Below are 72089 nucleotides of genomic sequence, written 5' to 3'. Positions count from 1 at the left end.
GCCTAGTTCGAGATTGAAGTTTGCTAGTTCTTAATGTATGTATTTTCTCGACACGAGTGAATGCTTATGTGATGCTCACTTTTAACATGATTCGGCTATGTGAACTTAAATGCACCAACAATTCTTCAGGATTAGCTTGTAAAGCTTCATGCTCTTATGTCATTGTCTCTTTTTAAACTTTTATGCGATTGTGAGCTTCACATTCTACTCTCCATAGCCCTATGATGTTTCTAACACTTGCAAATACTTTATGATATACTTGTGAAAGCTCATTAGGTTCGCATATTCATGCATTGCATGGTCTTTTGTCCTTGTTTGTATTGCCAAAGGGGGAGAAAATATGCACTAAATCATAAAGAAGAATCTTGCATAATGAAACTATGCATTTATCAAGAGGGAATTTTTGAGATCTTATTAAGATTTTGAAGTATTTTGCTTGTCTTTGTTTCTCTTACGGGCCTTTGCAATCTTTCCTATGCCAAGTGACATCTTTTTCTATTCAAACCAAAATCTTTGTGTTTTGAGAGTTGTCAATGCACTCATCAAGGGGGAGATTGAGAAACCAAGTTAAAATGTACCTTGGTTTATTTGTGATGAGTGACTAAGAAGGTCGATTGATTTAGTTTGATGATTTTGAGATTGAATGAGCATATCTACATATTGCAATTATGATAATGACTAACAAAAGTTATGGAGAAAATGTAATTGGAGTTTTTGTCTCTAGTCAAGAAAATTTGCATACGCCAGATGATCCGGTGCTCGAGAGTTTGTGTACGTCGGATGTTCTGGTGATAGGGGTACTGTGCATGCCGAAGCATTCCAGGAGGAAAAGTATTCTGGATGGTCCGGCGTTGGGCAGAAGTGCACGCCGAATGCTTCGTCAGACCATTTATTGTAGAGAGGTTGCAAAATGGCTTCTGGCAAGGTTGTACTCACCAGATAGTCCGGTGATAAGCAGTGTGAACGTCGGAGGATACATTGGACTAATATTTCCAAAGAGGATACAAAATGGCAGATCTGAGGAGTTGAACATGTCGGATGGTCTGACACTCAGAAGGGGTGAACACCGGATCATCCGGCATTCACGATTTGTCTTGGATGAGTTCTTCAACAAAGAATTTTGATTTTGACTAATCCATAATGGTGTTGGAGATGTATGTTTGCTTGTCTTGTGTTGTACAGGTGATGGATGTAACTTGGTGATTGACGACAGGATGATCGAGGGTCAAGCAGGATGCTTGGTGTCGAACGATTGAGGAGGTCAAGCAGAGCCAAGGTGATCCTAGTTGTGCATGTGAAAGTCAAGCAAAGCATGTGAAGGTGGATGAAGACAATGTGTTGGTAAAGTCAAGCGAAGGGGATGCCAATGCAAGTGACAAGGCGGCCTAGGAGATCGGGAACGTGAGAGACTTGCTGGAAATCAAGATCGTAAAATGGAGTACACGTGTCGACATCGGATGCTTGCTTAAGGTATAAGCAAGTGGCAGTGAGTCACGCTTTGAGAAACGTACATGACGGTTTGGCCTCAAAACCGTGGAAGAATGGAGTGCACGTGGTATCATCGTGAAGCTTGTTCACCGGATGGATACACTAGACTATTAACAGTACAACGGCTAATGACAGTTGGCATAGTGGAGGATTGAAGTTTGAACTCACCGGATTGTCCGGTGTGAGTAAAGAGATACTCACCAAATCATCCGGTGTTAACAGAAAAAGTGGGTGGTTAGGCAACGGCTATAATTTAGATCTCTAGCATATAAATACGCATCCACTTAGTTTCATTCGGTTAGCTAGCGACCCAGAGAAGCTCATACACTGTGTGTCATCTAGAAGCAAGAGAGAGCACTGGAGTTGATTTCCAAGTCCCTAATTGAAGATTAAGGATTTTATTAATGCTTGGAGAGTAGCAAGTGGGCATCTAGCTGTAGTCTAGCTTGATCTTGGTCAAGTGAAACTATTGAGTTGTTACTTTCTCTTGCCGGTCTTGGTGATTGGAGGTGTTCTCGGTGAGCTCTTGGAGTTCTTGTGGGAGCCCCGGGAAGAGTTATGTACTTGGTTTGATGCCTGCTAATCTGGAGATGGAGAAGTGACAATCATGAGGGAGCACTTGAGTCATGGTGACTCAAGGGGAAGCGATATCCTTAGTGGATGCTCCAACGAGGAGTAGGGGAGTGCTAACTCTTCGATACCTCGAGAAAAAATCCGTGTTCTCTTATCCATCTCTTTACTATCCGTAATTTAATTTGTGCATTTACATTCTTGTTTTGTTGTCCTCTCCTAGCTTGTTCGTGCAGTCACATTTCCTTTCTTCTAGGCTAAGTGTCACACCCGATTTTAACAGATAAAACCAGATGCGGCTTATGTGTGCCCAGGATATTCAACACACATAAGGACGCAACAGGTGAAGTAACAAAAGCAATACTTTTATTAATTAAACATTAAACTCTTACATCAATTGACATATATTATCTTCTATGAAAATATCTGCAACGAAAAAGAAGAACTAGTGCCCAATGATACCTCAGGTAACCAACCGAAAGACACGCGTCTAGAACGTCACAACCTCGTCTTGATAGTCTTCAACAACTTCACTCACTGAGCAGCTTCACACATGTCGCATGGCATAGGAAAAATAGCAAGTGTGAGCACATGATGCGCTTAGCAAGTGTGGGAAAGATAATGATATGCAGGCTTATATAAAGAATAGGCTAACACATGGTATATTTGTATAAATACGAGTAATAAAAACATATTTGGACTCAAAAAGCATTAAATAATTATTAAGTAAATATAACCCATATAGTCCAACACCCAGCATACAAGGTTCCCACCTTGCATACCATAACCGTCTAGTACTCCCTGTACTATAACCAAAACCACAACCAAACCCATAACCACAACCTACTAATCATGTGAGTATCCAAATCTCTCATAACCGTGAGCACGACTGATATATCAGATTTTACACTCTGCAGGGGTTGTCCAGCTTTCTCCATAAGTCGTGATTTCCATGTTGTCGTGTTAGCTAGATACTTAACACACGTCAGTGGTGTGTCGTCCGGAAAGTCACTTCAAAGCTGTTACAAAGTTTAATCTAGTATGTTCATGCCCGCTAGGTTTCACCGCCGTTAAAAGTGGTTTTCGCGCCACCCAGAAGCCCCTTTTGCGCCTTGTAGTTTCCAGAAAGTTTTCACCCTTCCCTTCCACTACACATCTCATACCACTAACTAAATGGTTATGGCCTTAGCCGTCCCCACACATCCACTTTTCCATTTGGCACGCACAAAAACTGGAATGCACTAATTAATAAGCCAAGCCTATCTCATACCAGGTCTCATGGTTGGTACGATATTTCTTGGGTTGTCGCTCCACGAATTGGTCTTTACTTAGGTTACTTAACCAAACACTAAACCAACAATACAACCATGACAACCACCAAAACCACTTTGCTCAAGACCTAAGGTTCCATGTTGCTAGACCATTAACACATTAACGACCATTGTTGCATAAGTTCATTAATCAAGTATATAACACTTCCCAACATCCCAAAAGCATGGCTAAGCAATCTACCCACCAAATATACATAGCCATAAACCATCTAGGTTCCAAGGGATGATAAGGAAAAATCTAGAAAAAACCCTAACATAGGTGACTACCCATCATATTGACAGACACTGCATGCAATTTTATAAAACAAAATAGTTTAAATCATAGGTTCAAGATGATCAAGGACACTTGCTTTTTACACAATATTGTTCAGTGTTGTCGAAATCTTGGTCTTGAAGTCCCTTGAACTGCTCTGGAATATTATTGACTAATCGCGAGAACTACCGACAAATAATACAAAAGAAAATACTAAGAATAACATACCAAATATCATCAAAATACTTTAAAAACACTATAGTTGGATAGGTATGATTTTAGAAATATGTAGACGCAAGAATCGCCTAAATCGGAGTTAAGGTGAAAGGAGAATGAGCTTTCGAAAGATGGATTAGACTGAAAGGAAAGACTAGTTTACTGGAGTTATCGTCCTATGGGAAAAAGAGTTTATTGCACAATCACTACATCAGGCTTGACAACATCATTGCGCAAAATTCAAGAAGTGTAGGACAGACCAGACTTCGCTGACTAGGCTAAGGAGAATGATATGGCACTGACTTAGCATACTATGCAAGTACCATCTTGGATTAAAGAAGGGATACGCTGAGATCTAGTCTTGACCACCCATGATCAAATGACCAGTGTGACGCATCTAGGTTAAGGATACTACTGCTAAGTCTGCGTAGTGGCGGTGGTTCGGGTTTTGTTGGAGATGGCGATCAGGCGCGTGGCCACTTACATCGATATTAGGATTTAGCGGTGTTTTAGTGAAACGAGGGAAGCACAGCGTAGAAGACGGAAAGACTAACTAAGCAGTATGGTTGGTTTTGGAAGGGGTCATCCGAGGTAGCGGCAAAACATCGATGACTGTTGCTAGGTTTGGTGGTGACCGTGAATAGGTGTAGCAATGGAGATGCTCGCGTTTCAGGAGATTGGCTATGAAATTTGAGAAACCGTTTGAACAGAGATGTTGATATATCCCAGGAACATAATTCTATGGTATAGGTTTTGGTAGATCATCCCCTGAGGGAAAGAATGATCAGTGGAGATGAGATGGGTGACGGTTGCGATATGTTGTGGTTGGCAATCACGTTTCGATCGTGTCGCTGCACAAACGGGGATGGGCTCATAGGGTCACGTAGAAGACTCGATGGGACACGCCGTGACATGGTTGGTTCATCCATACGGCTTTCGGATTGACGGGGAACTCGAATGCAAATCCGGTGCGTGCGTAGAACGCGTCCAGAAACCGGATTATGGTGGTTTGGTTGCTCTACTGGCCGACCTGGTTAGTGAGGGCATGGGGAACATCATGGGACATGCGCTGGTAAAAGGGCATGGCGAACAATGCACTAGTTGGTCGGGAACGTCGATGCCAATTGGCTACAGCGCGGTTGTCCGCGACGGCGATGACCGTGGTGGTATAGATCGGGCTTTGACCGGGGCTGGGGCTTGGCTAGGGACTTAGTATGATACTAAAACAATACTAAGGGAGGAGAAGAAGGGGTCCTCACCTTGGTTTGATGATCGAGAAAGGAGGATTCACAGAGAAGATGATGAGGTAGCGCATCACGGGCGACGGCGACTCCGGCGAACGGAGGCTCACGGACAGGGCAACAACGACGTCTAGGGCTTGGTGGTGTGAAATAGGGGTAGGAGAGGGCGTGCAACTCATATTTATAGTGTTGGGGGCAGCTGGTTGAGGTGGAGTCCAAGCCGAACATGAATCGGGTTCGAGTTCAAGTCAGTTAGGATTTTCTTTTTCGTAGCTCTCTATTCCGAGGATGATATCTTTATCGTCTGGACTCCAAATTTGACTTCTCTGGACTCTAAATTATAGTACTTGAAAAGATCTATAACTTTGGTATTCATTGGAACTTCTGAAAACGCCATCTTGATTTTAAAAAATACACCAAAATTTAAATTGTTTGAACGTAGACTTATCTGCGCAGCACTGATTTCAGGGGCCATAACTCCTAGCTCTATTCTCCAAAAGGGAACTTCCATAGGTTCAAATCTAAGCTCTCGACGAGACCTACAACTTTGGTATTGTCAAGATTTGCATTTGAGGCTGTTTTGAACTCCGAAACATCATGGGAAGATGAGGTTGTTCAGAACTCTACGAAAATTTACAGATTTTGTGGATCCTTTATTGGGCTATCTAGAAGACTTGGCTAAGGGTTTGGACTTGAGCAAGATTGAGCTCAAAGACACTTTAGGTATATCTAGAGTTCAGAAAAGAAACTTTTGCAGAGAAATTTGAATAAGGTTTGAATTTGAATTGAGCTTGGAGTGAATTTAAGAGAAATGAAAAATGAGGTTGAATAAGAATAGGAATAGATAAGGAATTTGAATTTAGATTTGGGTAGAATTTGAGAAAAAATAGAGATTAGTTTTAAACAAGGATTTGGATAAGATTTGAATTGAACTATAGAAGGATCAGATATGATTAAGGATTGAATAGATGATGAATTCTAGGATTTTGAATTATAACCATTAAGATCCTTAACTAGCTTACTACAGGGTCTTGTAAAACCTTTTTAAAATATTTTTCACTCAAAACACCAAAGGGAAAGAAAAAGGAAAAGAACTCTAATGTATTTACCTGACTCATAACGAAACTCAGCATGCAATACACACAAAATAATAACCTATATTGATTGATTGATTAAGAAAATAGGTTTTAAACCTGTACTACTATTAAAGCTATTTAATAATTTTAAAAATTTTTAAAAGTTATAAATTCTGAAAATCAAGTGTTATACTAAGCTTGCTATTTATTCTAGATTTCGGTAGAAATTTTTAATTGCTCAATTGAGCCATTCGATCCTTTCAACGTGAGGCTGTGACGCCGTGAAAAAAAGCATTATTTTGACAAATTTGAGGTTTTCTTGGTAAAATATGTTTTCTAAAAGGCTATAAAGTAAAAAATCCACAAAATGCAGTACATGAACGCCGACCGTAGGTCCAACGATTATACAATACCCAAATCGAGAGATGGATTTGATTTGTACCTCTAGGAGAGATTTGACTAAGGCACGCTACCCGTGTTCGCGTAGGACGGTACCTCTCCAACAACAGTAAAACTCTTCAACGCAATTATGCAAGTCCGGACGCCGATCAGCCCCAACAGCTAACCACCCGGATAGGGCCGAGGCATCCACCCAGCATGGCGTGCCTGCACGTCTCCGGGGCGGTTGGAGTCTTATTGCTCCCGATTGATTGCCTTGCCCTCCCCCTCCTCTCCTCGCATCTGTCCCTTCTCCCAATTCAACTCCCTAGTAGCGCAAGTCCTAGCTCGCCCGACGCCCGCTCAGATGGACGGCAGCAGCCTCAAGTCCGCGCAGCTCCTCGAGCAGATGCGCCTGCACCTGGCCACCGACGCCGGCAAGGAGATCACCAAGAAGGTCGGCCTCGTCTACCAGCTCAACATCGCCCCCAAGGTCGGGCTCCCCTCTTCCTCCTCTCTCCCCGACCAGATCAGCAGCCGTCCTGATCCTGTTTAGTGTTGCGCTTTCGCAGAAGCTCGGCGTCGACGAGGAGATCTTCGTGGTCGACCTCAAGAAGGGCGAGGTCACCAAAGGTCTCTCTCCTTTTCCGTCCTTCAGTTCACCCTTAACTTCGGCTACATGTCAGTATCTTGAACGATTTGCTTCTGATTTGCAGGGCCTTACGAGGGAAAGCCTGATGCTACTTTCTCCTTCACGGATAACGATTTCCTTGGAATCGCCACAGGCAAGACGAACCCGCAGATTGCGTTCATCCGGTTAGGAGACCAAAAAACTAGCTTTTGCTTTTTTCTTTCTTTCTAATTTAGGATTTTTATGGTAGATTATTTTAGGCTGATGAGTCCTTTTGATGTGCAGAGGAGCGATTAAGATCAAGGGGAGCATAAGCGCGGCGCAGAAATTCACCCCTGATATCTTCCCCAAGCCAGCGAAGCTGTAGAAAGTTAGATTGTTTTATTCGGTTGCGTTTGGATAATAAGAGTTGCAAGATGCAACCACTGTGTACCTGATTGGATGAGTGGAATACATGAACACACGACCGTCTGATGTTATCAGTGGAATTTGGGTAATACCATGGTTAATTTGTCACTTAAATCGAGCTCAATGTTCGTGACCTGTGAATCGTGATATTGCTTTACTTTTCTTCTTCATTATTGTAAGTGATCTGTTGCTAGTCCGATGTCAGTAGTATTATATTGGCTACTGGTGATAGTTCCGTGGTCTTGTCTTTATTTTGAGCGAGATTATGCAACTGTTTGGTATTACTATGCTGTGCTGCTCTGCATTTCTCTGTCGAGTTCCGTTAGTGTATTATTTACATAATGCATTGCTCTGCCGAGTTCCGTTAGTGTATTATTTACATAATTTCAACCAATTTTACTAACGTACTTCTGTTATTGCCCTGATAGAGACATTGTTCATTGGTTAGTACTTCAAAAAATAAATTAGGACTGCCTCTGAAAATTGGGTACTTCAAATAAAAATTGCTTTTCTGTGCCATAGGCTGTATGCTAATTTGGTTGTGGTTGGGTAACAAAGGCTGCAACCATGGTTAAGTAATGACGGTCAGATTAATTGATCAGCCCACGCGCATCTGATGTTATTGACTGAATTGGAATAATGGAGCTAGTTAAACTGTATTCTTTGATTCATCTGTTTCAGGTATTACTTAATTTAAATCCAGCTGTGTAGTATATATGGATATGATTGGACTTCTCAGAAATTATAGGAGAGTTGAGCATAAATTTCTGAATTTATATTGAAATTATGCTTGTGTCTTTTCAGAATAAGATCAAACTTGTTTTTAGAAGCCAGTCCAATTATTTCTTGAGTTACTCGAAGCTTTAATTCTGATACTCAACTCTTCCCAAACTGGCTCTAACTCATGCATTTACCAGTTCTGACCTTGTTTCAGGAACAAATCATTTGGTCTTGACATAAGAACATTGTTCAAACATGCTATTGAACCAAGATAGATGATATAGACAGTAGGATAAATCATGCTGTGATAGTATATATGGATCTGATTGGCCTTCTCAGAAATTATAGAAGAGTTGAGCTTAAATTTCTGAATTTATTTTGTAATTATGCTTGTGTTTTTTTATTATTTCTTGTTGAGTTCATGGAAGCTTTAAATCTGAAGCTCAAATCCTACCAAACTTACTATAATTCATGTTTTTACCGGTCTGACCCTGTTTGAGGAGCCAACCATTTGGTCGTAACATTGTTCAAACATGCTATTGAATAAAGATAGAGTATATAGAGTATAGACAGTAGTAGGATATACCATCCTGTAATTTACTGGCTACAATTGTACAAAGAAGTAAGCCCCCCCCCCCCCCCCCGGGGCAAAAAAAAAAAAAAGGAAACAAAAGAAAAGGGAAATTTTTCATGATGGTAGGTCTTGCTTGATTTGGATGGTTTCCGTAGATCTAAAGAGTTGTTTGTGAAGTTTAAGGTTACTTATAGCATCTCCAAAAGACACTTAATATTACACCCTTCGTATCTCTGTATAGAGTGCCCTTTAAAAAGATTCTTCCTTCATATCTCTTCACACTCTAACAAACTATTCATATTCCACTCTCCTATATTTTAATAATATTCCACCCTTTATATTAGTTTTGCAAATAAACTAGGTCTCTTGATTAATTTGGCTAGTTGGTTTCTGGCTTTCAGCTTCTAGTTCTTACTTTTCTTATAAAAAAAGATATTGTAGCATTGCTGCAAATGATATCTAAATATGCATGGATTATATGTCAACTTCTATTATGCCAAGCTGTCAACAGAAACTGATTGAATCTTATTGTTAACGATTAACTATTCTTATGCTGATATTGTTCGTCGTTCACCTCCTAGGAGTTTTCTAACGAGTGCAAACTTTTTTCCAATTCAGACTTCCCCTAAGAATGCTCCCCCAAGGGACAAGGCTTTGAGTTCTTCATCTCACCAACTTATGAACTCCTCGAATCAGTTCAATCATTTAAGATCTTAGACTTTTGCTCCTTCGAGGATTTTTGTTTGTTTGATCATCTTCATTTTCCCAAGAAATCCGTGTTTGATCGTCTTGAGTTCGATCACAATTGCCCCAATCAATCTTAGTTTCAAAATTCATAAGTAGTGGGAATTTTGGGCCCCCTCCCCACTCTTCTCGTACTTAGCATTCAAAAGGCTTTATGAGCTTAAAGCATAATCCTGGTCTCTCTCTCTCTCTCTCTCTCTCTAATTTTGGATGATCCCATTGTCTAGTCCCTAATCATGCTCGTATGCACTGTAATAGCGATATTCGTTGTCATGCATGCTTTAATTTCGAGCATGTCATGAGGGATTGCAGGTCTCGGCAATCAAAGCCTTTCCCTAAGGCAACTCCCCTGGTTTTTTGTCCAGACAATTAGACTGCCTCTCTCGGTCTCATAACCTTGTTGTTACCTGGTTTAGATCATCACCCTCTTTGCCTAATGGGTCTAGCTCAAGTGGACACCCTGTTTTCACTAATTTCGTGGACTTCAGTAGGACAATCTTGGGGATTCATCCCACAAAAAATGTTGCTTCTCCTCCCTCGCTCAGTTTGGGACTCCCCGCCCCCCTCTTCTGATTCATGACCTTCCTCCTCCTAGTGATGAGCGCTTAAGCAGTGAAGCCCCTCTCACTATGGCCTTTCGGAGAGTTAACCTGACTCCTCACTGCCCATGGTTTCACCTCGGAGGTCATTCTTGGGCGCACCCTCATGGATCGTTTCATGGCTGGCTAGGCAATTCCTCATCATGAAGATATGGCAATCATCCTAATCCACCCCATGCCTCAAGATTTGGCTTCTTTTCAGAACATCAGAGATGTGATAAAGGATTTTTTGAACCATAAGCGGGTAGATTTTGTGGATATTCAGCCTCAACCCTTTGTGGAAGCTTATGTGAAGTTGTCTGCAATTTATGATCGAGATAACCTAGCCGACACTTCTCCTCATCATGTTGGATACCTTACATTCACGGTGAAAAGGCACAAACAATCAAGGCTCAAACTAGACCACTCTTCTGTTCAACCGAGAATGTTGGATTATGCTTCTTGGCTTTCCTCTAGATTATATGACTAGACAACTTATTTAATCTGCGATTAGTTCTTTTGGTCACCTCATTGTGTGGGAACAAGAAGAGCATTATCTTCCTAGAGTCATAGTGAAATGTAGGGTTGTGGACTTGGAACCCATCCCTCAATTCATTGTTTTCTCTGATGGGGACACTTTCCAAGGGTAGAGTTGAACTGTTCAGTGTGAGGTTATAAAACAGCAGCTTCTTGGCATCCTCCCTCCTGATGAAGATCCTATGCTAGACAATCATGATAACTTTCTAAATGGCCCTTTTGATTCTTTTGGATTTGGCCAACCAGGTTAGCCTCAGCATGGAAATCTAGCTATGTTAGTAGATGGCCATCAGGATAATCACAATGAACAAAATGCTCAAAATATCCAGCAATGGGGTCAGTGGAATAACAATATTCAACTTGGTCTCGGTGTGGATTTGAATGAGCCTTTAGCTAACATGGAGGTGGATAATCCCATTGTGGAAGGTGACAAATGTTCGATGCAGCATAGGACCAGGATAATCTAGTTGAGGATGATGCTAATTGGCCTGGGCCTATCTTCCCTCATCTTGACTAGGAAGGTCCAATCAGCATTTCCCTCTCCTTTCAATCTTGTTCTTCTGTTGATTCAGTAAATGAAGGACAACAATTTTTAGATCTCAATATGGTCCCAGAAGTTCCTATGGGGCTTGCTCTACCAGCTATGCAGCCAAATCCTAAGGTTTTTTGTCCTCTTGAGATCCAGTAAGATGAATCTGTTGATGAAGTTCAGCTCCCTTAGGCTAACATTGCTAGCCAGTTGATCATGAACATCCTTCCTCAAGCTACTCAGCAACAAGATCTTCATCTTTTGCAAAATGTGGAATCCTTGTTTCAGGAGGAAAATCAAGAGATGGGTCAATTTCATGAAAATATTCAGTTGGGATCTATCCACATTTACAATCAGAGCGATTCAGACCCAGTCCTTGAGTCCTTTAGAATTGAGATCCCAGCTTCGGCGCCAAAGCAGGAATCTGCAAGTTTTAAACTATGGGACAAATTCTTCTGCCCAACTAGCCATGTGGACTCTACAGTGGAAATCCCCTAGACCGGGCTTCTTTCTTCACATATATGCTCTTGTCCTCCACTCACTTTTAATAGGCCAAAGATTTTCTTACTTTCAAGGCATGGATGATTACTGTTTCTTTTGTTGGAAATGGGTAGTAGATGCAATTCTCCCTTCCTTCAATTTGTCCTCTATCTGCTAGAATCTACTGTTCTTCCATGAATGTTGCCAAAGACTCCATTCAGCCTCCCGACAGTCCCCCTCCAACTACCCCCAATGCTTTCAGTAGTAAGCAGATGGACAACCTCTCCAACACCTTTCTTCCTTTTCCTAAAAGGAAGAGAAAGACATAAGGGCCAATAGTTGATACTAAAGTCAGACGCAGGATTAGGGATAAGAACAAAGGTTTTCAACAAAACAATTGTACTAATAAAGGCTGCTTTGGTTGCTCTGCCAAGCCACCAACCATCTCCAGCAAAGTCATTCACAACCTTAGAGTCTCATTCTGCAAGCTTCGTCTTAAGCAACTTTTAGATCCTGAGTTGTCTAAAAAGCTTGTTCTAGGTTTTGCCATAGGCTCTAAGCCTTCTGCTATTACAGATTCATCAAGAACATCTCACCACAAAGGTTCAATAACAAGTCATCAGCATCCACCTTCTCTTCTATGAAGGGTAAAGAGGCTTCTTCTAACCAGCAAGCAAGCTCAACTAATGGGGAGGAAGACATCAAGAAGAGGAAGTAGTGTTGACTTATCTTATTTGCTCTTGGATGGGTATGTCTCTTTATTTTGGAATGTTAATAATACTTCTACTATAGCTATGATAATGATCACATGGATGTTTTGTGCTGTAATGGTCCCCCCCCCCCCTCTAAGACTTTGTTTTCTTCTGTTTTTCTCCTCATGATGTGCAAGGAATCTGTGGATGTTATCTATCTATTTTTCTCTCTACCTTCATTGGAATTTCCACATATTATGTATGTGGACTGGTTGTATTTACCTTTCTTGGCTTTATGGATCTGAACAATCACAATAGAGGTAGATCTTGGAGTATTCTTTGCTGGAACATCAGAGGTATCAACTCCGACAGAAAATGGAATGCTATCCAAAGCAAAATTGTGGAATCTCGTTGTGATATTATCTACCTCTAGGAAACAAAAGGGAGCTCTTTGATCAAGCTTACTTAAAGAAATTTCTACCCTTCTCATTTTGACATCTTTGAATTTTTACCTTTGGTTAGGGTTGGCCTCAGGTGGATGTATTATCATCTGGAAAAGTTCATGCTTCTCTAGCCACCTAGTATTTCAAAATAAATATGCCCAGATTATTGAATTCATATGTCTTGTTTTGGGTGCTCAGTGGTTCCTCTTGAATATTTATGCTCCTTGCACTCATGGTGAAAAATTCTTTTCCTAGACTGGATCCATAATATGGACATTTCTAATGATGAAGACTGGATTGTTTTGGGTGATTTTAACATGATTATATCACCTTCGGATAGGAATAAACCTAGAGCTGATATCTCTGAAATGCTGGCATTTAAAAATACTATTAGTCACCTCGGCTTAGTTGAAATCCCTCTCAAAGGCCAAGCCTTCACATGGTCTAATATGCAACATAATCCTTTTTTGCAACGTTTGGACTAATTTTTCGCCTCAGTCTCATGGACTATTCAATATCCAGGCAGTTTGTCCTCTACTTTATCCAAGGATATTTCTGACCATGTGCCTTGTCTCATAACTATTTTGACTGATATTCCTAGAGCAAAAGTCTTCAAATTTGAAAATTATTTAATGGAGCATCTAGATTTCTTACAAATTATTCAACATGGGTGGTCAGTCCTCTCATATAAAAATGATAAGGCCAAGAATATCATGGCAAAATTCAAAAATTTGAGAAGAGTCATCAGAGTGGCAAACCTAGCTCTCAAATCTTGCAACCACCATTTCCAACGTGAAAAAAAAAAATCATCCGCTTTCTAGATATTGTGGAAGAAATGAGAGATCTTTCTTTAGAAGAATCGAACTTTCGGAGCATTCTTCATGACCATCTAGATGCTCTCCTTAAGAAGCAGAGAATATACTGGAAACCGAGAGGAACAATCAATTGGGTCACTTTTGGGGATGCTTGCACCAAATTTTTTCATGCAAATGCAACTTTGAAATTCAAAAGAAACTCCATCGCCACCCTCCATGACCAGTAGGGTAACTCTATCTCTGATCATAATGGAAAAGCAAATATTCTTTGGCAAGCCTATAAAGAAAGACTGAGGACTTATGATTTCCAAAAAAAATGCACTTTGATCTCCCTTCTATTATAAGCTATGTTGAGAACCTGGATAAGCTTGAGGTTCCTTTTCTCCAAATCTGAGATATATAAGATTGTAGCAAATCTTCTTTCAAATAAATCCCCTAGGTCAAATGGTTTTAATGGGGGTTTCATTAAAAAGCGTTGGTCTATTATTGCTCAAGACTTCTATGATCTTTGTGAGAACTTCTTTCTTGGACAGCTTACTGTTCAGACTATTAATGCTTCTTTTATTACTTTGATACCTAAAAATGATCATCCTATGAATGTGGCAGACTATAGACCAATCTCTCTCCTCAACTCATCTATAAAATTGATCACAAAACTTTTGGTAGATAGATTCAATCCTCTATTCTTGATATTTTTTACAAAAATCAATATGACTTTCTTAAAGCTAGATCAATTCAAGATTGCCTAGCTTGGTCCTTTGAATATCTTCACTTGTGCCATAAAAGCAATAAAGAGCTGGTCATTCTTAAGCTTGATTTTGAGAAAGCTTTTGATAAAATTGAGCATCAAGTCATAATTGATATCTTGTGGTACAAAGGCTTTGGAACCAGATGGATCAACAGGATCAGTAGTATTCTTAATTCTAGCACCTCCTCTATTCTTCTCAATGGAGTCCCTGGGAAAACTTTTCATTGCAAGAGGGGTGTTAGACAGAGAGATCCCCTCTCTCCCCTTCTTTTTGTCTTGGCTGCTGACCTTCTTTAATCAATTATAAACAAAGCCAAAGACCAAGGGCTTCTCTAGCTCCCTTTGCTTAGGGGAGTGGGCTCAGATTTCCCTATTATCCAATATGCAGATGCTACTCTTTTTATTATGGAGGCTTGTCCATCAACCTTTTGTTTTGAAAGCCCTTCTTAATACTTTTGCTGATTTCACAGGTCTAAAAGTTAATTAATTACTCTAAATCCCTGATGGTGCCTATTAATGTCTCTCAAGAGAAAATGGAACATCTTTGCATAACCTTTGGATGTAAAAGTGGATCTCTTCCTTTCACATACCTTGGTCTTTCTTTGGGAACAACTAAACCCAAAATTGAGCACTTTTTGCCTTTGGTTCAAAGAATTGAAAAGATGTTAGTTTCTTGTTCAATCTTCCTCTCTCCGTCTGGAAAACATGAAATGGTCAACTCAACTATATCTTCTTTGCTCACCTTCTATAAGTGCACCTTAAAGCTTCCATTAGATGTGGTAAACAAATAGATGATTATAGAAGATATTGTCTTTGGCGAGGTTCCAACATTAATGCCAATAAGCCCCTTTGGCAGCTTGGAAGATGGTTTGCATACTAAAATCAGAAGTTGATTTGGGTGTTCTTAATCTCAGAATCCACGATGATGCTCTTCTTCTAAAAACAACTTGCATAAATTCTTCAACAGGGCAAACCTACCCTAGGTACATCTTGTTTAGCTTTCCTATTATACCAATGGTACTTTGCTTGGTTTGCAGAAAAGAGTCATTTTGGTGGAGGAATATCATTAAGTTACTTCCTCTCTTCAAAGTTATTGCAGCTGCACATGTAGGAAATGGTTCTTCGGTCCTCTTTTGGCAAGACCTTTGGAATGGTCAGCTTTTTGATGCATAAATTCCTTAAGCTACATTCTTACACTTCAAAGCAGACCATTACTCTTCAGAATGTGGGCGCCCTTGACCATTTGCTTCATCTGTTCAATTTGTCTCTCTCAACTCAAGCTTTCAACCAATTCACAGAACTGGAAGCTTTGTTATCCTCTACATCATTTTCTGACCTTCCTGATCAATGGTTTTATATTTAGGGTAACAACCCTTTTTCGTCTACCAAAACTTATAAATCTCTTATGGGCCATACTAGAGTTCATCAGGCCTTTAAGTGTCTCTGGAAATCCTCATGCCAACCTAAGCACAAAGTTTTCTTTTGGCTTCTTTTAAAAGATAGATTGAACACAAGAGGTCTTCTTCGACGAAAGAACATATCCCTTGACTCTTACACATGTGAGCTATGCATTCTTCAGAGGGAAGAAAGCCTTGATCACCTCTTTCTTCACTATAACTTTGCTAAAGCGTCCTAGGCTCTCCTTGTAATACATCACTACTGAAGGATCCATCCTCTTCGCATCTTAAAGATCTTCAGGAAGACATTGGCGGTCTCTTTCTTCATGTAGATTATCATCATAATGTCACAGAGTATTTGGAAGGAAACAAATGAATGGATTTTTAACAACCAAGATCCAAGCATACAGAACTGGAAGGAACGTTTTACCAATGAATTTGCCATGGTTATCCATAGAGAAAAAGTAAAATATAAAGCTTCAATGCAGAGCTGGCTCTCTAATTTCTCTAGCTGATGCTCCTTGTTGTACTTTGGCTCTTTTTTTCCTTTATGTAATATGTACTTTGGTCTTGCAGTTCTTTTGGCACAACTGAACCACTCTTACAGTTCTTTTGGCAAGGCAATGTCGAAGAGCTCAGGCACCAATAGCAAGCAACGAGTATACAAATTCGACCAAGACAAGATATATCAAAACCTGTTTTGAGTTCATCACCAAGACCAAAACTAGAAATACAGGAATCTTTTAATTGCACAATTAGGCAATTGGATCAGAAGAACACTGGAGTTAATGTGTGGTTAAGGGATGCGACAGTGCAATGTGAGCTAATACAAAGTTGTGTGTTTCCTGAATATCTGAAGATAGAGGAACAATGTGAGCTAATACACAATGTACAATGTACTGATGCATCTCACAATGAGCTAATACAAAGTTGAGTGTTAGCTAATCCGATTCATATAATCCTATTCTGTTATTCTCACCATGAACAATGTACTGATGCATCTCCAGCGTCATGATAGATTCTATTTCCCTTGAGCTGAGTGCCTAGTTTCTTCTACTTGTTCTTCTCTCTCTATGGATCACAATCGACAACAAAACCATGCCCATCCATGATCTATATCCATCTGAATGGGCCTCTTGGGATCGTGCAAACAGGGCTGCCTCTTTGAAATTCTGAGGTTCTGGGAAAACTATCACACCTGGATGTCGAGGGGTGGGTTGTAGTGACATGGGCCATGGGTTTGTTGGAGGGCATGTGTAGATTAGTGTTTGAGATTCGGCCTTTCGAATGACTAGTGTTTGAGATTCATGCTGGACCTTTCGGATGGCTAGGATTTATGGACAAGTGGGTGCAGATGCGCGGGTTGTAGGGTGGAGGACACGTGTCCGGTTGTAGTTGGGTGAAGTGGGTGGGAGAGTAGTTTCTATGTTATTTCAACCAAAATGAATATTTTTTGTATTTTTATTTTTTCAAAAATTAACAATATGCTATTTCAACAATTTTGATATACTATTTCAACATTTTTAAAATGTTGTTGCAATAATTCAAATATAAAATATTGAAAGTGTATTTCCAATTGTTGAATTAGGCTTCATAGGAGAATCCAGCTGCCTAGGATATATAACTATTTCTTATATATTTCATAAATACGGTATATCTATAAAGGGTATCCACACCGCATGTGTATTTTACTCATTCTGGTAAGGCTCGTAGTTGCCATGGAGTAACCAAAGTGTGCAGATAAAATATCGGGTATGCGATTGTATCCGACATAGAAAATATCCCCATATTTGGTAAGACTCTCCTAGATATCCAGTGGATCTACAATTTAGAAATGTTACACTTAGAGGAGTCTGAGTAGGGTATTCTTGCCTCGCCCCAAGGAGAGGGGGTATGTTAAAGACAACACGCTTCTACGCCAACACAAGTCTACATTGCAAGGCAACATGCGCCTTCAAGAACTCTAGGGTCGTGAGATCCTAGATCAAGCCTAGTCGGGTAGGAATCTGGAACACCCATTGAAGGTATGTGACATAGAATAGAATCATCTGACAAGGGCTTCCAAGACCCAGAACATGGATGAATCTGCCTAGAGCCTCAGGACTAGATTTACATATCCCCTAGTTGTACTATTGTCCAGACCGGTTCAAGAAACAAACCAATCTCATCTATGTGTTGAGTCCAGGAATCAATCCCAACATATATCGACTTCCTTGATGAAAATCATTACAATATCCATACTTTAATGGAATTAAACGTCTTACAAAAATGACCTTCAAGGTTTGAAGAACCAAATAAAATGCAGCGGAACTAAACGAACTACGAAGACTCTAATCCTTTACGACTTTTCCATAGGCATTATCAACGTAGAAAACATCCTAGAATGATCCACCTTCAACGTACTCCTTGATATCTTCTGCAACTTAATGTTTGGTGATAGCAAGAGTGAGCACTTGCCGTACTCAGCAAGTTGTGAAGGAAATAGTATGCATGTGAAGGCTGTAACAAGAATATGGCTAAATTTCTCTTTTGCATAAACAAAATTTAAGTAAAAACATTCAAAATGCAATAATAATTAAGTGAATAACACACCACCTCAAGATTCCATCCATTTTGACTAAACCAACTTTCCAACACCTCAACCAAAGTTCCATCCACTAAAGTTGAATATTTGACAAAACACCTCAACCACGATTCCCATCATTATGACTGACCCACACCTCAACTATGGTTCCCACCACCACAGTTGACCAGCTAACAAAAACATTAAACTATAATCATGGTAGGTTTACAGTGCCGCTCGTAACTATGAGCATAACTGAATATTTAGTTTTAATTCTATAGAGGTTGTACTTTACCCACAAGTCGTTTCTTCCCATTTTGTCGAGCATCTATTGGCCAACAGAAATCTCTTACACATTACTGATGTGTGCACTACGAATCCACTACAGAGTCTTTACAATGCCCCTCTCAGCACGTGTGTACCCGGCAAGGTTTCACCACCATGTAATTCCACCTCAACAATGGAAGCCCCCTCTTGTGCCTTACGGATCTAAGGAAGTCCATCCCTTCCATTCTTCGTACCACCCAAATGGTCTAAACTATGCTGAGAGTAAAGCAAATTACTTGGTTAGGCCTATCCCATACTAGGTTTGTGGTTGTACTGTAAACATAGAAAAGTCACCCCACTAACTGGTCCTTATATGTGAGCAAGACTACCACTTTTTCAACCGTACATTACATACCAATCATACCACATACTCAAATCCCTATGTCATGTTGCGACAAAAATTATTTCATCAAATTTTATCATTGTTGCATATGACCATTATCATGTTCGTGGAACAATTATCATAACTTCCATCCCAAAGCAAGGCTAAGCATCATCTACCCTTCTATAACCCAAAATCATATTATGGCGACAAGGATGATAAGGAAAACTAGGGTAAAGCCTAACTCTTGGGATTCTCAAAATATTATTAGCATGCATGTTTGTAAAATAAAATATTTGTAAAACTAGGATAAATATGTTCAAGAACATACCTTGCCTTCACTGAGCTCAATTGTGTCTTCAAAATCCTGATCCTACAGACCTTCTAGCTCCTCCTGAACGTTGGCGTCTACTCACAACATATGCGAAAAACAAAAACGCATAAACACCAAGATTAAGAAAAAACCAAATATCACACAACAAATATCGTCACAAACAAGATCACACTATGCCAGACAATCTAGCAAAAGAACATGTTAAAACAGAGCTACGTTTATCAAGTTATAATTTTCTAAAGATTAAAACATGACTAAAAAGATTAACTACAGATTAAATTGCATTTTAAGAATATTTTTTAAAAATTTTCATAAAGCCATATATGATTTTCTAGGATTTTTCTAGAGTTTTCTAACATTTATTTGAAATATAAACTATTTAAAACTATTAAATAGAATTAAATAAACCTAATAAACATTTTTTATAAATTAATTTCCTAATTATTATTGGAATTATTTTTACACTAAAAATCTATTTATTACGTAATATATACTATTGATGATGTCATCACATCAATTAAAACAATTAAAAAGAAAAAGAAATGCTGACTGGGCTGGTGACTCAACCGAACATGCTGACGTGACATGACACATCGGCAAATTTGTTGACATGGCACTTTGATTCGGTGTGCTCACGTGGCAAACAGCGGCGTCACCAACCCGTTAACGACGTTAGGGATTCAAGAAATCATGGTCGTTGATCTCTGATTGGATGATCATAATCTAACAGATCGAAGGGGTATGCCTGGCTCTAATATTCACTATCGAGTCTAGATCTGACGCCTCAGATGCTTTGTCTCTCGGCTCTAGCAGAATAGAAGGCGACGCCGAACTTCCAGTGATGATGCATGGCTGGAATCCAGGCGGAATGACACCTAGTGCACTATGGTCGACAATGAGTTGCATAAAGGCATTGAGACAGCTCGGGAAACTCACCTAGGGCACACGTCGGCGTAAGCGAAGCTCCAGAGAGGTTCTGGCGATTCAAACACGCTTGGTTCTCTATCTCTTGGCAAAAGATCGTGCATAACTCCGAGATTCTGTCTTCCTTTGAACCGTATCTTATCTATAATTCTATCTCATAGATTTGATCGGGATTTCGGGCGGCTAACAAATTAACTTAGGGGTCTAACACGAGTCCGACTCGGGCTCTAGCAAAATTGGCTTGGGCTTGAGCTTGTAGATGCTTTGGCGAATCTGTTCTGGCGGTTGATGCTTGCTCTCCAGCTCGGAGACGGCATCGTCCACTCACACGGCGACCAGTGGCTTACTATTGTGCTACACTGAGCTGAGCAGAGAGGAGAGAGGAGATGGGATAGCGGTGGGCTGGCTCGGTTGGACCGGAATGGTCAAGCTGGGCTGGGCTGAAACAAAGAGTAGAGAGGGAAAGAGAGAAAAATGAGAAAATGGGCTTCAACTTGTTTTAATCTAAAAGCTTTTCTTTTTTATTCTATTTGCTCTCATGTATATACATATATATTTATACATGCAGTGTATATGCCCCACACACGCGCGCGCGCGCGCGCGCACACACACACACACACACACACACACACACACATATATATATATATATTATACTAGCTCACAAAATCAAGCAATCAAATATATACTCATATATACACTTAGGATTATATAGTTTTGCAAATTCTTTTATTTCCTTTGGAAAAAGTTTTTAGCTTTCTTAGTTTTAAGAATTTGGGTTGTTACAACTATTTGCTCCTGAGAGTAATCAAGGCAAGACACGATGTATGGCTATTATCTAAATAGGAGGCCTGAACCAATATAAAAATTTGTCTCTAATCTTGATACTCATTCGTAACCAGTATGTATCCCTATATAACTTACAAATATTTGGTAGTCGATTTACTAAACGTCGACACTGATTTTTAAAAATGTTGAATGTATATGAGTGGCGTTTAAAAAATGATGAACAAGTTAAACCAAATTGTTGAACTAGCTCTAAAAAATTGTTGAATCAATTACTTCAATTGTTGAATGCATATAGAAGGCACCAAAGCATATAATTTAAATTGCCTTTACAAATAATGAATTAACAACAAGGATTAGCAAAAAGAAAAAGAAAAATAGACCTGTCGCACCCCTAAAAACCCTAACCTAATCATTACGCACGCATATGCATTAAGACATCATGTTTTATGCTCTTAGTTTCGTTTTAAGTGTTCAAAAATATTTTTGGAAATGTTACATCGTTAATCAATGTGAATTTTCACCATATACTTATGAGTGGGAATCATTTTGAAATAGTTTAGATAGTTCACAATCATTTAGTAAGGAAAGGGAAAAGAATTGGTAAAAATAGGGAAAAGAAAGAGGACTTTCTACACATGGCCCAGCCCACAATCTGACCTAGGTTACCCGTAGTCTGACCCCCAGGGCTCAGAACACCACTTAATACCCATCAAAAACCTTTCACTCCCTCACTCGTTCATTTTCTTCCCCACCCGAGAGAGAGAGAGAGAGAGAGAGAGAGAGAGAGAGAGAGAGAGAGAGAGAGAGAGAGAGAGAGAGCAAGGAGAGCTCCCTCATCATTCCTCCACCTCGAGATCAATGGAAGCCAAAGATTGAAGGATGAGGTTCCCCACAAGTTCCCTACATCGTCCCCAAGCTCATCCCCATGCACCCCCCTCATCAAAGCAAGCCCCAAGCCCTTCTTCCACCTCTAGGCCGGTTAGAGCATCCTTGAGTCGATCTCCACATCGGAACTTCCGTAGAGCCTACCAACCCTCTAGAAAGCTTCCCCACATCAAAGTGAAGCTCCCCAACCCCTTTCCCCTATTTTCCCCCGAGTTTCCCCCATTCCCGATAACCATAGGATTAAGCTCCACCTAGCCATGGGCCCAAGCTTTTGGCCCTATGCATGTCACTAAAAACACCTAAAATAGATCTCCCTAGTTACATAGAGCATTTAGGTGCTGGTCTTGACCGAAGGCATCCCTAGAATCATCGTTGCCGAGCTTGCCAAGTGCCACCGACCGAGCACAGCGGTCTGACCTCCGTTATAGGAGTTGGACCGCCCTTCGGGCCGGTCTGACCATCAGTTATCAAACCAACACACTTCCCAGGAGTGTGACAGCCCATCCCCATGGTCCGACCGCCACTCACAGTGGTTTAACCGCCCATATTGGTGGTCTGACCGCGGTCAACTCAGACGACCCATTTTGGTGCAATTTACTCTTTTGCTGAAACTTGTAAAATTCATAATAAATTCTTAATAGCTCCAAAAATTGTGAAACAAATTTTTTGATTTCATAATAATGGCCTCTACCTATTAAAAATATGTACAGAATGATACAATTAATTAATCATGTAAAGCTTCATTATCCAAATGCATTATCCTTAGAGTTAGGAAAATATATAACCATACGAGTAAGACTTGCAAGTACCTTCATACTTATCGTGCTTTGTTGATTGTTTTATAGGAAAAGTTTAGAAGCCAGCTACTTGTGCCCCACTGAGAATGATGTGGTGATGAGTAGTGACTATACTACTACTAACTCTGGTCAGTTACCTTGTTGGCAAATAGTTCCACCGGTTTTGTTTGTCTTTAGATGTTATTCCAGTACAATTTATGTATAATTATGCTATATGATATTATCTTTTGTTTAACTTATCAACATGTAATCATTTGAGCTTTTATAAAATTGTGATGTTGTGATGTACATGTTGATAAAGATATGTATGGATAATAGCTCTTCTAGGAATTATCAAAACACAAATATTAGGACTGCCGGGATTGTATTTGTTTTAATCATTTAGAGGCTGAGATTGTTGTGGTAAGATGTGGGTTAGCACGTGGCATGTTGAGAGATGGACATGTGCTACCTCTCATCTTATTAAACAATCGCTCAATTTGAATAATTTGAATAGAATTTGGACGGATCCTCACAGTGTGGCATCAGAGCATGATTAATCGTAGGTCAGAGTAGTATGGTGTTTTTAAGTAAAATATGTCAACCTCACTAATGAACATTAACGTTCGATTTCACGTTCCAAGTGTGTACTCTATTTTAATCATTACCTTTTCTTAGTGCTATCTTTTGTCTTGTGCTTGTCAATATGATTTAGTTTGTTTTCTAACTCACCTTATTCTTTCATGGGTTAAGGGTGAGTCGGAAACGTTCTTAGTCCCGGTGTTATATTAAGGGCATGTGTCTTATCTAATTCTTTATCTTTGTTCTATTGTATCTCACCTTACCATTGGTTCCTTCTCTCATATTCATGCTTCTTCTCGCTAATGATGCAATGACAGGAGCTACCGACAAAGAGCATACATGATGGATATGTACGAGGAGCATAACTTCTATGCCGAGGTTTTAGGCTAAACAAGTGTGTAGGAATCGGAGCTAATTAGATAGAGTTAGTCGAACTTAAGTAACATGAATTAGGGCGTAGCTTCTTATTCATGGAAAATATGACATTTAATTAGCTATATTACTACCCTTAAGTGTAATGTAATCGTGGATGTTGGATTGTTTTTGGTTTTTACTATTAAAACGTGTAACATGTGTGAAGTGTGGATGGAAAGGCTACTGCCTGGCGATAGACCTCCCAGCGGTCTGACCGCTGGTGCCAACGGTCTGATCACTAGTCTTGTGGTCTGACTACTGACACTTGCATAGAACACACTTGTAAGCAATGAGCTAGGCTATGTGCATGCCCATGCGGCACCTTATTTTGAACATGCATTCTCCCCTATTGTAGGATGTTACCATGTGTATCCCTTGTCTCGATCCCATCCTTTTCAAATTCTATAGTCCATCTTTCTTTCGCCCTTGTCATTATTAACCTTGCCTAACGATAGAATGATAACACACAGTGGTGTTGGTAAAGACAATCCGGAGGGTTCAAATGTCTGTGATGGAGGACCACCCCCGCCATCACCCATGACGAAGATGTTGAATCTTCTCAAGGTCATTGCTTAGAACATGACTCACCATATTGGAGGTGGAGCCAACCTACATGGAGTTTTCTCCAAGTTCCTCAGAACTCAACAACCCATCTTCATCCGCGTCGAAGATCCCATTGACACCGATGATTGGCTTTGCACCATCTAGCAGAAGTTTGCTATCCTGCGGTGTGATGACCATGATAAGGTCTGATATGTCGCCCATCAACTTCAAGGTGCAACCGGGGTATGGTGGAAGAGCTACTTCGCCATATAAATCCCTAACCACCTTGCCACTTGGGCGCGGTTCCACACGGCCTTACATGCTTTCTACACCCCTAAGGGTGTGAGGGACATCAAGAAATAGTAGTTCCTTGATATAAAGCAAGGGGACAAGTCCGTGATGGAATATGTGCAAGAGTTCAACTATTTGACTCAATATGCACCCGAATATGTCTCCATTGACGAGCGAAAACAAGAGTGCTTTATCAACGGGCTTACTACAAAGATGCAAGAGAAGCTCTCCACTCATAGCTTTGATGATTTCAACATGTCGGTGAGCAAGTTGATCATAGTAGAGTACAGGATGAAGAAACATCAAGAGGAAAAGAAACACAAGAGGGATGCTCGGTTTTCTGATGGAGACAACAAGCAACACCTATGCACAGGATCATCACTACCATCTCATACAATGACCATGGCACCTCCACAACCTATGTGGTTGGCCCATTGTCCTCCTTCTCAAGGGCAAACCCTAGAAACAACGGGGAATAAAAAAAGCAACTCAAGTCATGGCTTGAAGGATCCATGCTTTAAATTGAGCACTTTGCCCAATGTTGTCACTATCTAAAACAAGACAGTGTGGTCAATACCTCAAATCCATCACCACATCATGGGTCGCATAAGATTTTGGTCCTGAAGCATGGAAATATCAATATCATCACCGTTAAGGAAGCTCAAGATGAGATCGGTGTGCTCTTAAGCATGCTTCTTGTCAACTCTCACCCTGCAATGGTACTCTTTGATTCCAAGGCTTCCCATTCTTTTATCAAGAGAAGTTGTGCTACAACCCATGATTTTGTCATTCAAGTCATGCACACTCCCTATATCATAACAACACCCAGTGAAAAGATATTCTCAGAGCATATCATTTGGAATGCACACATTCACATTAATGGAGTACTTTTCCAAGCCAATTTGATCATTATCGACTCGATGGGCTTGGATGTTATTTTGGCAATGAATTGGTTAACCAAGAATGGTACAATCATCGAGTGTGCACCAAGGTCTATCTCCCTTGCAAGTTCTTCCAATGATCAAGTCACTATACACCTCGATGAGAGTGGTCCACATCTGTATGCAATGGAGGGTGTCATCTCCATGGATCTTGCCAATATTACTGTTGTGTGTGAGTACCCAGATATCTTTCCAGAAGAGCTAGTAGGGATGCCACCCAATCAAGCAGTTGAGTTCACCATCGATCTTTTACCTGGAATGGCCCCGATTTCAAAAAGGCCCTACCAGATGTCACCAAAAGAATTTGCAGAGTTGAAGAAGTAGATTTAGGAGTCTCTCATGAAGGGTTTCATTCATCCAAGCTCCTCACCTTGGTGATGTTCGGCATTCTTCATGAAGAAGGACTAAACCTTGAGGATGTGTGTTGACTACCATCCATTAAATGCGGTCACTTCCAAGAACAAGTATCTACTTCCTCGAATTGATATTTTGTTCGATCAATTATCTGGTGCTCTGGTTTTCTCCAAGAATGATTTGAGGTTGGGCTACCATCAAATTAAAATCCGAATGGAGGACATTACAATGACGACTTTCACTACTCGTTATGGACTCTATGAGTATACAATTATGTCTACCCAATGCACCAACCTACTTTATATACTTGATGAACATGGTCTTCACAAAATAACTCGACAAGTTTGTCGTGGTATTCATCGATGACATTCTTGTTTACTCCAAGGCCAAAGAAAAACATGTCAAACACCTTTGTATTGTTCTTAAAAGACTTCGAAAACATCGTCCTTATGCCAAGTTTAGCAAATGCGAATTTTGGCTAAAGTAAGTCTCCTTTCTTGGTCATGTTCTTTATGAAAGTGGTGTCGCAGTTGAGCAAGGTACAAGATGTCCTCAATTGGGGTGCAACCCCAAAGTGTTACCGATATATGAAGTTTTCTTGGACTTGCGGGTTATTACCGCCGGTTCATCGAGAAAAAATCAGCAAGCCTATGACCAAATTGTTGAAGAAAGACATCAAGTTTAGATGGTCTAATGAATGTGAAGCAGCTTTCCAAACCTTGAAGTCTCGTCTCACTACTGTGCTAGTGCTCGCTCGACCAAGTATTCACAAGAGATGTGATGCCTATTGCGATGCCTCTCGTATCAGTCTTGGTTGTGTTCTCATACAAGAAGGCCAAGTTGTCTCCTACTCTTCACGCCAATTGTAGCGCCATGAAGAGAATTACCCTACTCATGATCTAGAGGTTACAGCCGTAGTGCATGCTCTGAAGATTTAGCATAACTGTCTTCTTGAAAATCTTTGCAACATCTATACTGATCACAAGAGTCTCAAATATATCTTCACTCAAGCTGATCTCAACATGAGGCAAAGGAGGTGGCTTGAATTAATCAAGGACTATGAGTTGGAGGTCCATTATCATATGGGCAAGGTGAACATTATCGCCAATGCTTTGAGCCGGAAGGCTCGGTGCAATTGTCTTATGATTTCACTCGGAAGTTCAACCATTTGTGATGACTTTCAGAGACTTAGAGTCAAGATGGTCTCAGATGGATTTCCTGCCAATCTAGAGATAAAATCCACCCTCCTTGATCAAATCAAAGAAGCTAAAACAGATGACAAAGGCATGGCCTGAATTTGGGATAAAATGAAGGAGGGCAAAGCGAGTTGTTTTTTTGAAGATGATCAAGTAATCCTATGGTTTGGAAAAAGGCTAGTGGTTCCATAGGTCAATGAGTTGAGGATGAGAATTTTGAACGAAGCTCATGATTCTTTGCTATCCATTCACCCAGGGAGCACCAAGATGTACCAAGACCTCAATAAGATATTTTGGTGGACCTGTATGAAGCAGGAGATCGCTCGTTGTGTCATTAAATGTGATATTTGCTAGAGAGTGAAGGCTGAACATCTCAAACCTGCCAGTACACTCCAATCCTTACTTATTCCCTCATGAAAATGGGAGGAAATTGGTATGAGTTTTATTACCAGACTACCCAAGACCTCTCAAGGGTGTGACTCGATTTGGGTCATTATGGACCGGTTGACCAAGTCAGCCCATTTCCTTCCCGTTAAAACCAATTACTCCGTCAAGCAATATACGGAGCTACACCTTGCTCAAATTGTTTGTCTTCATGGTGTTCCTATGGAGATAGATTTCGATCGTGGTTCTATCTTTGTCTCCCATTTTTGGAAGAGCCTTCTTGAAGCTATGGAAATTGAGCCCTTCCATAGCACTGCATATCATCCTCAAACCGAAGGTCAAACCAAAAGAGTAAACCAAATCATTGAAGATATATTGGGAGTATGTGTCCTCACTTATGAAAAGAAGTAGGAGAATTATTTACCGTTGGTGGAGTTCTCATACAACAACAGCTACCAGTCAAGCATCAAGATGTTGCCTTTTGAAGCGCTCTATGGAAGAAGGTGCATAACTCCCACTAATTGGTTTGAGTCCGACAAGAGACCATTCTTTGGTTCAAGCTTAGTCATGGAAGTGGAAGCTCAAGTCAAGACTATCCATGAGCAGTTGTGTGTGGCTCAATCTCGCTAAAAGAGTTATGTCGATCGTTGTCATTGTGAGCTTACTTTCCACGTTGAAGATTATGTCTACCTTAAGGTCACACCACTCAAGGGAAAGCAGTGGTTTCACATGAAAGGAAAATTGGTGCCTCGATATGTCGGCCCTTTTCAGGTGGTTGCCCGGTGCGGAGTGGATGCCTATCAATTGGAATTATCTCCATCCCTCTCGACCATACACCACGTCTTTCACATCTCACAACTAAAGAAGTGTGTCTGGGTCCCAAGTGAAGCTATGGTATTGGATGATCTTAATCTTCAACCTGACATATCCTATCATGAACGTCCAATTCGAATCTTGGATGAAGCTGAGTGCAAGACCCGAAGTTACTCCATCAAAATTTTCAAAGTACAATGGAGTAATCACGTGAAAGATGAAGCCACTTGGGGGTGAGAAGATTGAATCTGCTCCGAGTATGCCAACCTTTTTGTTAACTGTGCATATTGTTCCATTTTTGTGTACTTTGGACATATCATATGATCCTAGTTCATCATCTTGCAGTTTGAAATGTTTCCCTAAGGAACACGCTTAGAAAAATACTAGCCAGAGGAACACGCTTAGAAAAATCCTAGTTCATCATCTTTCTGTTTGATTGGATGGATGGGATGAGCTATTTTTCTGTTTGGTTGGTGGGATTAGAGTGGATAGGATGAACCAATTTTTTGTTTGGTAGAAGGGATGGGATGTGTTGAGTTGGTTTTGCTGACTCTCTAGTATTGAGATGGTCTCTGTAATCAAATTTGGTGAGAACCCTTCGCCACCTCCTCCCGGTCCTCCGACCTACTCTGTCGACTCGATCCCTTCCCTTCCACTTCCACGCACTCTTCTCCTCGTCCACCCTCCGCCGACCCAGTCCGAACCCATCATCTCCCCCCTATCGCCTCGGCCTCCACTGTCAATTCGTTCCCTTCTTCTCCGCCTCCAACCAGAGGTGGGCGCTAGCAGCACCGCAAGCCTTACACGACCATGCAGCACCAATAGCATGAGATGGTGGGCGCTCGGAGAGCCAGTGGTGGCGAGGCAGCCACCGGAGGCCAGAGAGCAACGGTAGAGATGTCGGCCACCCATAGGATGGTAGAGCGTTCGGGCAAGGCACGGAGGGCGGCAGCAACATCAGAGATCAAAAACACTGCACTGCACGGGTCTCCTCTCATGGATATCAAAAACACTGAAGAAAATAGCACTAAAACCACCCAACACCACAGAGTCACAGACCCTAAGATGATCATTACCTACCATCATACATTCGATGTGGAGAATATTTTTCATCTAAAATCACATTGACTTGAACTAGATGGCCATTCTAATTTCTATCACTGAAAATAATGCGCTTTGAGTGGCAAGGGAAATAAACCAAAAACGAATGGGAGAGGTCAAAAAATGGATTTCAATGGAAACAATCACTATCAGTGAGAGTCCAAACTCCAAAAATCCACCAGAACCTACATCTACATGCAGCGAGAACTCTACCCAACATTTCACCTGACCAGAGTCCTTGATGCACATTCTAGACCGCCCAAATTCTTCAAGGAAAAAGAAGAACATTTCACACGCCCACCATTTGCGCGACCAATAGATCAATCCGCCAAGAATCCACCCGGCCACCCCATGAATCCAAGAGATCAAGATGGGACATGGCAAATTGCATTATCCAAGGAGGATGGAAATGGAATACTAACCGAGAAGAGCCTTAGGGGGGGTTCAGTGGAGGAGGGAGACATACCAGTTCTTTGGAGGATGGAACAGGCCGACGGTGGAGATGGAGGAGTTGGGAGGAGGGACAGTGCCGACAGTGTCAACGATTCTTCAAGGGGCATCAGTGGCGAGGAATCTTCATATGGCGGAGGGGACAGCGGTGGCAGGAGTTCTTCAAAGGAGGGAGGCGACCGACAGCAGCGATGGGCCTTTGGCTGAGGGAGGAGGTCTGGCGGTGGTGCTGATTCGTCTAGAGAGCGGAAGGTGAGACGAACATGATTGTTGATGGGTCACGAGATGCGTAGAGGAACACGGACGGCCTCGTCCAGCATTTTTTGAGGGATTAGCTCATCCAAGATTTGGAGGAATATGTAGTGACCCTATCCACCCTTGTCCACGAACCAAACACTGGGCAAGCTCAAAAACTTGGACAGAGCCACCCTATCCACCGCTAGTACATCAAACCAAACACACCCTAAACCCACCTTCATTAGCTCTAGGATTCAGGATTTTGGGATTTTGGGTTCGGATTGGGGAATTAGGGATTTTCTTTAGGATTTGCGTTAGGGTTTTTCAGGTTTCTTTAGGATGTTTATACATGCCATAAGGCCCTCAAACAGATCCAAATAGCACACAAGAATACACATATAGGTATAAATTACATCTAATCTGAGCCTAAAAACCCCTAATTCATGAACATGTACACTAACATAGGTCTAATTAGGGCTAAGTTCGATTGATCCGAGACATAAAAAACGAAAAGAACATTATCATAAGCATTATTCCGAAGAAAAATGACTTAATTCATCAATATTAATCATAAACCGAAGCAAAAAAATAGGCATAATTTCATATGATCCAAAACAAATTCACTTAAACCGAGAACAATTAGAGTTAATTTGCCAATAACTAACATGATTAAGCATAATTATTCACAAAATGGCATCACCCGAAACTAATTAAGCCTAATTGGATATATGCCAAGGCTAATTACGCTCTGATGCCAAATATTTGATCTAATCATGAGCTAATTCACATAAAGATAGCCCTAGCATTAGACACCTCATAAGAGCGGAAGCATCTGGACATACCGTTGTTCGGTGACGCCATTAGACAAGGATGAAAAGCGTGATATAGGCGTAGCCGTGCATGATGAAGATGATTGATGCCATGTAGACCGTCGATGACGTTATCGCTGGTGTGATATAGATGTGGCCGACTTGATGTAGTTGTACAAGCAACCAGAGGAGATGGCGATGGTGGTGGTGGTCTTCGCTCCACACAACGACTCTCGTGAGATCGGTCTAGGGTTTTGTATGTAGGGGCATGCGTTGGTCTCGTGACATGGATTATCCTGAGACCTAGCCTTATATATGGTACTAGTGGAACAGGGCCGCAACCCATATGTTGGTTGCGCCCCCGATCAGGATGCGAGTGGTGGGGATGAACTCTCTCGATGAGTTTGTTAGACAAATTTTAAGAGTCAGGATCATATCCAAGGTGGAGCTCTGGACAAGGGGCCATCGGTGAGGTGCTTCATGGTGAAGGACTCAAATCCGACTTGGTCTAGTGGGAAAGAAGGGGGTGGAAGTCACCATCGGCTTTGTGGGGTCGAGCTGCAGCTGTAGAGGCCAAAGGTTCATCGGGGCATGCAGATTTTTTGGCGAAGTGGCTCGCGGTTGGCCGCCGATGTTGGTGAAGATGAGCTCTGAGCTCGAGCTACACAGCTAGGAAGGCGAGAAGGGCAACACGATCATGTAGAGGAGGTTCCAGCGTCCCCGTTTTGGTGGATTATGACGGTGATGAGGCAAGGAGGGGGAGTAGAAGCTCAGAGCTTGCTTGGGCTCTAGTTGAGCTTGGGAAGGACAACTAGAGCGGGTGGTTGGTGTCAGGTGGATGGGTAGCGGTTGGATTTGAACCTATGGTGGCCGGTGGCGGGGTGGGCAAAAGGAAGCTAGCTCACATTGGGAATCAGGCGCTCATTTCGCTGGTGAAACTACCTTCCGCCCGTTTCACGAGCATGGGCCAAAAACCAGAATTATTTCGGCTGGTTTCTGGAGCGGATCCGTCTGAGTTGAGGCATTTGGATTGATTCCCAATAGAAACCAAAACGTTTCTGCTATGCAAACACACCCTTAGTTTTTGCCTTTTAGAGTTATGTTTGGTACTAGAATCCGTGGTGCCCCTTATAAATAAAATCTCTTAATTTTGGAGCATATTTGGATTGATGCCAAGGAAGGCCATACTGAAATTAGGTTAGTTTTATAACAGAGAGTGTCACACCTAAACAGTGGTGGCATGCTTAACACATGTAAGTCGAATGAAATGTGCTGTTTCTGGTACCGACCAAGTGAATAATTTGTGAGAAACATGCCCTTGAGAAGGGAATGGCAACTGAAATGGTTGTCAATACCCTGCAGCTAAGGAGGAAAAGGAGAAATCCACTCAAAGTAGGCATTAAATCTCATTGGTAGTTGGTGAGAATGGTTTACAACTATTGCTTGTTTTATTGTCATAATTTTGCATGAGGTATGTTTTTAGCGATCTGCCCCATATGTCATATAATTAATGTGTAGATAGTTTTGTCACAAATATAACGAACAATTTGGTCACCACAAATGTTGTAGCTTGCTACATCTTTGACATAAAAAAGCGAGAAAAAAATATGGCCATCATCAAAGCAAATCATCAATAGTTTGGTAAGGCAAGACTACTCAGATATAAAAGAACGGGACTAGTCAAGACTACCAACCACACATGTGTTCTACACACGTGAAATAAAAAAAAAATTATGACAGGGGTTAAAAATTTTCATGAGAACAAAATTGAAAAATAAAAAAGCTGAGGATGCACTCCTATATATGGAAGGAAATAATAGTATATTAATATTTTTTTAATACTGATAACATCTATTAATTGCAGATTTCTAAATTGGTTGAAAGTTTCCAAACAATTGAGAGGGAGGAGATGAAAGAACAACTTTGATTGTGGATCATTTGATCATGTAAGATATACAGTGAAGATTGTTCGTATCTGCCACAACACACATCTATTTTATAGGAGTATAGATATAGGCTCGCCACACCTTGTACAAACAGGCGAAGCAGTTTACAAGTAACAACTTTGGGATCAAAACTTTCAGAAAATAGATGTCAACTTTCAAAATGCAGATAAAAAGGTCTCCACTTTTGGACTTCCACATGAGATTCAGAAGCTTCTAAATAGATTAAAAAACTTTCAATTGGGTTAGAAAACATATAATGAGATTAAAAGCTTTTAGTTAAAATTCAAAAAGCTTTCAAAAAAGTGTTTTAAAAAACTTTGAGGTTTGAAAGGGTAGGGATTTGATACTCGTCTCTTGTGGCGTACCTATTGGGAGACGAAGTAGCTTGTACCGCTTAAACAACTCCACGAATTAAACAATTGGTGCGTTTGGTTGCTTGCATATTGTTTAGCCTGGCATGGGATATAAGCATCATGTGTTTGATTGCCTGCGTGCCATCCTGAGCTTGCCTCCCGAGATGCAAAAGAGATATCTCAGGACGTTTTTTAGAGCCAGACTAGTTGGATGCAGACTGATGCCCAACTAATGATATCATTAGTATCTAATTAGTGTGTATTAAGTTATATTAACAAATTTCAAAGAATATTAAGTCTTAGTAGGATAAATTAAGGACTATAAGAGCATATTTACGTAAAATAATACTTGTTTGTTTATTTTTATATAATACAATATATCTTTATACGGACGATCAAACACCATATCGTTTTAGTCTGATAAAATAAGTAAAGACAACCAATCAAATTGCTATTGCATGCACTGAGCTGGTGCTTACTCACATATAAGGACCAGAGCATGCGGGCAAACTCAATCTGGTGAAGCGGCGTGGTCCCAAACACATCGCAGACCCATAAGCTGCAAAACGTGCAATAGGTCTTGTTCGCAAGCCTGGACGTGCACGAACCCTGGTCCCCGGCCCAACCGCTAGGCCTGCGCACGCGCGCCCACTGCCCACGAGGCCGATGCCCAGCGCCATGGACCCCGCGCGCCCGCCAACCGACCCACTCGTTTGTCCCCTGGCCCGCGCCACCTACCAAAACCCACCGCCGATTCGAACAAAACGCCACGAAACTAGCCCAAAAACCGTGCCGTTCGCGCCGCCGCAACCGAATCTCTCCATCCCGCCGCCCGCGACCGCGACGAAATCACTACCCCGCCGTCTCCCGTCCGCCGAACGGAAAAGCCACCGCCCGAATCAATTTCCCCTCAAAAAAACAGCGCGCGCCATTGTACACTCGCCGAAAGGCAAAACAAAAACAACCCTTAGGGACGCCAGGACGACGAGGCACCGCACGGAGACGGCCCCGTAAGAAGCTCGCCCCTCCCGCCGCTCCACTCCTCCGCGGTCCCCTGACCGATCCCCCGCTTCCGCATCGCCCCGAATGTCGAGCGCGTCGCGGGGCGGCGGTGCCGCCAGGCTGCTGCGGAAGCAGAAGTCTTGGTCGCCCGACACCGGGCGGGAGGCCGCGTGGGCGCGGCGCCGCGAGGCCGGGGCGGGGGCGCGGCGAGGGAGGAGCTGGAGCGTGACGGAGGACGACCTCGACGAGCTGCGCGGGTGCGTGGACCTCGGGTTCGGGTTCGACGCGGGATGCGGCGCGTGGAGGAGCCGCCTCGCGGAGACGTTCCCGGCCCTGGATCTCTACTACGCTGTCCACGGCGCGGGGGAAGAGGCGGTTCAGCTGGAGCAGGAGGCGTGCGCTTGCGGCGCGGCGGCGTCGGACTCGCCGTCCGAGGAGTCCTCGATCGGAAGCCACATGTCTATACTCTCCCCTGGTATGTGTACACAGTACACACTATTGCATTCTGATAATATTGTCTTTGTAGTGAACTAAACCATCGTAGCTAAACAGCTGAAGATTTCATCTTGTTGGGTCGATCAAACGGAGTTGAAGTACTAATTTCTTTAAAAATCATGCGTTTTGAGTATGCAATACTACAATATAGCTGAATATGGGAATGTAATCATGAATTGCCGGTTCGAGTGTCCCCTGCGCGCGGGTGATCTGCTACTGTCCTCATGCCCATTGATGAATTTGATGCACCGATGAAATGCACTTGTTCTAGAACCTAGAGTAGTACCCTCATGATTCATGCCTGTTAATGCACCAAAGGGTTATCCTGCCATTAGATTCGTAAGTTCTAACAGTCTATTCTTGCTTTGAGGACAACTGTTCTGAATTGTGAAGAAACTTTGCTTCACTTTCTTCAGTAAACATTGATACCACTTCCCTTATATGAGTGTGGCAGTCGGTTACTACTCATAGGATTGGAGGGTGAGCACAAGATATGCGCCGAGACAGGGTTAGTTTTGTCGTGAAGATGCAAGGAAGAAGAACTGGTAGGCATGACCGAGGAAAATGATGATGTGCGTGAACTGGGAAAAGACCAGAGTTGGCATGAACAACTCAGTGTCGCACTGTCCGCCTGGTCTTTTCAACAATTCGTGCTAATACTGATTTCCAATTTTTATTTCTTGGCAGTCGCCATGCTCAAGTATTACCAGCATTATGATGTAGTTCTAGACTTTGGCTATGCCAGGCAAGATCTAAAAAAACAACAGAGATCTTTGTTCATCTCTTTAGAGGCTAGGCTAGTCTAGCCTTCAGAGTGGTCAGCTGTAAGGAGACGAATAAAAACTATTTAAACAGAGTGTCTAGGGTGGACCAATTCATTGGTTGTGTGATTGAATGCATGGGCCATGTTAAAGTGCACTGTTTCCATACTGAATTATATAACGCCTTATTTAATTTTAAATTTTTTCTGTGTTCCACTGAAACAGTACAACAAACATTTAAGTTATCATGATAAGTGGTCTAACCAGAATAAATTACTAAATTAGATGGATAACTTATAGAAAATTGTGTTAGAGCAAGCTAGTTTACCAACAAAACTACTGTCTTTCTGTCACCGAATTACGAAATTTCATATTTGTGTAGGTGATCCACCAGAGACAGTGAAGATGAGGCTCAAGCAGTGGGCGCAATTGGTAGCGCTGTCCGTGCATAATAGTAACTGTCTAACTGAACTCCAAGGCAGTGTAGCTAGAAACGGAAAGGAAGAAAAATGATGAGGAGAAACCCAGCCGTACAACATAAAGGAGAAATCGAGAAAGACGAATGCCGATGATGAGCAAAACGAAGAGAAGAAAGACGATATGTGCGCAAGAAGAGAAAATGTTTTAAATTTTTGTGGACCTCCTCCACCTTTCTTGTCTCGACTATTACCATGATCCAATCTGTCTTAATATCTGTTTTCTTGCATTTCTGTCACACATATCTTTGTAAATACTCCACACGTTCTTTCTTGTTTATAATCCAAGGTTTCGGGCCGTCTATATTTTTTAAGTTTGACCACTAATATGTTCAAATCTCTTAAGAATTATTATATGAAAATCATACTATTAGTTCCATCTTTTGAAATTCTTGCATAAAAGTACAAGTTTATTAGACTGAAAAAGTCAATAAATGCAAACTAAAAAGAACGGAGGGATTAATAATCTATATGTGACAGCAAACAGTGAGGAACATCTCGGATTTCAAAGATTTATATTTCTTTTCCAAAATCGTAGTTTCATCCATGTGTTATGGGTCGTGCTGGTTCAGGAAGCAACAGGAGAAGCTGATATCTCAAACAAGTTTATCAGATTTTTCCAAAAAAGGAAGTTTATCAGGGTTGGCTAATGGGTAGCAATAATAAGGTCTATGTATTAGTGATACCTGAGTGGTGTGTATTAGTGGGAGCCAAATGGTGTTCTTCCCAGAACTTGTACTGTTGTACAAGTGCTAGGGTCAGGCAGAGTGCAAGGTGAGGCATCCTTTTCTTTCCTCGCGGTACGGCGCGCTGTGCTGTATTTGTAGTGAAGTCCTCGTCCTGAGATCTGCATTCTGCTGACATCAATTGCGCACATGAAATGCTGCTTGAACTGTGAAGTATTCATTAAACACCGACAGCTAGATGTCGTCTACATTCATCAGCCACATAGCCCAGAAGAAAGGGTATCGTTACTAGCAGGTCAGAAACTAAAAGCTCTTATCGCTACAGGGTACAGACTAACTTCGCTATAACCTGATGGTATCTGATTATCTCAACAACATGCAAAGAAGCTACACGGCTGCATCCAGAAACAACATATCATCATGCCAACAGATAGGAGGGAGTTAAACAGATTAGATGGTATGCCTCATTGTTCATCTGAGCATGGATTGCGCAACTGAACCTAAACGGTAAATGTCACAGGCAGTCTACCCAAGGGACTGAATGATCACGGAACAAGGGAAATGTAGCTCTGAAGCGACGGCCTACAGGGGAACTGGAGATTCTGACTTCATCTGATATACACGTATAAACGGGTCATCTATAAAGAAGCCAACGATCTTAACTTTGGCCAATGATTTGTGAGCTTCAGGCTACCATGGTCCGGTCAGAGTCCGCCTCAGGCAAACCCTCTTTGCCTTTGGTCCATGTTCCTTGTTGATTCGCTCCAGAACCTGCGGAAACCATTTATAGAGAAACTTTGTGAGCGGAAGAGAGAAGACTGAAGAGAACTGTCTTTTTCCAATTGCTGCACATCAAAATCAGGAGCAACAAAGATCTACTGTCTTCACCTACAAAATAATCATCAAATTTAACCAAAATTGTTAGGGTATGCATCTCAGTCCAAGGTCTTGTAACTGTTAATCAAAACCAAAGAACCATCCATGCTTCAGAAAATTACCAACGCTTACTATTTTCAATCATTAAGTAATGATAATACCAACGCTGTCTCATTGTTTCACTGATGAGTTTTTAAAAAAATAATAAAATAAAAAGAAGGATAAACCAAAACTCCAGGATAAGTTAAACAAGCAGATGTGGTTCTGAGGGCTAGGAATTCACAAGGTCAGCACCAAGCAAGGCAAAATTGCTTGTGTTAGCATTCTAGTTTCAATAAGTTCAGATTAGGCGATTCAGATCCTGTAGGTGCGTGAAGGTACTCTTTAGTTAAAATCTGAACTTATTAGTTAAATAGAAAACAGAAGATAGAAATATAAATTTAACTCGAGTTAACTCATGAGTTCATCAAAAATATATCAAGGACAAGCACTGCATGAAAATATGTATGCAACAAGTCAAAAGTTTCAGTGTAAAATGTGTAGATAAATGAAATTTGACAGTAGAACGTTTCATGACAGCTGAATAAATTCACTTACATAGGCTAGTTGTCAAAGATATGGAGATACTAGAATTCAATATGAAAACTTTAGTGATTATGGGGAGAAACCATGCCCTAAGGAAGATTTAGTATTCCGAACATATCTATCTGACATAAAATGGAATATAGTATTGAAAGTTTGGAACCTAGACCTTCGCAAAATCAACACAGCCTAAGGGCTGACAAATTGATATGCCTAGCACTGCCTCGGGTCAAGGCCCAGACCAAAAGCACCAGAATTTTTTCGTAGCATGGCCCCATAATCACTCGTGCTGCTTTTTGCTCAGGTTTATATTCATCCTAAAATCGTATGGTTTATTTCGAATCTCTTATGCTGAACTAACCCCCTAAGATATCTTAAGAGGAATGCGATATTTTCAGTGTCCAGAGAATGGCAATGTAACTCTTGACATCATATATCGTAGCTGCAGAGTGCAGCTGTAGTTAGTCAGTCACCAAGCAATAGTAGTCATGTTGACTGGGTTTAGGTGTAACTGGCAGCTGCGTTCACTTAGATGCTCAAAGTACATAAAAGAGGTAAAAGAAACAGAATGGAAAATGAAATTATAAAAAAAAAATCCATTTCATGACTTAATTGTCCATATATTGGACATTAATCTCGATTAATTTTCTTACAAACACCTAACAGAATGGATGAATATAATGAATGCATAGGTCATATAAAGCTTTTCCCCCTATTTTATGAGAAAATTTATGTTTCAGTAGGTTTTTTAGGAGTGAAAGCAGAAAACTTTTAAAGCCATATACTTAATGCTAAAGTAATATGGATATCCAGAGTGGAATAAGGTGATCGTGCATCGATCATCTTAGAATCCAGTGCTGTGACAGCTGGAATATTTGATTCAGCAGCTTGGCTAGATACATCATGTATTATAAAAACCACAAAATAAAATCATTGATGATTTGATAAGTAATTAAGTACACTCAAGAGCCAAATTTGGAATTAATTTTGATCATGCTTCTGGAAAACAGTCCAGCAGGAAATCATGATGTGCAAGTTTCTATTACAATGGGGAAGAATCCAGCTTGGATTTTCAGATTTTTTAATACAAAAAAATCATGCATGAAAGGCATATTCAGAAGCGTTTAGACATAATTATGGTCCCACGTCACAAATGTGATAGCAAGAAAAATTGACAAGTGACGAGGAAGCAGAGTGCCATTAACATAGGCTATATGGCAGACATATTCATGTCGTGGGTGAGTTGATAAACAAAGAATTTTGAAAATGTGTAATTTGATCCAACTTAAAACAGTTCCTCCTAGGCCGAGTTAACTTTCCCAGTTACTAACTTATCCTATCAACAGTGCCTGTTGAAATCCACCTCATAGCCAGATCGAACTTAAGTCTTGGAATCACAAGTTCAGTTAACTTGAAATTTTTTAAAAGAATTTTGTTTTAATACTGCAATGAATGAATGTCTCGTACACATGAGACTGCTGCAGCTTTCATTGTACACAGTTGTAGTGATGTTGACATTTTGTTTTAGGAAACTGTGGGGGAGAGCCCCAGTGAAATGTTTTTGAGAGACTTAGTCCATGAACATGGAAAAGCTTAAGCCAGTTTTTGAAGTTAGCTAGAAAAAGTAAACCGGTTGCCCAATGCCAGCTTGTCCTTTGCCCCCCACCCCCCATCCCCCCCAAAACAGAAAGTCTATGGTAGTGAATAGTGAGTCATTGAATATTTTTTTCAATAGTGACAAGATAGAGGTCAAAGAGAACTTGGTACCACTTCTACTAAAATGAAAACAAAATTCGAATTTATTTAGAGCAACAGTAGTTTCTCAAAAATGGAAGATCATTACCTCATCCTTTTGCTTCTTTAGCATTTCAACCTGCACATCAGTTTTTGTCAGTAGTTCAGCAGAAACAAAGGTATCATGAAGGAAATGGAACTGGCAGGTCTGAAATTCGTAACTTATAGATAATATCAGATAACCAGGTGCTACATATGGATATTCTAGTTATGTTAATTCCACATGGATAATAATCGGTTAATTCCACATAGATAATAAACAGAAATCCAATTACCAGTTAAAACATTGATTGCATGAAAGATGAGTGTCCAAACTAGCAAATATCACATGGTTTAGGAACCAATATGACACTTTTCAGCTATGAGATCAAGTCTAAGACAAAATGGATAAAATTTGTATGCACAGTCTCTAACAGTCACTCAAATCAGTTGATTCCATGCAACACATATGCAAAGAGGATCAGGTATTTGAAAAATGCTACTAGTTATCACAACGTATCGGCTGCCATGACAGCAACTAGCATCATTCGGAGTAGATTAAAAAATATAGAGGAGTTCAATTCCCTAGAAAAAGATGCCAATTGTGGACAAAGACTTAAGAAATGTTCAGAGTCAAGAGATATCAAAGGACCACAAAACTGAGTAATGAATTGATAAGGTAAATATATAAATGAGGTGCATACAAGTAGGAAAGCAAATTTAAATATTTTGAGTGGCAACAAAGAAAATTTTAGGGAAAAAAACATAGAAATTTACCTGTTTTTTCTGCAATTCTTCATTCTGCTCCTTAAGATTTGCCACCTCAGCTTCCAACTCCATTATGTAAGCCTGAAACATCAGAAAGCACACAATTAAGTGCTGTAAAATGCGTCATGGCTTTAAATTCCAAGCAGCAATCAGAATTGTTTACTGTAGAGTAGAGCAACCCAATAGATTCGAGATCATTGCACTAGCAAACTAGTATCAAAGCTTCTAGGCCTATTTAGCAGTATGAGTGCATTGTAGAAGGATAATTTATGCACATAAAAGAGGCCTGTAATCCCACTATGTTTGCGGCAAAAGTTTAGCCAAAAAGAAAAGCAAATCCTGTTTTCATCATTGGTACTGTCCATCTTGTTTAAGCCCAACGGATGTGTGTATCTTCGGTTACAGAGACCGGGATATCTTTATTCCATTATCTAAAAAGATATTGTTTAAGCCCAATGATGTGATTCCCATCATCGCAATAGATGGAAGAAATGAAAAGGTCCACGAGACAAGGATGCCTAAACCCCATTTCAGAAATGAACAGACTTATCCATCGTCTCCCAGTCTTTCTAAATCTTAGAGGACCAACTTGAACCATGGTTCATTCGCTGATTCTCCCCCCTCTTCTGTTAACAATATTATGCAATGACAACTTGCTATTTGTAGAGGCTACATGGCCATAAACTAATATCAAACAGCTAAAGTGTAAGTGGCGGATCACATCAAGTGAATAAAGTACAACATAACCGAGGGGCATACCAAAATTAGGCACCATTGAGTTCCATTTCAGACAACAGTTTACTATAATTAAGAAAAAGGCGTATGATTAATGGATAGAGTAGCACTGCCCTTGAAGAACAAAGAATTCACCTGCTTACGCGCACGTGACCTGGCGGCCGACTCCCTGTTCTTGATCATGCGCCTCTGCCTCCTCTCTACCACCTTCTCGACGGTAGGGCCTTTCCTCACCCTCAGCGCAGTGTCGAAGGGATACGGCACCGGCGACAGCGAGGACAGATCCCCGCCCTCCACCTTCCCGAACCCATTCAGCACGACCGGCGTCGTCGGCGCCGCCACCGTCATCCCTCCGGTAACTCCCTGCCCGACGACTCCGGGCACCATGCCGTTCCCCAGCTGCATGGGCGGCGCGACCACATTGGCCTGCGAGAACAGCTCCTGCACGTGCGGCGGCAGCACGAGGGGCTGCCCCATGTCCTCCCGCACCACGCCGGCGCGCACCAGGAACTCCTCCAGCGTCATCTCCCCCAGCGTCGGCTGACGCTGCGCCTGCGTCTGCGCTGGCGGCGGCGTGGGCGCGGCGGGAGCCGCGGCCTGCTCCTCCCCGCCGGTGAGGCGCACGATCTCGCGCCAGACCTCGTCCACCGTCTTCTGGCTGAGCGTGCGGGGCAGCGTGAACGAGCCCTGCCGCTGGATAGACCCCGGCTGCGCGTGTGCGTGCGCGTCTACGGGCGCAGCGGCGGTCGTCGTCGCGGCCGCCATGGCGTTGGACTCCTCCGCCGTCCAGATGTTGCGCAGCAGCTCATCCATGTTCATGGAGCCGAAGTCCTTGCTCGCGCCGCCGAGCGCGCTCTGGAACTCGTCGAACGTCAGCGAGTAGATCGAGCCCTGCCGCGCCAGCGCTGGCCCCCCGCTCCCTCCCGGCATCTCCATCCCCGCCTCCTCTTCCACCCACCCAAATTCCCACAAAACCTCACCAGAATTTCACACCTGGCCTGCAGGTCTTCAGCTCTCAAGTTCAGGAGCACGCAAGGCGAGGGCAGAGCGGAGGAAAAGGGAGTGGTGACTTATAACCGGCGGCGGCGGCGGCAGAAGCGGCAGGACCACTGACTAGACTCTGGAGGAGAGCGTGATTAGTTGCGGCGGGGTGCGCTTTGCCAGCATTAGCAAGGGCAAATCTTGTTTAGCGAAAGGAAAAGAGAGAAAGAATGGAGCGGGAGGGGAGGGAGCATGTGGCGGTGAGGTTTGAGGGAAGTAAATTTTATAGGTTCGGATTTTTTAAATGAGCTTTCTTTTAATACGACATGTGCCTTTATTTTTTTTACATATCAACCGTTAAAAACGGTATGAATTAGATCTTATAAATGTTTTTCTGTAAAAAGTCAATAGACTTTTCTTCCGCTTTGAGGAGGTGATCGGCTGATCGCGGCGATGTGGGCGAGGGGACAGGTGTCACCTCGGGACCAATAAAGTAGCTGCCATAGGGGACGACAAAGCCCCGCAACCGGTCAGAGGATTAGATTACTGGGGGCGACGGACAGCGGCCTGCGCTTCTGCCCCGCGCACAGGCCCTGCTCTACACCAACTGATGGACAGCAGTCAAGTTTGGGTGTGTCAAACACTTTCACTTGCTACAGTACTACATGTCCAGAACTAAAAGCTGAAGTGTAACCGTGCCTGAACTAATTATATATATATATATATATATATATATATATAATCAACGGGGACTGTAACCCAGGGGTGGATCAGTATTCGTGTTGACGCCGATAAGAGTAGGTATGTATCTAATGGATACAATATCAGAAGATTAGATAGCTATCCATCCTTACAGCTAGTGCGACGAGCAGATGTGATAAACCCGCACCTAACCATGTCACTCGAGGTCAGATGACGCTCTGTTTAATCAAAGCATGTATCTTTGTGCCTGTGGATAGCGCCACGTGGAGGGATGTTTCTCACAGTCACGTTGCTTCTGATCGTTGACTAACAAGCGAAGGTACCACTGAAAGTTTCGCACGAAACTGATTCTCTTAAAGCGGCACAAAAGACGCATCTAAAAATATGGCAAGAAATTCCATTGCTATTCTAGGAAGCAATTTACTATGCAACATGAATAATCATGGCATACTCCATAATATTCCAGTAATTGAATATGTACACATCCTAGCAACTTTGCTCAAATCTTGGCGGTCGGAAAGCATGGTGCCACCTACCGATACAAAGCTGGTAGAACGGAACAAGACGTGCAAATGAAAAAACATTTCTGATTCATGAACATTATGATGGCTAAACTTAAAAAAAAAGGATTTGGGTTGAACTTAATCGCATTTTCCTTTAGTGAATTAATATGGCCCATGCAAGCTTGTTAGCATAAATTGTATCTTCTTATCTGTCAAGCTTAAGCCCAAGGTTAGTTTGTCTTATTATATCGTAGTATTTAAACTTAAACATCCATGAAAGCATGCTAGAAAAATGCTAACATTTTATGTCACATCATGGTAGTTGTTATAGATGAGAAGGGAAGATAACTATAAAAATAAGTATACAAAGGATAGTAGGCAAACTGTTTGAAATATGACATATAAAAGGGTTTATAACGATTATGATCATCAAACTGGAGGGTCAAATAATACCATGCACTTTTTATTTTAAAAAATATCATGAGTCTTGAATCAAAAGTTACTATGATATAAAATTCTAATTTCGAATATATTGTTGTTTCATACACTTGAAAGCGTTGCATTACGTGTGTATGACCTTTTTGTGTGTAGCTTTGTGTGCGTGAGCTTATCCTTTCCTTTCTGACTGAAATAGCAGTGAGTGGCACCGATTATAAGGGACCAGGGACAGCGCGACGTGTCAGTGTCTGCAGTACCCAACGGGCTGGCGACGGTACAGCCAGCCCAATGAGCGGCTGCAAGATGCGCACATCCTGGCCGCTCGATCGCGAACGGAAGGACGAGATCGACCCCGTCATTTTCACCGCGGGGGGAGTTCGTACCTTTCGTCGCCGTGTGTGTGAAACGAGTTTTGCGAACGCCTATCCGTGCAACTTTTCGCCTAAATGGCGCGTCTTATCAGTTACAGTGCCTGCAACAAAACTTGGCGAGAGCGGTGAAAGTGAAATGATTTTGGGCGTGTACAACTCTGCATGCTGCGCTGTCGTGTCTATGCTATGTTTTTGACAGATTAAGCAGAAAGGTTTGTTTGGCCACTTTCACCTCACTGATGACCTAACCCTCTACAGGTATGGCCTTATTTGAATTTCAAGCTGAGCGTCAAAACAGTTTCAGTTTAATCAGACGGAGTACAATATGTCGACTGCTATCTGCTACGGCCATGGAGACCAATCAGCCGTGCAACATGCCGCACAGTTCCCTGCAGAGATCCAGTAGCCAGCTTATCTTGTCACTTGGATTCCTGCATGGGACTCTCACACCTGCAAACGAACAGACCCACATGACACATCAGAATGCCAACCTGCCCTTGGCAATTTTCTATGTCGCGCGTCAGCGAGCCTATGCCACCTCAGGAAAATAATCATGTAAGATCTAGTTTTATGTATTTACTATACATACTTAATGTATAGTATGATACGTGATAATTTATTTTATTTTTTATTTTATTATTTTTGATTTTTTTATCTTTATTATAAATTTTATAATAATTTTTAGTATATATCATGCTGTAAATTAGATTTAACTTTTGAAAGATCAAATCTCATAAGATTATTTTTCCACCAACACAGCCCTATGCTGTTATTTTGAGAGCTCTGCCTGCAATTGAATAATGCCATGGCAGCGACTGACGGGGGATAGCGAGAGACCCCCTCCACCTCCACGTCGCCGGGCTCCAGCGAACGGCCAATATTTTTCTACGAGAGCGCCTCGCCGGGCCACCGATCGCCGCACGTCACGAGCTCCCCGGGGATCAGAGGCCGTACACATGCGAACCCCAATGGCCAATGGGCAACCCCCGCCTCGGCTCGCGGAGGGTGGCATCGTCGTTGTGGATTGAGCTCGGTTCTGATGATTTTGTTCCTGTCCCTGTCGGTACCTAACGTGGCGTCACTGGAGCCGGAAGTGGGAGGAGAAAAAATATGGATGGCGTACAGGCGTACGAGCAGCTGGTAGGTAAAAAATAAAAAACTACTCTCTGTCTTTTTCAATACTTGTTGTTTTTATCACTTTATTTGTTTTTAAATACTTATCACTTTATATTTTTTAAGACGTAGTTTTAAATTTTATCCTTACAAAATAGTATCTCTTACCACTCATTTATAGCGAGTTCTAGAATATTTTGATTAGTTTTTTTGGATATTTTTGTTATTTCTCATTTAAATTTGGTACTATCTTAGTATACATGTTTAGTAAAAATAACAAGTATTAAAAAACTAAGAAGTAGATAGGGTAAAATAAAGACGGTGGCACATGCAACTACAGACTATAGCTGGGCCGTTACTACAGGCTCGCTAGTTATAGGGATGTTTGGTTTTTAGCCTTAATAGGCTAAGTCAAAATTTGATCACGGATTAAATCATTGTAGTGTTAAATTTTAGTTGTTAAAATAGTGTTTGGTTTGAGATCAAATTAAAATTTAGTTAGTTAAAAATTTTGACGGATGATTTGGTCGTCTGAGATTTGCCTAGAAACATTATAAAAAAAAATTGACTAGCTAAATTTTTTCGAAACATAACTAAATTTTACCCTCAAATCAAACGAAAACCAAATTTTTGAAACAGGAGTAAAATTTATCTAGCTCCCTTTATCGCCTAACCAACCAGCCCCCATATTCTTTACTCGTTGTCTTTCGGGGTGTGTGTGTGTGTGTGTTTTTTTTTTTTTGACGGTGTGTCTCTGTTTTGTTTTCTTTCAGCTTCGTGCGTGACTGCATGTGTTTTCGTCTTCTGGGTTTCTTTGGACTTCTGGCTTGGTTGGCCTTCAGGTGTGGCAAATGTTCGATAGCGATCTGTGCCATTTCATACGGACGTTTGTTGGTCGCATGCATATCAGGTTCTCTGGGCCTCAATCCCAACTAGCTCGGCCAGTGGTCTGTACGTTGGAGGCATGTGTTGAAATGACTCCATTGGGTGTAGTCTGAGGTCAAATCTCTTACTATATAGAGTATAAGTTAGTTCCTAAGTTATTCTCTCCTAGTTCTGTTTCCAACTTCACCTAATAAAAAATAGAAAAAACTATATAAAAATCCACACAAAACTAAGAACCGAGAAAAACCAGTTAACAGGCTCGGTTCAATTCTCCGTTGTAAGAGCATAACAGTGGGTTTTGATGGTGATTTTTTTTTAACATGGGGATTCCCCATGGTTAACGGAACAACCAGTACTACCACAGAGTTTATAGTTTGGGATATCAAAGCAAGAGAAAACCCAACACCATATAGCATCAAAAGACAAAGATTTAACCATGAGTAACACCACAGAAACAATCTAGACCAACAACAAAAGAACACTGCTTATAATCAGATCACATAGTTCTATAACTAGGCAAAAGCAAGTATGGAGAAACTCCTTCAGATAGAGATGTCAAGATCATCCAGCTCCTGAAGTTCTTCATCCTCTCTTTGCTTGTCTATTTTAGAAAATATGCTCAAATGTTTAAGAAAGAACAAGTATGAAAAATAATTTCACTGAAATACCGGACCAGTTTCTTATCCAAGTAGGCTCTATTGCGGGCTTTCTAGATAGCCCAACATATTGAGGCTAAACTAGTTGTGAAAAAAATCCCGCCCTCTTTCACATGATATTCAACCCAATTAAAATATTAAGAAACAAAACTAGGAATAGTTACAACCCTAATCCAAACAGTCATAAAAGTCCCAAACTATTTTAGCAATAGGACAGAGGAAGAACAAATGTCTACAACTCTCAGATTGGGTTAAAAAAATAACAGGAGCCATCCCCAACCCATCATCTTTTGAGCAAATTATTTTTTGGTAAGAAAGGCATCTTGTTCAAAAGCCAAAGAAAAATCTTAATCTTCATATGGATCTTGGCTTTTCAAATATGCTTAAATGGATGGTTGGGAGATTCTCTCATCAACCAATCATATATTGACTTAACAGCATAGCATCCCTTTGAATGTAAAGACCAGATTATTCTATTCTCATTTTCTAAGAGAATAACTTCTAGCACCTCTCTTCTAATTTCCCATGTTGAACTTGCAAGCACCAGAAAACCACCTCCTAAAAGGAACGTATCACAACTTTAAGTACACATCCTGAACAGCAGCATTCTTGTTCTCACATATGTTGTACAAAGAAGGATAAAGTAAGGAGAGAGGCTTGTTCTTAATCTAGGAATCTTCCCAGAATCTAGTGTTTTTTTTTCCATCTCCTACCAGCATCTTTCTACCTTGAAGATTCAGGTGTCTAACCTTTAAAAGGTCAGACAATAGGAAGAACCATTATGCTTGTGTTGAACCAGAGTAATAGGAGTGTTTTTTATCTTAACAATTTCCTGCCACATACCATCCCCTTGTTCTAGTCTCCACCACCATTTGAACATTAAGACATAATTCATTTTTCTAATCACTTTGATACCTAGACCCTCCTTTTTCTTAGGCCTGCAGATTTTGTCCCAGGCAACTAAATGATACTTCTTCTTAGTGCCTCCTCCTTGCCAAAAAAATTCCTTCTAGCCAAATCAATTCTTTCAAACACAATCTTGGGCATCAAGTACATAGACATATGATATATAGCGATGTTAGATAGCCTAGCATTGATCAAAGTAACCCTTCCTCCTATTGACATTAAGCCACCTTTCCAAACTTCAAGCTTTTCGAAAATGTTTTCTTCAACATACACCCAATCAACATGTAATCTGTTAGGGCTCATAGGCACCCCAAGATATCTTATGGGGAAGTTGTCAATTTGGTAATGGAATAGGTCTGCATATTCAACAGCAATTGTTTCATCATCCCTAAACAAATGACCTCACTTTTTTGGAAGTTAATCTAAAGGACATGCATCAACTCATACAAATACAGGATTAATTTGGGATTATTAGCTTTAGTCATGTCATTTTCCAGATAGAAAATTGTATCATCGGCATATTGTAGTATACTAATGCCATTCTCAAAAAGATGTAAAGCCATACCAGTGATTTCCCCTCGAGACTGAGCCAAATTAACTTAACCAAACAATGAGCAGCCAAATTGAATAAGAAAGGGGAGAAAGGATCACCTTGTCTCACGCCCTTATGGCTAGTGAAATATGGGACAATCTGATTATTCAGCTTAACACATAGGGTTCCTCCACTAACCACATTTTTAATCCAAACCCTTCATTTAGCACTGAAGCCCCTCATCATCAAACATTTGAAAAGGAAATCCCAACATACTTTATCATAAGCCTTCTCAAAATCAAATTTTAACACTAAACCAATCTGATGACTTCTTTTGGTTTCATGAAGCGGTTCATCAATTTATTCATAGAAAGCTCCATCCTTAAAGTCAACACTTTAGTAATCCACTTATAAGAACAATTGAGAAGACATATAGGTCTATATTGTTGTATTCTTTCAGCATCAGAAACCTTGGGCAGCAAGGTGATAACACAATAATTCAAGTGACTAATATCAATCACAACCTCAAAAAACTTTTGAAACAAAATAATGAAATCATCTTTAACAATCTCCCAACAATGCTGATAAAAATCAGAAAGGAAACCATCAAAGTCTAATGCCTTGTTTTGCTTCTATCTGGAACAAGGCATTCTTAATCTCACTTTCCATTATCAAGATCATGAAACTTTTCATGATCTCCCCAAACTAACTGATCAAGATCAATATCATGACTCACATCCTTACCAAACAACTCTTTATAATAAGTTATGCCATGTTGTAATAACTCCTCATCCCCATAAATTTTAGCTCCCTCATGTGTTAAGGAAAAAATGTATTTTTTTACCATTAGCAACACTATGAAAAAACTTTGTATTGTTGTCACCTTTTAAGAGCCTTGGTATAGATCTCTTACAACAATAGAGCCCATCATCTAGCAACATTTTTTCTAGTTCATCATTGATTAACATTTTTCTAGTCGCAGTATTTAAATCAAGGGGGCTATCTTCCTCCATTAATTCAATTTGGGATAACTCTTCCCTCAAAATGTTCATTTTCTTTCTATTTTGGCCTGTCAAGTTACCACCCACCCTTTGCGATAATTTCTTAGTTTTTTGAACTTATGTAACCACATCCAAAATATTCTTTCCAACCACCTTAGCCTCCCAAATTTTCTTAACCTCATCTTTAAACTGATTATTCTCAAGCCAAGAAAGCTCAAATTGGAAGTGAGGTTTATTCAACCTTTTTTTATTGCCAGAGGAAATGAGAAGGAGGTTATGATCAGATCTATCTCTGACAATTTTTTGAATTGTGACCAAGAGGTACATAACAACATTAATAAGGATCTAACTTCTCCAAAGTAGGCACACTTCTATTATTAGACCAAGTAAACTTCTCACCATGCATATGCACCTCTTTTAACTCATGAGTATGGATAACCTCATTGAGCAAAGATGAAAATCTAGAAAGACAAGTATGCCTGTTCTTTTCGTGATTATATTTCATAATATTAAAATCCCCACCAATCAACAAAGACAATTGAGATTGGGAGCAAAAATGAGATAATTCACTCAGGAATTCATCTTTATTATCATCTTGAGCAGGACCGTAAATGTTCAAAAGCATTTAGTCATTTCTCAGATTTTTATCATAGATCCAGATTTGGATAAAGAACTTACCAAGATCAACTTGTTTAATATCAAAAGAATCAGGATTAACACCACTCAATATTCCACCAGATTTCCCTTGAGCAAGGATCCAATGACAAACATATTTGGCATTAGGATCAAATTTCTTAAGAGCATTTGAAGAAAAATATTTCTTCATAGTTTCTTGGAGACAATCAAAACCCAGGTGCTGGGAACACAAAAGGTCTCTTAGACAGATGCTCATCCCTTTCTTACATATGCCCCTACAATTCCAAAAACACCATTTCATGGATACCTTTTGGTTTTCTTTCTAACTTCCCTCACAGGTCTCTATGATTTTGGAATCCCTTCCTTTAACGTTCCTGATCTCATGATCCTTTTTTTCTTATTACATAGAGAAGTAACTTTCACTCTAGAAATACTCTTCTTCTTAGGGGTGTCACCCATGTTTCATTGTCTGAAACCAAGACATCATTCTTACTTAACATTATAGGGGAAGAAATTTCCTCAATAAGAGCAACTAAATCTAAAGGAATAGCAGGAGGTTGAGATTTAGAAGCTAAAGCAGCTCTAACATCTTCCAGATTTTTAATCAGATTAACAATTTTATAATCAGAGGACCTAATCATCACTCCCATTCCAGATGTTTTATCTATAATATCATAAAAAAAACATTGCGTTAAAAGAAAAATTATTGCCTTGAGTAATGCTACAAGAATTTGAGTTACCTTCAAGATTCCATTTCTTGGCCCTTTGAGCAGCAACCTCGTGAATGGTGAGACCCACCATGTGGGCATTTCTCTCACTTGCCCTTCCTGGAACTGGAGCTTGAAGAAGGGGATCAACCACATATCTTCCATGGAGACCTTTATCTAGCTTGTCTTCTTCCATTTGGTTTTCTTCTTGCTCCTTGGAAAAAATATCAGCCCTGCAATCCATTTTCTTACCCATTATAGCCGACATATCCACCTTTGCATGTTTCTGCACATCCAAAGCATGACAAGTAATCTGGCTTGGAAGTTGTGAATCCTCATGCACCCGAGGTCTGTCCCATTTTGAGAAACACAGAGGGGTCCATCTCATCAGAGGGAGGGTATAAAAAGAATTCACCCAGGAAACCATGTAAATAGGAGATTATAGATCATTACTACTTGACACGCAATGCAGCGGAAGAAGAGTTGGAGTAGACCAATTTAACGTCGTGCGCGTCAAACTCCTCGAGCAGCTTCTCGATCAGATCCGCAACTATCCCCGCACAGGTGGTAATACTCCTCGACCAGCTCTGAGCAGGTGATTGTGCTCCTCGACCAACTCCGAGTGGTCATGTCGTGCTCCATGACTAAGCAAGCAACTATGTTGACCAGCCGAGTAGGTCCTTGACTAGCCAGACAGAAGCGTCACAATCTTGACGCCGAGGAGATCAGTGCACAGTAGCAGCAGCGCCTCTACGATATCCACATGTACTCGGTAGGATCGTCGAGCACCGATGTGCTAGCACCACGCGTGCGGCTAGGATTTTGGGAGATCATGTGGAGGGTTACAACTTGGGTTTTATAGTGGCTCACCCATTCATGCCCCACCCCACACCTCTCCTTATATGGAGCTCGCTGGTCCAATGAGCCACTTCTCCTTTTCATGCTTCGAGCCTTATGGAAAGTACTATTTATTATTGGTTTTTTAAATGATGATTTACATACTTCATTTTGATCATCGTGTAGCTTGGAACAAGGTACCAGTGGGGAACTAGAGAGAGGTGTCCATGGAGACGTCACTTGATTAGGTACAAAAGAGACGAGGCGTTGAAAGAGCCCTCCTAGCTTAGCAACTAAGCACCAGATCGGACGGGGATCCTCTGACATACTGCACGCCCGCTGACACGTGGGGCTCGGGTCCGTATGTCAACAGGTGTGTTGTACTATAACATCCTGGTTTTCAATTTTTTCAAATTTCTAAATTTTTCTAGAATTTAATTAGGGTTTAAATAAATAGAATAGGATAAAACCTATTTTCTAAATTAAATCCAATTTGGCATAGGATATATCTTGCTTGAAATGCATTTCATGCTGGAGTTAGGCATTTAGGGTTTTATTGGTTTTTGTTGGCTTTTATTTGGAGTTGTTTTGCTCTAGTATAGAAAAGATTAGAAATAGAAAAAAAACAAAAGGAAAAGAAACCTGTCGAATATGTAACTATGGGGTATATGCACATAAAGAGTATCATACACAAACAGAGTATATACAACGCATATTGGGCAACTACAGATATCACGGAACCAAATCAGCGGTACCTGATAAAACCTAGAGTCAAGGAAGTATATACCAAGAAGGTTTAGATTGGTTACCCAACTCGATACGACTAGTATTCAAAACTTGGACGTCAAGGAAGACAACTCTCTATCGACTACGGCTGAATAGGAGTTAGTACCTGACCCCTATATAAGGCGGAAAGGCTGGGGGAGGATACAATACAACAACGAAAGATTGGACGAAACACACGAGAGAACAAAAGAGAGAGAGGCAAGTATCAACAGAGGAGTTACTCGACAGCTTTAGCCCTAGGATAGATTAAATCCAATCAACTCCTTATAATATTTTTAGCCACCTTGCTTGTACTTGAGATCATCAATACACGGCAGCAATACTCTCACAGGATGTAGGGTATTACTCCAATCGGAGGCTTGAACCTGTATACATTGTTTGTCTTGCCTCGTGATTAATCTCTGCACTCGAAGGTACCCAGTCAATTATGGACATATTGTTGGGAACTAATCTTCGACGTTTGGCACGTCAGGTAGGGGCCTTCTTCTGTTTTTTAGGATTAATCATGTCTCAGGTTCACTCTTGCGTTTGATTCTCCGACACCGGCTTCCACGACCCCTTCAAGTCGACGGTGGATATCTTCGAGTCCCCTCCCATCGACTCGGAAATCATCTTTAGAACTATGGTTTTTCGTTGGGACAATCAAGGTGGACTGATCCACACCGGTACCTTTGAGTCCAGACCAATGGATGCGTACCGCGAGGTGGGACATCTCAAGTGGGATCCCGCGGAGCCTAATGTTCTCCACTGCATGGACACCGATAGCGATGAGGGTGGCAACGGTGACTCTAATGCTAGCCAGAGCAGCCGAACAGATCGATTCATGTTTATGGCTAGAGGCGACGACCCCCCACCAGCTGACAAATGGTGATAGATCCAAAAGCCGTGGTCAACAACAATGTAGAAATTTTTGGAGATCCAGCAACAGTTGTCGCTACCGGCGGTACTGGCACCGAGTTACCACTAGAAACATCCACATCTGAAGCTATACGTGCACCTGACACGGCCCTCCACCGGCGGACCACAGGAAGAAAGATGCCTCCTGGCCATTCCTGACGACTTCTGGTGGGAGTACCTACACCCGTAACAGCCCACGGCTTAAGGAACAAGCTCCCTCCGAACAGTCATCATGAGGTTTCTTCAGCTCGATCGCAACCGAGCCTCAGTAGCGACATATTCAGTACTCCAGATGCTAACGTACAAGGAGCTCATCTGATTCTCAGATCCCTTCCAAAGTTAGATCCGACGAATCCACTAACTCCTATGGTCAATCAAGTCAAGATCCTACTCGATGCAGCTCAGAATCAAGTCGCTCGAGCAAACAATCCCCGCAACTCTAGGCCCCCCAATCGGAACTGTCTCGGATCGAGGAGCCACAGGAGGGAAAGCTCTCGAGTAAAGGAATCTCATATGGGAAGCTCAGGTGGTTGAGCCTGAATACGATACTGTGGGCCAAACTGTAGCTGCCCTATCCATAGGCGTGGGAATCAGGAAGATCTGAGGAACCGTATTTCGCACAACCGGTATGATCTACGTATGGTGATCGAAAACCATCATGAGGAACGTCTTGAAGACGATCGCCACTACTACGACCGTAGATCTATAGGACGAGATGGTCGATATGACTCCCCTGCTCGAAGAGATAGGTGTGACAATCCTCCACCACCTCCTCCTGATGAGTTCGACATGGGCTGCAAGGATTTCGTATGCGAAGTCCGATCGATTCAATGGCCCGAAAAGTTCAAAGCAGGCCCAATCCAGAAATACGACGGGAAGATCAATCCCAATGAGTGGTTGTAGATCTACACCACGATCATTTGAGCAGTCGATGATGACAATCGAGTAATGGCCAATTACCTGTTAACCATCCTTGATGGACCCACAAGGTCCTGGTTGCTAAACTTGTTGCACAACTCGATTCGTTCTGGGCAGAACTTAAGGCTCAATTCATAGCCAATTTCTAAGGCACATTCGAGCGCCTAAGAACAGAGAACAACCTCCACCAACTGTAGCAAGGCAACAACGAATCCCTTCGATATTTCATCCGTCGGTTCAGCGACAACCATAACACGATCCCGGACATCTCTGATGAGTCAGTAATCACCGCCTTCAAACGAGATGTTCAGGACACAGATTTGCGTGGAAAGATGGCTACTCGGAAGATCCGCACGGTCAAAGATCTTTTCAAGTTGGCTGACAAGTGCACAAAATGAGGGGAAGTGTAGGTGCGTTCAAAAAACCTTCAATCTAGCAAGGACAAACCCGAGTCCTCGAAGAGCGGAGGAAAGAAGAACAAACCTGGTAACAAGTGCAAGGGTCCCGATACGACTACAGCTGCGGTCGACAGGAGCAAATCACGTAACATTGGGGATAACAAAGGCCTCAGTTGAGGTGGTGGAAAGTGGTGACATCCATCGGAGCAACCAACATGACTTTGACGAGTGCTTGTGTTCAAGAAGAAACTTGATGAAAAGATCAAGGCGAATGCTGAGCATGGTAGTAAGCAGGTTAGGCCGAATGTTGAGGGTGACAAGCCCTAGTTCCATGAGACTGACCACAGCTTGGCGCACATCTTCAGAGGATCCACCACGTACAAGTCCAAAAGGCAGTACAAGACGGTCGAGCGAGAAGTCAACCTGGCCCTAACTGGGCCCATTCGGTATCTCAAGTGGTCGGAACAGTCAATCACCTTTGATCAAACCAACCATCCGACCGCGGTACCACATCCTGGTCGATACCCGATCGTGGTTCAGCCGACTATACTCAGCCTCATTTTCTCCAAAACCTCGGACAAGATAGGAATTCAAAGATCATAGCTTAAGATAGGAGTCATGCCTTTCCACGGCATAACTCCAAACTCATCGACCATACCTCTCGGCCAGATCAAGCTGCCGATCACATTTGGTACATGCGACAACTTCTGTACAGAAAAGCTGACCTTTGATGTCGTGGACTTTGAGACAACGTACAATATGATCCTAGGCCGCCCAATGCTGGGCAAGTTAATGGCGGTGGTTCACTATGCCTACCAAACACTCAACATCCCGGGTCCCAATGGGGCTATTATAGTTAAAGAAGATCAGCGCGCAGTAGTCAAATGTGACAACCAAAGCCTGGAAATGTTCGAACACTTCAGTTGAGTGGCCATCATTCCTAAGGACGCAAATTCTAAGCATCAAAGGCACCAAGTTGTTGTCGAGGTCAAAGATTCTAGGCTCATAAGTCTTGCTGGCACTTCTAAACCTGACGACGCCAAAGGCAAGACCAACGACGGCGTTAGCAACAAAAAGACCGATGGTTGCGTCAAGGCAGTGCCCCTCGACCCGTCTGAACCATCCAAGACGGTTAAGTTTGGGGCCAACCTTGACTCCAAATAGGAACTGGAGCTCATCACCTTCCTCCAGGCAAACCAAGACGTGTTTGCATGGCAACCGTCCAATATGCCTAGGGTCCCCAGGGAGGTGATTGAGTATCGACTAGCTGTTAAACCTGACGCCAAACCTGTGGTGCAGAAGCAGCAAAGATTTGCGAAAGATAGGAAGCAGGCCATCCAGGAGGAGGTCGATAAGCTCCTAAAGGCGGGCTTCATTAGAGAAGTGCGTCATCCTACATGGCTCGCGAATCCCGTCCTCGTCAAGAAGGCCAATGGCAGATGGAGAATGTGCGTTAACTTCACCGACCTCAACAAGGCTTATCCTAGGATCCTTTTCCTCTCCTGCGCATCGACCAGATCGTCGACTCTACGGCAGGCTATGAGTTGTTATGTTTTCTAGATACCTATTTAGGGTATCACCAAATTAGCGTGGGATTAGAGGATGAGGAGAAAACGGCTTTTACTACTCCTTTCGGTGTATTTTTCTATGTAAAGATGCCTTGCGGTTTAAAAATATTGGTGCTATGTATCAAATGTGTATTCAAAACTGTCTGCAACCCCAAATCAGGCGCAATGTAGAAGCATGCGTCGATGATGTTGTAGTCAAACCAAAAACCAGAAACGCATTGGTTGACGATCTCAAAGAAACGTTCAATAACCTTAGGAAATATCGCATGATGCTCAACCCCAAAAAGTGCACATTTGGTGTGCCGTTTAGCAACCTTGTCGACTTCCTGGTGTCGAGTCGAGATATTGAAGCCAACCCGTGCGAAATTGAGGCTCTCGACCAGATGCGGTCACCTCGAACACTGAAAAAGGTACAAAAATTGACATGTTACATTGCTGCTCTTAGTAGATTCATTTCCAAGATGGGCGAGCGAGGGATGCCTTTCTTCAAGCTGTTGAAGAAACGAGAACGGTTCGAGTGGACGGAAGAAGCAGAGCGCACCTTCCAGGACTTAAAAAGGTACTTATCGTCTCCATTAATCCTTACACCGTCTAAAGAAAAAGGGGAGCTCTTTTTGTATATTTCAGTTACCCCACAAGTTGTAAGCATGGTACTGGTAGTCGAACGGGAATATCCCGAGAAAAGGGCCAATGTCCAGAAACCTGTTATTATGTGAGCGAGGTTCTACATGATGCTAAGCTACGATATCCGCAAGTATAGAAGCTAATATCTGTAGTATTGATGTCTTCCCGGAAATTACGACACTACTTTCAAGCGCACAAGATCACCGTCATGATGGCATACCCATTGAAGGATGTAATATGCAATCGGGAAGCGACTGGATGAATCATGCAATGGGTGGTAGAGCTAAATGAGTTCGACGTAAGCTACGCACCATGCACAAGTGTGAAATCCGAAGTGTTAGGAGATTTCATTGCCGAATGGACAAGTGTTGAAGAAGCAAGGCCAAACATGGTCGAAGATCACTAGACGTTTTTCTTTGATGGATTGCTCACGTTCCAGGGCACAGGGGCTGGCATGTACTCAAATCTCCAACGTGCGACGAACTCAGGTATGTTGTTCAATTAGGTTTTAAAGCCTCTAACAATGTTGCAGAATACGAAAGACTGGTAAACGAGCCCCGCATAGCTGCATCTCTTGGAATTAAATGACTTCTTGTGAAAGGGGATTCACAGCTATTCGTGAACCAAGTTCAAATGGAGTACCAGTGCTCAGATGACAACATGGCGGTTTACTTACTCGAGGTATGAAAGCTCGAGCAAAAGTTAAAAGGTCTAGAAGTGATGCACATCAGAAGGAGTGCTAACTCTGGTGCGGATGAACTTGCTAGACTCGCTTCTTCTCGAGCGCCGGTACCCATAGGGGTCTTCATTGAGAAACTCCTTAAACCATCTGTCTCGATAGTTCGGCGAATGGATGCTGCCCAACCTGACTAGCAGTCTGGCCAGGTCAGCAAGGTAGAATCTGCAAACACGGATGCTACACTACTCGAACGCTACCCGACTTGGATGACTCCGTTCTAAGCCTATCTCGAGGGTCAAGACATCCTTGATGATGATGCGTCTACAAAGAAAATTGCTCATAAATCCAAGCTCTATGTTTTGGTAAACGGAGAGCTCTACCGAAAATGGAGTAACAAAATCTTGATGAAGTGCATCACTTAGGAAGAGGGCAGTAAAATACTACTTGATATCCATGGAGATATGTGGGGTAATCATGCGTCTTCTCGCACCTTGGTCGAAAAGGTTTTCCACTAGGGATTCTATTGGCCGACTGCCCTCCAGGATGCTTCTGATCTGGTGAAAAAGTGCGAGAGCTGCCAATTTTTTGGAAGGCAGACCACTCGACCACCCCAAGCTCTACAAACAATTCCTCTTTCTTGGCCTTTCTCCATCTGGGGCTTGGATATCCTGGGACCATTTTCAAGGGCCCAAGGTGGTTACAAGTTCCTATTTGTGGCTATCGACACGTTCACCAAGTGGATAGAGACCAAACCCATAGAAAAAATAACCGCAGAAGCGGCCAAGAAGTTTATGAGGAGCATAATTAATCGATTCGGCATTCTGCATCGGATAATTACAAATAACGGTAGCCAGTTCAAAAGTGGGACCTTTATTGCGTTATGCGAAGAATTCAGTATCAAACTCATTTCGCCTCAATAGCTCACCCGCAGAGTAACAGTCAAGTTGTGCATGCTAAGGGAATAGTCTTACCGGGCATCAAAACTCGGATCTTCAATAGGCTAAAAGCCTACTCCAAACGTTAGGTAAAAGAACTTCCCTCGGTACTATAGGCTGTTCGTACTTCGAGCAATAGAGCCACTGGTGAAACTCCGTTCTTCTTGGTTTATAGAGCGGAAGCGATGCTCCTAACTGAGTTGCAGTTCATATCACCTCGAGTGGAAGGTTACTCGGAAGAAAGGCAGCAACAATTACGAGCAGACGACATAAATTTACTCGGGGAGTACCGAGATCGAGCATCTATTCGAGCGGCTAAGTATCAGCAGACGTTGCGTAGATATCAAAGTTAGATAATTCAGCCGAGGAAACTCGTTGGTGGGGACCTCGTCCTACGAAAGGTGCAGAAATAGGCCCGGCGCCACAAGTTATCCCCTAAGTGGGAAGGACCTTACATAGTAGTCAAAATCACTTGACTTGGGTTAGTACGACTATCTACTCCAAATGGCAATACTCGAGCACTCGTGGAATATCGACCAACTCTGAAAGTTTTATTCATAGAAAAGGTAGGTTATAGGTAAGCCGATTACATTCGATTCGGTTAGCTACTTGATTACATAATATTTCCCTTTTCCTCTAATCCATGTGGTAGTGCAAAAGTATTAGAAAGGATCCGCCTAGCTCTGGCAAATAGTGAAGATCCACCACCTCCGAAAGTTTGGAAGCGTATGGACCTTCATTCGCCCTTGAATGAGTTGAGGAACCTTTTATACTCCTCCCTCGGGTGGCAGCTAATCACTCCAGGAATCGGCCACCGACCAGCATAAGGGATAGGAAAAGTGGTCGAGGTGAAGACCCTGCTGGAGCTGCTGACCACCGCCGGTGATGCCGAGTGGTCTTTTGCCTAGCGCGAAAGTGATCTGGCAGTTGTCGACGGAGAAGGCGACCACGCCTCTTTCACTAGCGATGACTCAGGGGCTCCACCACCGAAGACCTCGATGGTTGCTTGGTCGATGATCTGATCGAGATCACCACCATCCTAATTCCTCTCCGGTGCAGAGCATTGCGCCGAAGCATAGGTCTTGATGTAACGGCGAACGTACTGAGTGTGGGGACAGGGACGATCTACGATGGATGCTTCTTCCTCTCCTTCTGAGACCCGCTACTCGAGTCCCCATCATCGGAGGATGTGATGATGATGACCTCAGGAAGTACCATGGCGAGAGGCCTAGGGGAGAGGACTTTTTGGATTGGCTCAAGAGACGAAGATTGAGTGGAGGCCATAGCTTCAAGCTCTACGAGTCCTAGGAGGCAATGGACAATCAGGCACCAAACACTTGACGCCGTACTCCCTTTTACTCGACTTCACAACCTTGAACGGCCTCCGAAGAGACAGCAACCAGAATTTCTCTGCATCAATAATAACCTCCTCACTAGGGTACATACCACTCTAGGACACCTCGTTCTCATAATATTCCCACAGTGTCCGATGAGCCTCACTGACCATTAGCTTTGAGAATTCCTGATTCCTGCACTCTACATGAACATGGGTATTTCCCTCCTTGTCGGATTAATCCTCATCGGCAATGGCTTCCTTCAGCTCTTGATCCTCCATCTCCATCTCTTCAATTATGCTAGGGATGTGCTCCCTCTCATCAGCTACACCTCTCGGTTGCATCTCACGCACATCCCTAACATCTTGCTCGTCCCCCACATTTGCTGGGTTTGCTTCATCCACCACTGTCTGACATGTTCCTGCTACTGCTTTCGCAAAATTTCCTTCTGGTACGCCTAAGCTAGCAGCACAGGAGGGAGACCACGTTTACATGATATATCCATATACTGTCTCTAAGTAGATGTCGCATTAATCGGAACGAGCTCCACAACGTACCCTTAAGTAGCACAGCTTATCACAACTCTTAGCTTAAGCTCATGTTGCTGGAGATCCAGTTAAAAATGGCACATCAGCCACTTGCACATGCTCACTATGGTCCTCTCATTGGCTCTACTAAGTCCCTTAATGATATACTGAAATCCAGAGAGATCTACACCGCTAGGACCATAACTAATTTGACCTTCACCATATTATATCTAAAAATATAATTTATCGAACATCCTAGAAACATTCAAAAATATATCCAATGTTAATAAAAAAACTATATTTCTGATTATTAAAACTTTAATAAAATTACCGACACCGATGATCACCTAACAATAGATTTATTTAATATTGCTCCTAAGCAAACTAACCAAATTAAACTAATTAACCACCCGTCTATTTAATAAAGTTTCTAATTAACTATAATTATTACTTACATCATTATTCTGTAAAATCTAGATAATTAAAACTACCATACTCTAAATACTACTATGCATTTGATGCATATCCTACCATGTCGAAATTTATCTTTACAATATACTACAAAGTACAACATATCTTACATTTCTAAACCCTAGGCCACATATAATATAACTATTGTTATGCCACTAAACCTTAGATGTAGTGGTAATTTAATTACTAATACAAACATAAGTTAAAAAATTACCAGAAAGCGAAATCTAAAATCCCTAGATCAAAAATAGTACAGCTTCACCGCGCTGCCTCCCTTTCCTCTTCTCTCCCTCCTCTCCTCTCCTCTCCTCTTCCCTTCTATTTTTTCATATTATAATGGACATTTTGGCAGATTTTTGGACATTATATAGTGGTGAAGCGGTGGGGGGGGGGGGGGGGGGGGCGAGGGTGGCCGCTAACCGCCCACTGAGAGAGCGGTAAGGGGCTAACCGTCCTCTGAGAGGACGATAAGGATGGCTAGCACGTGACAAGGTCCCTACCTCCTCTGAGAGGGTGATAAGGGTGGGAAGCGTGGAGATGGGCCCTACCCACCATCTGAGAGGGTGGTAAAGGGTGACAATACCACCGTGACATTCTTACAAATCTTATTATCGATAGTCTATTTATTTAAATATTTAAAATAAAAAATATAAAAATAAATAAGACCCTGGTTATATTATTCCTGGGCCACGCGTAATCAGCTAGCAGCCTAAGCCACATGTGCAGTACCTATTCGTCTCCTGCCACGTGGTGTCGTCCGTTTCTTCTTCCAGACCACCATGGCCACCTAGCCGAGATCACATGAATGCGCATTAAAGTGCCCTAACGCTCACCAATGAGTAAAATCGGTCATCCACGCCACCCTCCTGAAATCCCACCACCAGATTTGGGAACCGTCGCCTGTAGCGTCCATAACCGTGACCTCCAGTCCTCCACTAGCCGGCGTTGTGCATGGCTTGCGACTGTTATGTTCCTTCCCCATGTCTATCCTTGCCTCGGCTGATCACGCTCGTGCCTCCTCCCGCCCTATTGCACCCGATAGGGACAAGTTCATTTTCAGGGCCGACGAGGTCGCTGGCCGCCACCACTGTTCCGCTGTCCCCGTGCACTGGAGCCTCGCCGGCGTCGTGCGTCAGCAATCGTCGTCGACTCCGTTCTCCGCCTGCCACTGGACCTAGGTCAGTGGAAGTCACGCTGCCCTCTTTTATTTTTGTGCGGCCACAAACCCGGACGCGTCGCTGTTAGCAGGCGAGCTCGCTGCTCAAAGACGCCTGCTGTAGGAAGCAGCTGCTGCGATCCTCCTGATTCCTGAACCAAAGCTGCACCATCAAAACAACCCACCGTACTGTAGACTCGAACACAGGATCATAAATTCTTTTTGAAGCCTCGCGAACCTGCTTAATTCCCAGCTGAACATCATGCTGATGTAGTAAATAGAGTGTTTTCCCTTGAAAGAAAATTTACAACGTTAGCCTTATCTTTTTCCATAGAGTTGAATCTTTAGGAAGTACTAGAAACATGGAGTTAAATCTTTAGGAAGTACTAGAAACATGGCGCGCCTGACAACCCATAACTCCCGTCGTTGTAGTTGAACGAGTCCTCCAAATTTAGACCAAGAAGATCAATGACCATGACATTGTACTTCCCCTCCACTTCAAATGAGGAATCCCAGATGAAGTTTGGGATTGATATATAAATAAAAATTGATAAATTTTATTTTTCTTAAGAAAAGAACCGAGTTCTTATGATACTTGTTCCTTGGAGAAGCATGCATAGTTTTGACTGATAATGAAGCTGAGGATGCCTTGATTTGACAAATTCCTATTAAAACATTATGTACGACAAGTCAGTATTAAATAATTACAAAACCGAAAATTCAGGAGAACAGCGATAATGCTGTTTCAATACTGGTAAGAGAACTAACCGGCAAAATTCTGTTGAGTATTCCATCCAGCTGCATGAAGCAAGCCTCAAGCAACATCTCAAGGTCTTCCACATCATTGTCCAAATGCATACTTGTAGCAATGCTCACGCTGTGCCGAAAGCTAGAGTTCAGCCTGGACAGACTTGCTCTGGCAGGAAAAATGCAATTGGAAGCAGACATTATAGCCTCAACATGGTGGGTTTGTACTTGCTTCCTTGTTAGATACAGATGTGCCATATCTTCATTATCATCCAGAAGATGTCCTATTTCATTTCTGGCCTGATAACAAATATAAATTGCAGATCCTAGTGTAGAACAGCATGAATAATTATATTGATGATAACTCAGAGACTCAGATGGTAATGAAATGCTTAAACTCAGAGACCTGATAAGAAAAGATAACAATTCACTTTTGATCTACAAAATTTATATGCAACTATATATGGTCAGAGACTCAGATGGTCATGAATTAAGCACACATAATCTCTCATCTAATTGTACCTTCTGCACACGGGCAAGCAGACGAGTAAGATCGCTCTTGAGGCTGCGCACACGATCAAGATTCCTTGTGCTCACATTCTTGGTCAGCTCATCGAGCACCGGAGTAGCGTGCCTCTCAAGATTAGCCACGCTCGAGTCCAGAGCCGAGCACACGGCCTCGAGGGCGACCTCCAGTACCTGGAACTCGAATGGCAGCTCGTGCTCCGCCCCGGTCGCCGCATTAAGACATGGCACCTGACCTCCAGGTGAGCCATGTTGAAACTATGGAAACTATCTAGGGTAGACCCGAGAGACTTCTAGCTTATCAATTGAATCAAAGACCTAGGACTCGATCTATACTGAGAGACAGAGAGACAGAGAGGAGAGGTAGAGGGACGAACCTAACACCTCCGGGGTAGATGACCCAGATGCCTCCATCACGTTCGTTGATGGAGTCTGCGCACGGGCAGCGACGGTTGGGGACTGTGTCGGTGTAGCGGTCGACGTGGTGGAGCAGGGCGGCGCGGCTGGTGGCTTCCCGTCACTGGCTGCGCCCCTCTTAGATCGGATTAGGGTTAGGGTTTCGGTGGGGTGTACGGCTCAGTCAAACCTCGTGAAAAGAGCCGCCGGCCCCCACCTCTTTATATAGCGCAGGGTGACAGGGGCCCTCCAGCCATAGTGGGCTGGGCGCCCCCGATCAGGGCGCTGATCAAGGGCCCAACTGGACCGTTGGGTCCAGTTAGGGTTAGAGATCAATCTAACAATCTCCCCCTTGATCTCATTCCATCTTTCATTTTCATATCATTTACTTTTGTTCATTCCATTACAGATTAGCGCATAGAGCATGTCTCATCGTCACGGTCAATTGCCGATAGATTTAACAGCTACAACACACCACTCTGTTCTGAAATAGATACTTAACTTTTGGGCCTTATTTTGTCCAGGAATTATAGGCTTTCCCTTAAACCCATGCCGGCTACATGTTCTCTGAACACGTTGGGTGGTAAGCCTTTTGTAAGCGGATCCGCGAGCATTTTTTCGGTACTTATATGCTCAAGACTTATGACATGATCCCGGACTTTATCTTTCACAACATAATACTTTATGTCAATGTGTTTGGCAGCACCACTTGACTTATTGTTGTGAGCATACTGTACTGTTGGATTATTATCGCAATATAACTTAAGTGGTCTATAGATGTCGTCAACCACCTTCAAACCGGGTATGAACTTCTTTAGCCAGTTCACTTGCCCCGTTGCCTCATAACACGCTACAAACTCGGCATACATTGTGGACGATGTAGTGACGGTTTGTTTTGAGCTTTTCCATGAAATAGCTCCCCCTGCGAGAGTGAATACATATCCAGACGTGGATTTTCTATCATCTCCCGCATAATCAGAATCAGAATATCCCACTATATGGAGTGAATCTGATCTTCTATACGTCATCATGAGGCCTTTCGTTCCTTGCAAATAACGCAAGACTTTCTTTACTAATTTCCAGTATTCTGTTCCAGGATTGCTCTGGAATCTGCCAAGTAACCCGGTAACAAATGCCAAGTCAGGGCGCGTACATACTTGAGCATATTGTAAGCTTCCGACAGCTGAAGCATATGGAACCGTTTTCATTTGATCGATCTCATACTGGTTCCTGGGGCATTGAAAATCCCCATATCTGTCGCCCTTGACTATAGGAGCAGGTGAGGGACTACATTTGTGCATACTGAATTTCTTTAAGATCTTCTCTATGTATGCCTTTTGTGATAGTCCTAATACCCCTTTACTTCTATCTCGGTGAATCTCGATCCCTAGAACGAACGAAGCTTCACCAAGATCTTTCATATCAAATTTTGAGGACAAAAACTTCTTTGTCTCCAGTAGTAGACTGACATCACTACTAGCAAGTAAGATATCATCTACATACAGGACAAGGAAGATAAACTTCCCATTCTCAAACTTTGCATAGATACAATTGTCCTCTACATTCTCTTTAAACCCAAAATTCCTTATTGTCTGATCAAACTTCAAGTACCACTGTCTTGAAGCTTGTTTCAATCCATAAATGGATTTCTTTAGGCAGCATCCCATTCGTTCTTTTCCTTCCATGACAAATCCTTTCGGTTGTGCCATGTAAACATTTTCCTCCAAGTCCCCGTTGAGAAATGCCGTCTTTACATCCATCTGATGTAATTCTAAATCGTAATGTGCCACTAACGCCACTATGATTCTGAAGGAATCCTTACATGAGACTGGAGAAAAGGTCTCATTGTAATCAATCCCTTCTCTTTGCGTAAAGCCTTTTGCCACAAGTCGCGCTTTATATCTCTCTATATTCCCTTGGGAGTCAAGTTTAGTTTTGTAGACCCATTTACAGCCTACTGTTTTGGCTCCTTTAGGAATTATTTCCAAGTCCCAAACTTTATTGGCATTCATAGATTTCATTTCATCTTCCATGGCCTCAAGCCACCTTGATGAATGATCACTTCTCATGGCTTCTTCAAATGAGGTGGGATCATCCTCCATTTGAAATTCTTCAGTGTTGTACACTTCATAATCAGCAGGAATAGCTGATCTTCTAACTCTTTGAGACCTTCTAGGGGCCTCCACATTTGGCACATCTTCTGTTTGAGGCTGTTGTTGCTCCCCCTCATGTGTGGCAATAGGTTCTACATGATCCTGAAGAACAGGTTCCTCATCGTCATTCATTATTGCCACAGGTGGAATAACAACAGGTGCTGGCACCACAGTATCTTGCACTGTCGGTGCAGCGACAGCAGGTAGTGAGAAAAATGGCTCATGAATCATCGGAGTGGGTGCATACACCCGCTTCTCTTCAAGGTCAATTTCTCGAGCTACCATGCTCCCCCTCATCATTTCATCCTCTAGGAAGACAGCGTGTCTCATTTCTACAAACTTTGTATGTCTGTCTGGACAGTAGAAACGAAAACCTTTTGACTTTTCTGGGTAGCCAATGAAATGGCAACTTACTGTTTTGGGATCTAGTTTCCCAATGTTTGGGTTAAATACTTTAGCCTCAGCAGGACTCCCCCACACACGTAAGTGGTTTAGTGAGGGTACTCTTCCTGTCCACAACACATACGGTGTTTTAGGCACCGACTTACTTGGTACTCTATTGAGAATATGAATGGTGGTTTTTAACGCCTCCATCCACAGGCTCAACGGTAAGGTGGAGTAACTTATCATACTGCGCACCATATCCATCAGGGTACGATTGCGCCTTTCAGCTACTCCATTCTGCTGAGGTTCGCCCGGTGTAGAATACTGGGCAACTATGCCATTCTCCTGTAAGAACCTTGCAAAAGGTCCAGGAACTTGGCCATATGGGGTATGCCGACCATAGTACTCCCCCCCCACGGTCGGACCTGACTATCTTAATCTTTAAATTGTGTTGGTTTTCAACTTCTGCCTTAAATATCTTAAATTTATCCAATGCTTCTGTTCTTTCTTTGATTGGATAAATGTAGCCATAACGGGAGTAATCATCTGTGAATGTTATGAACGAATCATAACCATCCACACTCTTTACAGGAAACGGACCACAGATGTCTGTATGAATAATCTGTAGAATTCCTGTGCTTCGTTTGGCATCTTTCTTAATTTTCTTTACATATTTTCCTTTTATGCATTTTCTGCATTGTTCTAAATCTGAGAACTCTAATGAAGGAAGAATATCATTCTTAACTAGTCTTTCTACTCTCCCCCTCGAAATATGGCCTAAACGACAGTGCCATAATTTCGACGACGCATCGTGAGTTCTCTTTCGTTTTCTGTTTACATCCGCAGATGAGGATACATTCTCATTGTCGCACGCAACGTTCCCATCATCGCATACAACATTCACGTCATCACGTAGTGATAATAAATAAAGCTCATTTTGTAAGATAGCAAGACCAACACATGCATTATTAAATGTTATCTTACATTTGCCATTTCCAAAATGGCAATCATATCCATCATTGTCCAAGCATGAAACACTAATCAAGTTTCTCTGTAAAGAGGGAACATAAAGTACATCTCTAAGTAAAAGTGTGAAGCCATCAGCAAGCTCTAGAGAAAGATCGCCAACAGCTTCAACATCTGCTCGGACTCCATTTGCAACTTTAATGTGTCTTTCTCTTCTTTGCGTAGTCCTCGTCGAACGGAATCCCTGTAAAGAATTAGCAACATGAACAGTTGCACCTGAGTCAATCCACCAAGTAGATTTCGAATACTGTACATACAGGGATTCATTTATGAACGTAATAATGTTCTCACCTTTCTTTGCCATGATCATCTTTAAGAAATCGGGACAATCTTTCTTATAATGTCCCGTCTTCTTGCAATGGAGACACTGATTTTTCTCCACTGTGAACTTATTCTGCTGAGGCTGATGTGGACCTTTTCCCTTTGACTTTGAGGAGGAGTTAGCATTATAATTATTTTTCTTGTTGTCTTTTACATAATTGATAGTGCCACCATTGGCAGCTTTTATTCTCTCATCCTCTTGCACACACATAGCCATGAGCCTCTCTAAGTCCCACTTCTCGGGCTGTATGTTGTAGTTGACAACAAAAGTGTCAAACTCTTTTGGCAAAGAAGCAAAAATCAGATGGATAAGGAACTCTTCCTTGAGAGCCAGATCCATTGGTTTCAGCTTGGATGCCAAATTGCTCATCCTTAGTATGTGCTCTCTTACGCCACCATTTCCAGAGTACCTCTCTGTCACCAGCTGCTTTATCAGCTAGGTAGCATATGTCTTTGAAGAGCCAGTGAACTGACTCTTTATTCTATCGAGGTACTCGGTGACCGTGTGATACTCTAGGATTGAGCCCAAAATTGCAGGCTCAATCGTGTTCTTTATCACAGCCAAACATTTCTTGTTGGCAGTGAACCACTTCCTATGCTCAAGGTGATAGGACATCTTTTGGGATTCAAAATCCCTCTCTTTAGTTGCCCAAGCGGCATCAGCCTCGTTTGTCTCCCTCACGGGTGCGACAGGTTCAGTGGGACACGGTGAGGTGACTACCCAGTCCACCTCAGCCAAGATGAAGGCCAGGTCTATCTTTTTCTTCCACTCCGTGTAGTTGTCACCTTTGAGAGTGGGGATCTCTTTGATACAACTCATCAAATTGTATCCACCTGAAAACACAATTCATATACAGTGAGAACATAAATAATAACAACAATTGCATGCCTTGATTCCAACGTTGGTCAAAATTAAAACATACAACTGTTTATACATTAAATCTACATCACCGTTGGGCAGAAATAGAATTAATGCATGATTAAACTCATTATAATATTGCCATTAATCAACGTTGGTCAGAATAATAACAACATTATAATAAACATATCCATTTTTCAAAATTAAATTCTCCCGTTGGTTCGAATTTAATAATGAAAATAAAATCTTTAAAAATATGCAGCGGAAAAAATGAACTCTTTTCATGAATTTTACCCACAGGGAAAATTTATTATTATTATTATTATTATTTTATTTATTTATTTATTTTCTTTTTGAGCCAATTTGCATTTTCAATTCCTTTTCGGCCCAATCGGCTCGGCCCATCTCGGCACCCAGCCCGGCCCCTCTCTGTCGCGCGCGCGCACTGCCTGCCCAGGCCGCAACGTGGGCCTGGGCCGCGAAGCGGCCCGTTCAATCTCGGCCGTCCGCGCTGATCCGACGGTCGTCCGTCCGAATCGCGCGAACAAAAACGGCGCTCGGCCGGCGACGGCCGAAACCCTAGCTCACTCGCCCCTCTCTCTTCTCTCTCTCTCTCAGCCGCAGCGGAGCACGAGCGAGCGAGCGAAGTCCGAGGACTCGGCGCCGTCGCCGGCCCTCTTGCCGGCGAGCGCGCTCCCCAGCGGGTGAGCGCGCCGCCGTCGAGCGGCCTGGCTGCGGCGCCCCTTTTGGCCAGAGCCCGGCGAGCAGCACCCCGGCTCGGCCTTCTTCTCCCCGCGCGCCGGCGAGCCGCAGTACGGTGGTGTCAGCAACGGCGAGGTAAGCCTCCCCTTCCCCTTCTTCCCCTTCGATTTGCTTCTCTGCTTCTCGGATTTAACCGTTTGGGAAATTTAGGGTTAGGGTTTCACTGTGCTACGGTTATGGATTTCACTGTTCTTCTTCCCTAGAGAGTCTCTGCGGATTCTAGGGTTCGGCCTTGCGTGCCGAGCCTTCCTTCTCTTCTTTCTTTTACCCAATTAGGGTTAGGGTTACACCGAAACCCTCTGTTCTTCTTAGACCCGCACTGGATCTAACCTTCCACTTCCTTTTCTAACCGATTCTAGCCCCTGTCGTGATCTACACTAGCAACCGAGGCTCTGATACCATTGTTGAAACTATGAAAACTATCTAGGGTAGACCCGAGAGACTTCTAGCTTATCAATTGAATCAAAGACCTAGGACTCGATCTATACTGAGAGACAGAGAGACAGAGAGGAGAGGTAGAGGGACGAACCTGACACCTCCGGGGTAGATGACCCAGATGCCTCCATCACGTTCGTTGATGGAGTCTGCGCACGGGCAGTGACGGTCGGGGACTGTGTCGGTGTAGCCGTCGACGTGGTGGAGTAGGGCGGCGCGGATGGTGGCTTCCCATCACTGGCTGCGCCCCTCTTAGATCGGATTAGGGTTAGGGTTTCGGTGGGGTGTACGGCTCAGTCGAACCTCGTGAAAAGAGCCGCCGGCCCCCACCTCTTTATATAGCGCAGGGTGACAGGGGCCCTCCAGCCATAGTGGGCTGGGCGCCCCCGATCAGGGCGCTGATCAAGGGCCCAACTGGGCCGTTGGGTCCAGTTAGGGTTAGAGATCAATCTAACAAGCCGTCCTGCTTTTCCCCATGGCCATCACCGGCACATTCACCATCTCTACCCACAAGGCTCCTTAGAGGGAGATGCTGCCTCTTCAACGAAAGGGAGCACCTCGTGCGCGAGAGGGTCCAATAGGAGGACCTCCTCGACCGTAACTATCGCTCTGATGAATTCGAGGTTGATCACCATCGCCTTCTCTCTAGCTGCACAATTAATCTTTGTAAATCACCAAAGTTTTGGTCTTCTTGGTTGTTTCACCTCCAAAAAGCGAGGAGTGAGAGAAGGTTATCATGCAGTAAGCTGGATTATTAATTTAATTGATCACGGGATTACAAAATATATATCCCAGCCGATACCTCTCTCCATGCATGATTTATAGAAGCAGTTATCAGAGGAAGAAAGTATCGGCGGGCAGATCCTAAAGATCAGGAAACGATCGAGCTAAACAGGCAAGCGCTGGATAGGCTCGGATGCGTGATATGTGGGCGCTGATGCATGCAGAACAGCCGATAGAGTCCAAGGGAATCACGTTGTCTAACACCCCCCCCCGCAGTCGTAGCATCAGCGGAGCGAACGTTCAGACTGGATCAAAACTCGGTGAAGACAGAAGACGGAAAACCCTTGGTGAAGATGTCCGTGTACTGAGAAGACGTCGGAACGTGAAGGACGCGAACATCGCCCATGGCAACACGCTACCGAACGAAGTGAAGATCAATTTCCACATGTTTGGTTCGTTGATGCTGGACGGGGTTGGTGGAGAGGTACACGACACTCACATTGTCGCAGTAGACAAGAGTGGCCCGACGAAGTGGACTGTGTAGCTCCTGAAGAAGTTGGCACAGCCAACAAGCCTCGGCCATGGCATTGGCCACAGCATGATACTCAGCCTCAGTGCTGGAGCGGGATACAGTGTTCTGTCACTTCGAGGACCAGGAAACAAGATTATCATCGAGGAACACAGCATAGCCAGATGTAGACTTGCGTGTATCGGGACAGCCGACTCAATCAGCATCAGAGTAGACCACTAGATCTTACTGCAAAGACCGATGTAGAGTAAGGCCGAGGTCAATGGTGCCACGCAGGTACCGTAGAATCGGTTTCACAGCAGCGAGGTGAGGCTCCAGAGGATCGTGCATGTGAAGACAGACTTACTGAACTGCGTAGGACATATCCGAACGAGTAAAGGTGAGATACTGTAATGCTCCAGTGAGGCTCCGGTAATCAGTAGGATCGCTCACAAGGGAGCCAGCAGTGTCAGAGACCTTCAGATTGGTGTCCATAGGTGTGCTGCACGGCTTGCACTCGGACATACCTGCACGGTCCAGAATATTCAATATGTACTGGCGTTGAGAGAGAAAGAGACCACTCGGACTGCGCTGCACAGAAATGCCCAAGAAGTGATGAAGTTCTCCAAGATCCTTCATGGAAAATTCCCACTGCAATGCACTGATAGTCCGGCGGAGTAACTCAATAGAGGAGGCTGTCAGAGCAATGTCATCCACATAAAGAAGCAGGTAGACAGTGTCAACTTCACGACGATACACAAAGAGAGATGTATCTGATTTGGCCTCAACGAACCCAAGTGTCAGCAAGTACGATCCGAACCGACTGTACCAAGCCCGGGGTGCCTGCTTGAGTCCATAAAGGGACTTGTTGAGGCGGCAGACAAAATCTGGACGCGATGAATCCACAAAACCCGCTGGCTATGAGCAATATATTGTCTCAGAGAGAGTACCATGAAGGAAAGCATTCTTGACGTTAAGTTGATGGATGGGCCAGTCCCGAGAGAGAGCCAAGGACAAAACACAACGCACAGTGGCAGGCTTGACGACGGGACTGAAAGTCTCATCAAAGTCAACACCTGGGTGTTGTGTGAAACCCCGAAGAACCCAACAAGCCTTGTACCTGTCGAGAGTGCCGTCGGAATTGAGCTTGTGCTTGAAAATCCATTTACTCGTGAGCACATTCGCCCTAGGTGGGCGAGGAACAAGATCCCAAGTATTGTTCGAGAGCAATGACGCATATTTGTCCTCCATGGTAGCCCACCAATGTGGATCGGCTAAGGCGGACCGATATATCTTGAGCAGCGGGGAGAGAGCCACAACATTCAAGTTGAGCCTCTCGACGGGCTGCCAGA

General features: G+C 42.6%; 4 protein-coding genes across 6 annotated transcripts; 2 read left to right on the top strand and 2 right to left on the bottom strand.

Annotated features, from left to right (window-relative positions):
* The first annotated feature begins 6799 nt into the window (after positions 1-6799).
* Positions 6800-7706, top strand: LOC133926437 (sterol carrier protein 2). Its single transcript, XM_062372379.1, has 4 exons — positions 6800-7046; positions 7126-7186; positions 7270-7369; positions 7470-7706. Exons 1-4 carry the CDS (start codon positions 6921-6923, stop codon positions 7549-7551), a joined length of 369 nt encoding a protein of 122 aa, XP_062228363.1. The 5' UTR covers positions 6800-6920; the 3' UTR covers positions 7552-7706.
* A 26243-nt stretch (positions 7707-33949) lies between these two features.
* LOC133926436 (uncharacterized) lies at positions 33950-36231 on the top strand. Its single transcript, XM_062372378.1, has 2 exons — positions 33950-34660; positions 35824-36231. The coding sequence occupies exons 1-2, from the start codon at positions 34270-34272 to the stop codon at positions 35952-35954; spliced, it is 522 nt and encodes a 173-aa protein (XP_062228362.1). The 5' UTR covers positions 33950-34269; the 3' UTR covers positions 35955-36231.
* Positions 36232-36798: 567 nt separating this feature from the next.
* Positions 36799-42586, bottom strand: LOC133926435 (bZIP transcription factor 46-like). Of its 3 annotated transcripts, none has more exons than XM_062372376.1 (4): positions 41473-42586; positions 40612-40683; positions 39905-39934; positions 36799-37491 (listed from the first exon to the last, which is right to left on the bottom strand). In XM_062372376.1, the coding sequence occupies exons 1-4, from the start codon at positions 42271-42273 to the stop codon at positions 37462-37464; spliced, it is 933 nt and encodes a 310-aa protein (XP_062228360.1). In that variant the 5' UTR covers positions 42274-42586; the 3' UTR covers positions 36799-37461. The 3 variants fall into 3 exon arrangements, with proteins under 3 accessions (XP_062228360.1, XP_062228358.1, XP_062228359.1); XM_062372374.1 differs by having other exon boundaries at positions 36799-37374; positions 41473-42585; XM_062372375.1 differs by lacking the exon at positions 39905-39934 and having other exon boundaries at positions 36799-37374.
* Positions 42587-67003: 24417 nt separating this feature from the next.
* LOC133926433 (uncharacterized) lies at positions 67004-68601 on the bottom strand. The gene is made up of 2 exons (XM_062372373.1): positions 67421-68601; positions 67004-67313 (listed from the first exon to the last, which is right to left on the bottom strand). The coding sequence occupies exons 1-2, from the start codon at positions 67818-67820 to the stop codon at positions 67267-67269; spliced, it is 447 nt and encodes a 148-aa protein (XP_062228357.1). The 5' UTR covers positions 67821-68601; the 3' UTR covers positions 67004-67266.
* Between the last annotated feature and the right edge of the window lie 3488 nt (positions 68602-72089).

The sequence above is a fragment of the Phragmites australis genome, chromosome 8, assembly GCF_958298935.1.
Source record: "Phragmites australis chromosome 8, lpPhrAust1.1, whole genome shotgun sequence".
NCBI lineage: Eukaryota > Viridiplantae > Streptophyta > Magnoliopsida > Poales > Poaceae > Phragmites > Phragmites australis.
This window is presented reverse-complemented; position numbering and strand designations above follow the sequence as displayed.

Coding starts and splice junctions, on each gene's coding strand:
- LOC133926437 (XM_062372379.1), top strand. CDS start 6,921: ATGGACGGCAGCAGCCTCAAGTCCGCGCAGCTCCTCGAGCAGATGCGC. Junction 7,047..7,125: donor AGCTCAACATCGCCCCCAAG/GTCGGGCTCCCC, acceptor GCGCTTTCGCAG/AAGCTCGGCGTCGACGAGGA. Junction 7,187..7,269: donor GAAGGGCGAGGTCACCAAAG/GTCTCTCTCCTT, acceptor TCTGATTTGCAG/GGCCTTACGAGGGAAAGCCT.
- LOC133926435 (XM_062372374.1), bottom strand. CDS start 42,273: ATGGAGATGCCGGGAGGGAGCGGGGGGCCAGCGCTGGCGCGGCAGGGC. Junction 40,684..41,472: donor GGTCACGTGCGCGTAAGCAG/GTGAATTCTTTG, acceptor CTGATGTTTCAG/GCTTACATAATGGAGTTGGA. Junction 37,375..39,904: donor TAAAGAAGCAAAAGGATGAG/GTAATGATCTTC, acceptor TGGTTTCCGCAG/GTTCTGGAGCGAATCAACAA.
- LOC133926433 (XM_062372373.1), bottom strand. CDS start 67,820: ATGAGCAATTTGGCATCCAAGCTGAAACCAATGGATCTGGCTCTCAAG. Junction 67,314..67,420: donor GATGATCATGGCAAAGAAAG/GTGAGAACATTA, acceptor AATTCTTTACAG/GGATTCCGTTCGACGAGGAC.
- LOC133926436 (XM_062372378.1), top strand. CDS start 34,270: ATGTCGAGCGCGTCGCGGGGCGGCGGTGCCGCCAGGCTGCTGCGGAAG. Junction 34,661..35,823: donor CATGTCTATACTCTCCCCTG/GTATGTGTACAC, acceptor ATATTTGTGTAG/GTGATCCACCAGAGACAGTG.